General features: G+C 38.8%; 3 protein-coding genes across 10 annotated transcripts; 1 reads left to right on the forward strand and 2 right to left on the reverse strand.

Moving 5' to 3' along the window:
• Positions 1 to 3,385: 3,385 nt before the first annotated feature.
• On the reverse strand, positions 3,386 to 13,043 carry NOA1 (P-loop containing nucleoside triphosphate hydrolases superfamily protein). 2 transcript variants are annotated; one of them, XM_089992414.1, is made up of 14 exons: positions 12,540 to 13,043; positions 11,884 to 12,069; positions 11,139 to 11,225; positions 10,958 to 11,037; positions 10,557 to 10,638; positions 8,856 to 8,876; positions 8,572 to 8,617; positions 7,025 to 7,143; positions 6,437 to 6,550; positions 6,262 to 6,360; positions 6,074 to 6,163; positions 5,328 to 5,437; positions 3,817 to 4,072; positions 3,386 to 3,734 (listed from the first exon to the last, which is right to left on the reverse strand). In XM_089992414.1, exons 1-13 carry the CDS (start codon positions 13,008 to 13,010, stop codon positions 3,823 to 3,825), a joined length of 1,755 nt encoding a protein of 584 aa, XP_089848540.1. In that variant the 5' UTR covers positions 13,011 to 13,043; the 3' UTR covers positions 3,386 to 3,734; positions 3,817 to 3,822. The 2 variants fall into 2 exon arrangements, with proteins under 2 accessions (XP_089848540.1, XP_089848539.1); XM_089992413.1 differs by having other exon boundaries at positions 3,386 to 4,072.
• Positions 13,044 to 17,196: 4,153 nt separating this feature from the next.
• LOC149813866 (T-complex protein 1 subunit alpha-like) lies at positions 17,197 to 36,827 on the reverse strand. Its single transcript, XM_089992479.1, has 17 exons — positions 36,548 to 36,827; positions 36,387 to 36,451; positions 33,483 to 33,572; positions 33,236 to 33,322; positions 33,035 to 33,094; positions 32,905 to 32,955; positions 30,220 to 30,315; positions 29,333 to 29,398; positions 28,867 to 29,084; positions 27,312 to 27,408; positions 27,097 to 27,183; positions 25,461 to 25,595; positions 25,270 to 25,374; positions 18,784 to 18,912; positions 18,597 to 18,700; positions 17,578 to 17,668; positions 17,197 to 17,467 (listed from the first exon to the last, which is right to left on the reverse strand). Exons 1-17 carry the CDS (start codon positions 36,618 to 36,620, stop codon positions 17,381 to 17,383), a joined length of 1,641 nt encoding a protein of 546 aa, XP_089848605.1. The 5' UTR covers positions 36,621 to 36,827; the 3' UTR covers positions 17,197 to 17,380.
• Positions 36,828 to 41,759: 4,932 nt separating this feature from the next.
• Positions 41,760 to 71,930, forward strand: LOC149813867 (Plastid-lipid associated protein PAP / fibrillin family protein). Of its 7 annotated transcripts, none has more exons than XM_089991496.1 (4): positions 41,760 to 42,401; positions 45,437 to 45,502; positions 45,688 to 45,801; positions 71,541 to 71,930. In XM_089991496.1, exons 1-3 carry the CDS (start codon positions 41,860 to 41,862, stop codon positions 45,785 to 45,787), a joined length of 708 nt encoding a protein of 235 aa, XP_089847622.1. In that variant the 5' UTR covers positions 41,760 to 41,859; the 3' UTR covers positions 45,788 to 45,801; positions 71,541 to 71,930. The 7 variants fall into 7 exon arrangements, with proteins under 7 accessions (XP_089847622.1, XP_089847621.1, XP_089847617.1 ...); XM_089991495.1 differs by having other exon boundaries at positions 71,545 to 71,930; XM_089991491.1 differs by lacking the exon at positions 71,541 to 71,930 and adding an exon at positions 63,481 to 63,712.
• The last annotated feature ends 159 nt before the right edge of the window (positions 71,931 to 72,089 follow it).

Genomic DNA, 72,089 nt, shown 5'->3' on the forward strand with positions numbered 1-72,089 from the left:
GAGAAAGGAAAAGTTATAGAAGAAAACAAAACGAAGCAGAAAGAGTATGAGTTTGGCCAAGAAACTTTCTTGGCAAGTGACGTATGTGTTAATTTTGCACATTAATTTGTTTTTTTTTTTATATTTGCATATAATTTTGTTTGTTCTTTTGTTACTACATTAGATTTACTATGTAGCATCTAGTAAGATTCGTAGAAAGAATCCAAGTGGATCACAACGAGGACAGAAAATGAGACAACTTGTCGAAGATGCTTTACCTTATCTTGTATTTTTCTCTGAGTTATAAAAGTAAAGTTTATATTATTTTATTGTCAATTAATAAAAATGAACTAGTAAACCTTGTTTGTTCATAAAAAATGATCACAATTAAAAGACAACGAGGTGGGGCAACTGATTGCTTGGAAAGTAACATGTTGTATCATTTCCTTAATGATGGCATGATACATTTTTACACAACTTTGCACACTTACAAATAAATTTTCACATGCACAATTTGGTTATACTAGATTTATGTTATAGCTCTTAATTTATTTCAATTGGGGCAACAAGCATCAGTTTCTTTAAAAAATAGACATGAAGGAAAAGGATTTCAGACTGTACAATTCTACAGCAAACACATATTTAGCAAATTAAAACCTCAAACAAATAGTATGATAACATAACTTACTCAAAAAAAAATTTGTGTATGTTTGTTATCTCATTTTCATGCATATATGTTGCAGGGTTTTTTTTAGTGCAATTTAGGTTCGACTGTTACAAAGATTGGACGACGCAGATGATGGAGGGTATTCCTCAACAAGAAAATAAGTAATTATTTTGCATTTGTTTGTTAACTCATTTCGTAAATGTATATATTTTCACTTGATATTTTTTTATTTTACAGGTATGACTGTGATATATTTGTCATAATATATACAGTACTTGGGCAGAAACTGAAGATTGAATATCATGCATGTACGTGTTTATATGTCAGTTGTTCACTAGTTTGAGATATTTACTATAGTTAGTTGTTTGCTAATAAAGGATTATTTTCAGCAAGATGTCAAAGATATAAAGAATCATATGATCAAATTCTACAAGCACATTAATGAAATAGATTTCAAGGGCGCGAAAGACAATTAAAAGAAATTGACATCGGTTAGAGATGTGTCGAAAGAGTTTGTCTAGCTAATTAAGTTGTGGATAATTATGCACCTTTATAATATATCAAGTTAAATTGATATTTATAATTAGATAAATCAAGTTAAACTTTAATTATAACGTTGTAACGAAGCCATGTATTGAATGCAACTTTGTAATTGTTAAACTAATTTCATACAAATCAAATATATTTAGTTCTATGTTAATCATATTGACTGTTCGGTTTTTGTAGTTGTTAATGGAGAAATAGTTTTGCCAAACTGATCAATTTTTTACTATTAGTAGAATTTTTGCAAATATACTTAATGATATTTCAAAACATATATGTAAACAAGTATGATATATGCAAATGAGTTGAAAATAATTGCTGAAATTAGTAGCCGAAAGGAAAGTAGGTTGTGAACCACTGGTTTGAGAGAAGACAAAAAAAAAAAAACAGATTATACAAAAAAAAGCAAGTTGGGGGCCACAACGGGTTTCTATATGATTCAAAAAATTCACAAAAAATATAAACTGTCGCGTATTTATCATAGTTTCATGAATATTTATGTATGATATTTATGATATATAAAGATTCACAAATAACTTCATGCGAGAGCATGCAATATATGCAAAAATGTAAGCTACTTGCAAAATTAGTGATAAGTGTTTCATACATAAGTTTATGTAACTTCAAGATATACGCAAAAGTATGTCATTTGCGAGAGATGCTTTGCAAATATTTTTATGCAAAAATTTTAATTTATAGGAAAGAGTTCGATATTTGCGATTTTGGTGATTTCAGGTTTACCTACATTTCACAAATATATGCAAGTTCGTGGGGGTATAAATTCACGATTCTGGATTTAAGTGGGTCTTGAACATATTTGATGGGTGGTACAATTTTATCGCAAAGATGCATAAATTCACAATCGTGAAAGGTAAGTGTCTTAGCAATGTTAGATATTTGTGATTTTAAACATGAAGAGAATATAAAAAAATTTAAGTTTTTTTTAAATCACATCCAATTATTTATACAACATGATCATTTTCTAAAATAAGATACATTGCATCACGCCAACTCATTCAAGCTTATACCCCTAACCTGATTTGAGAGAGGAGATTAAAGAATTGAGACATCTAGGTCCTGAACAGTGAAGTAGTTGAAAAATTGTGACGTCCACCTTTGTCATTTTGAAAATCACACCACACCTTTATACGCAATTCCTTAATTACTTTTCTCAATAAATATCGGGTGGCCCATGGCCTGATGCGATCAAGTCATACTAGGGCCTAGTTTATCGCTATGATCCCACGAAAAAGGGTACACAGCTCGAAAAAACATAGGGGTTTTCCACTTTCCTCTCTGCATGGGGGAGGATTTTCACGGGAAGGACATCAACTTAGAAAACATGTGGGGAACCAAGTGGATTGACCATTTTGCCACGGGGTAAGTTTGTTTCACATCCCGTGGGAATACGGTCAGTTTCCCGTGCAAAAGAGGGTTTTCCCATGAAGCAAACAGGTCCTCAAAGTCAGATGATTTGGGTTTGAATAGCAGAGTCAACCAAGTGTAACTTGATTGTTTTAGAGACAGGACTTTGTTGAACACTGTGAGCTAATGCCGTTCATGTTGAGGGCCAACTCTTATAATCTTTGCTGGACTCGCCAGGTCCTTGGACAGACCAAGACTCTGACTTTACTTGAGAGTGATCCACAGTGTCCCAATCTGGCCCAGGTCTTCATACGCAACAAATAGGGCTGGCAAACGTGCTGAACAAGACGAACTTGAGGTGTTCAAGCTTGGCGCATTCTTGTAGCGAGCCTAGCAGAGTTCGAGCTTATAAACAACTCGAGTTAAACAAGCAGAGTTTGAACTGGCTTGTTTATAGAAAAAAAATATTGTTTAGATCTAGAAGAAATAGGATTACCAAAAAATACATAAAGAGCTTACTACCTAATGACCTTATAGGAGTTGAGCCAAGCCTAGTAGCTATTGTTTATATTCACTTTGCCGAGCCAATTTTATGAGCTCTTTATGAGTCGAGCCAGGAGCAGCTCGGCTTATTTCCCAGCCGTAATAACAAGATGCCCGGATATTTTTTTTATCATTTTTACATTGAAAAATTGTGGGTCTTGATCGAAACTCAGGTCCAAAACGGGACATCCAAACCATAATGGTGCTTTCTCTTAGTTGTCCAAAAAATAAAATAAAAAACTCCAAAAAAAAAGAAACTATGCATAAGTAAACCAAAGCCGGTTCGTCCCTACACGCTCAACATTAATGACTACTGCTCATAATGGCCATCTAACAAACCAATGATGACCAAAATAGTGTTCCTAATGTGCAGGAGGGAAATGAGACAAAAATACAGATTTTGTTTGGGTAATATATCAATTTCTACATGGTACAAGCTGAATTTTGAATTGATATCATCATCGGTTCAGTATCAAATAGACTGTTCTGCAGATTGCGATTTTGCTGAACAATCTAAAGTTGCCTGACACAAAAATTCTGGCATTCGGGTGCAAATATGGGAAGAAGTGTACATCATCTGGATGGATTGATCTTCCAGAATATAAAGGCATGTACATCATCTGGATGGTAGAAAAGCCTGAACGGGAAGAAGTTTTCTAGCCATAATAGATATACAAAATCTACAAGAGGGAGCAACGAACAGAAGTGCAGAACCATACCTTGAATCACACACACAACTTTGGTCTCATTTCTATCTGTTTCTCTGTCAAGTCCTGATATACATACCATGCGGTGCCTGCCTTGCCTACGGGCATAGGAGGGCGGACGAAGATCTCAACAGGCTTTGGTACGTGAATGGCAAAGTGTAGTTCTTGGGGAGTATCTTCATCAAACAAATTAGAAAATTCTGATGAAACTCCCATAGGCTCAACTGTTATCCACCCTAGACCCGAGATGGCAATGTCACAAGCAGGCCTATTCAGCAAAAGCAAAAATCAGTTCTAGATTAACCACTTCGGATTTCCAATAACCATGACCGGCACCAAACAAAGTTCAAAGAAATAGATCACTATGTTATAAAGTTAAGACAACTTAATCTGATTAGTCAAAAATTAAAAACCACCAAAAAAATAACATATTTTTCGATTATTTTATCATATATCTATCATATTCAATAACTTGAACAGGCTCCCGCTCAAGTTTTTGATATAATGCTAGCCAAGCTCTCGGACTTTCATTGCTAATGGAAGACCTGGCAAAGGGAAGAATGTGACTATCAAAGCTTCTAAAACTCCAGGTGGTAGGGCAAATCGTAACATCTATCCATGGTTTTATTAATCATGACATCCCTCTACCTCAAACAGATATAACCAAGTCCCAGTTAAACAGCACCATCTGACGCAATTCGAGATAAACAGCAACATGACGTTCAATCTAATCTCTAGAGGCTTTTGAGCTCATGCAGAAGCAACATGCAAGGGAACTGAAGCAACAAACAATATGGAAATGGAAAAGATCAAATGCTAAGCTGGAATACCAAGGAAATTCCAAAGAGGACGATGGTCAAGAGTTTGGTTATTTATGGTTCATGTCTAGATAAGAAAAATATGTAAACATGAGGTACATGTCAGTCCATCAATTTTCTACACCACAATGACATGAAGGCTCAGAAACTTATTTGTACTCGGTTTCAAACTATGAACAATTTGAAGTCTTGCAATAGATACATTACAATCTGGCTTCATGATTTTTTTTTCCTTTTTTCTTTTTTTTTGGAGGCAAAGAAAATCACAATATTATTAGAAAATAGCAAAACATGCAATGGCAACAAGAATCATTTGATAAAGTACAGATAAGAAGACACAAACCCAATTTCAATTAAGTTCAGGTGGTTGACCTCCCAAAACTGGAGGTCAATGGCTGAATCACGTCACCATGATCCTATCGTGCCCACATAATGAATTACTCAAAATAGAAAAATAAAACAGTTTATTGGGAACAGGTTGATTCACCATTTCCTGTGAAGTTCAAAGTAATATTGGATTTCACCAACCCTTCCTTTTTAAGAACATGTATCCTCATCCCCACATGGATAATCCCAACTGTTTTAGTTATTTTCACAATTACGTTTTGTCCTGGTGATCAGGTAAAATCTCCACAACCTTAGCTCAACAAATTCACAGGATATAAGGAAATTGCAGAAAATACAGTGGTGATAAAGACAATTTACCGCTTCAAGTCTTCAAACTTTATTTGTAACTGGCGAACAGACTGAAGACCAGGCCAGCTATCTGCCCTCCCTTTCCCATTTGGTGGTGTAAGCAATACTCCAAGTTCTCTCTGGAGACATTAAGTCCAATGGCAAACCAATATTCATGTAAGAACGTAAAAGAAACAATTCCATACTTCATCCTCCCTAGTAAAAGAAATTCATGAAGAAACTATCAAACAACAGGACATCAGGGCGTGTACACACACACACACACACACACACACACACACACACATGCACAAAAGAGCCAAGGTTACAAATTGAAGGAAGGTGATTAAGCATTCCAAAATTTTGAGAAAGGCAAAATTTTACCTCATGGTGTATCTAGAAAAGTTTAACGTTGATCTATCAAATTTATACTTTTGGTTTCCTTACAAAAAAACAGTTTTTAATCAAGCGAAGGTGAAAACAGAAGGACGGTGACTAGGCATTTCAAAATTTAGGAAAAGGTATTTATTTACCTCATGGTGTAGTCAGGAAAGTTAAACTCTGATCTATCAATTTAATTCTCTTGGTTTTCTTACAAAAAACTACAGTAGAAAAAATACAAAAACATAGGAAAGAAAACATATGAAAAAGAGAAGAAAAGAAGTTGACAAACAAGAAGTTTTCATCACTTTTTCAAATTCTTACAAATATGAGAAAATTTCTACCAGATTAATCCCACTACAAGCTTAACGAGTGTTACATGCACGTGCACATACCTTGTAAAAGTCATCCGCTTCAACAGTAGACACCATGTGCGCACGCAATGCCTTGGGTCCATAGATAGTCAACCGTGCATGTGGAAAAACCTGCATGCCATGCATGGTCATGTATTGGGTGCTCCATACTTAGCACGGAGAACAGCCAAAGTAAATACTATAAGAACTTGGAGATGTATAGTACAAACTTTTAATATATCAATCCTAACAAGTCCTCCCCAAAAAATGGAAAATCCGTTCAAGCTCGTGGCTCCTTTATTAGAAGGTGCTTCATTATCAAACAATACCTGAACAACCATATAATGGTCATCAGGAAAGCAAGATGACAAATTTATAAAATTTTCTAAAAGACTCAGGACGTACAGGAAATTGTTGGCCTTTTAAACGGCTCTGAGGTGCAAGGGAAGGCAGATCTTCAGAATGAACCACAGCAGCTTGCCTGTGGTGAAGGTGCACTCCAGGAGTGTCATATAGTTTCTATAAAGCAGCAATGAAACAAAAGTAAGGATTTCAGCCATTAAAAAGAATTCTACAACAACAAAGTGCCAACTAACAGATAGATCTCAAAGGAAAACATTGAAGGACACCATTGGGACATTCTTTGGGCATTAGTAATGCAAATGAAGCCTATGGATAGCATGAGAAAGTTTCTAAAGCAGTCATCCCATCTAGTGTTGCTGAATAACATAATCAAAGATCAGAGAAACTGATAGTGCCCAAAATCCAAAGCAAAGATAGAAAATGAAAGACCAAACAACTCGAGCAGCCCATGGTAACAGCAGCAAAAGGGAAATCAACAATGAAAAATATTGGAGATCTTAGGGATGCTTCAGTTTGAGCATACTGAGTTTTGGGATTCTCTTTGCATCTGGAAACAGATATCAATTTAGTTATCACCTCCAACAAAACATCATGATACTACAAGAGAACATGTTCCTAAAGGAAACATACCCCACCACCTTGAAAGGCATCAATCTCGATTGGACCAAGGGTTGTTCCAGGAACAGCGGATTGCATGGGCTTGTACTTCCGTGCAGCTGCAGCAACTGGATCTTTTCTGGCCATCATCTCTACATACAAGTAAAAGGGATTTAGTACCATCCATGTCATATCAGAGCCAACTGTGCTACAGTGCAGTTTCTTCAAGTGTCACTGACAAACAAGGTAACATTTGCTATGACCTATGAAGAAAACATTAAAAGGGAGGAAACAACAGTTTCACAAATATATAGCATCAAAACATAGGGAAGAGTTTGAGTCTAACAGTGATGCAAAATCACACAAACCAGACTTGGAGTAGCCAAATCTCAATCCTTGACTGAAGGTAACAGGGGCGTTTTGCCTGAAGACTTTGATGCCAAAGTGAAAAACCAAGTGAAGCTTCTTGGATAGGTGGGAAGCTCGCTTCCCGGAAACACGCTTCGGAAGCACCGATACTCCTCACTTCTGAAACTTGATGAGAACCTCGATTCCCCCACGCTTCTCCTATGCATTCCACACACTTCATCTATTCTTCTTATATGTTCTCTTACTCAACTTTTCATGTTTTTTATGTGTTTTCTCACTCTTCTCACTCACTTCCATGTGCTTTCTCTAAATTGGTAGTCATCATTTTTAGATTTTGTTAAAAATTTAATTCTTACACTAAAAAAATCATGAAATTTAATATTAGTCACTTATTTTAGTTTTTATTTGTGTTTCATTTTTATTCTCATTCAATTCTTATATTTCTTTTTTTTATTCCTCGCTTCCTATACATTTTAAAATGCATTGCTTCCCGTTTCCTATACATTTTAAAATGCATCGCTTCCACTTCCCGTAACGTTTCCCGCTTCTGCTTCCTAGTCTGGCAACCTTGGCACAAACCAAACAAAAATATGCACCCATTCGGATGCATTCATGAAGATGACAAACTATCTGACATGTAAAATAAAACTCAAATGACAGTCTAAATGGAGGTTGCGCATGAAAATGTTACAGGCCATCCAAAAGTATTTGTATAATGTTTATGCTCATGAAACTACTATGCTTTCAAATGCTCCCAACTTCAACTTTAAACTTGTATAATGTTTATGCTCTCTCTCTCTCTCATATATATATATATATATATATATATATATATATATATATATATATATATATATAAATAATCAACTTGCCGAGATTTTCCCTTTTTTCCGAGAAAAAACTCATTTTTTGAAAATCTTCCGAGATATTCTTTTTCTGAGAATATCCTGAGAACGAGATTTGTGACTATGTGATAGACCATATGAGGATGTTCAGCAGATCAAATAACAAATGATTAGCTGGAAGATATAAACTTAAAGAAGAGCAAAGGACTAATTTTCATTCACACGTGCAATGTATGTCGTAGTTTTAGGGTTGCTATAATATATTCCACAGAGAAGACCATCAACAATAAGGCATCAATCCAAAATAAAAGCAAGGAATAGTTGCTATTCAACAAACCAAAACATAGACCAAGTTCCAGTGCTTACGTAGCAGAGCATTGACAAAAGCAGACTTCCCAACATTTGCCGAACCCTGTAGAGCCATACAAGTCAAATTCATGCAACCAAAATCAGAAACCAATGCCAGGATGAAAAACAGCATCATGATGGAGAAAAGCAACAGTAAAGAACTAAGCAAAAGCATGGAAAGGATGATGAACACATAGCCCAGTTTTCTAAAAATTTAATTTTGAAAACTTCAAGCCAAAACATGCGAAAGAAATCCAACATGATATGAAAATACAAAGCATTAAATTCAAGAAAGTACTCACCAGAATGTATACATCTCGGCCCTACAAGAAAAAGGTAAAAGCAAAAAATTGTCATAAATCTTGGACATGGAAAAGGACAATAAAGAAACAAAACTTGGAATACAGCTACAAAACTTAGACCGATAATCTAACTTGTAATTTCTTGAGAATACTTCAATACTAAATGAAAATGACTTGAATATTGTAAATGACCAAAAAAAATTCAAGCAAACAGATGCATATGATGGAAAAACTGCAATAAAGGATGATCATTTGAGAATATGAATGACAAATATTTTCCACAAAAATGCAAAACTACAGGATTATAAGTAATTTTCTCAGTTATTATGCCTCCAAAAAAAGGAAAAAACAGTTCCAATTCATTTTTCCCATGTTGAACATTTTTTTTTCTTTAGAGAAAAAATTGGAAACCAGAGCCAAAAACAGGTCTTTGTTTCAGATCCAATGAGGTCAGATCCAGAACCAACTTTTGTAAGCCCTTAGCTATTTACAACTAATCAGATCCAACTCACAAGATCTGACCAATGGACAAGATCAGATCAATCCTGGCTGGCATGCAACCATTTGAAGACTTCTTAGAACTGCAGCAATGTCCTCATGTAGATAATGATTTTCTTCAAAAATACACCTTTCCTTAGAAACTACAAATGGCCTCTTGGTCTCACAGGAAATGTTTACATGAGATATTTCTAGCACCCAAAAAGGGGAATTTATCCCATTCAACTTTTCAGTGCTCCTTCCCAGGAACTTTCATATATAGTGGAAATAAGTGAAACCATCATCCTTTTGGGAGCATCCACTCCTTTTGCATAGTATGTCAGCCAACAAGGTAAAGAAACACAAGGTAGGAAACAATGCTTGCTTCTGACTTGGAGGCCAGCATGACTTGAAAGGACAGAAACACCCGCTACACTACAATACATATTTCAAATTCAACGTGACATATGATCCTGTGGGTCAAGAAAGGACCTCTGGTAAAAGTAATATGCACATAAGGTCAAGAGCACCCTTCATTTACCTCCATCAGATCAATTTCATAAATTTATGTCAACCATGGATCTGCTTATTCTTGATCCTTTGATTTTCTTCTCTTTATTGAAGATCCTAATGCTTCACTCCAGTACTACTGTCAGATAGTTTCCAAGTGCGGGTGCGACACTTGGACACAGCTTCCTTTGTGTTAGGTGAAGTCAACCACACTGAGGCCCATTTCTATCCAAAAGTAGATTCAGTTAACCCTAATCAAGTCCATTTTTATCTATATTATATATACATACATAAATGTACACAAATACACGTAGTGTTAACTTAAAACTGTTAAAATTTATATATATATCCTCCCTGCACCCCCGCACCCAAGTTTTTTTAAAGTGCCGCACCCGCACCCGCACCCGCACCTATGTGACATAGTTTCTTTACTGACTTGAAAAGAAGGGGGAAAACATTATCTTTCTAGTTTTCAGAAGAATATTCACAATTCAAACACATGGAGAATATAATCTTTCTTGTTCTTGAGCGTTTGTAGTTCTAATGGGCAATTTTGTTGTAGTTCTATTTTGTAAGTAATTTCGGCCATGCCCTACATAAAAAATGCATCATTTACTTTCCCCAATTAATAATGGCTTTATTTCCACATCGTCAATGCTTTCTTCAGACTAAGATGTATAAATCCAGCACTACCAGCAACCTAATATGACAAACCTTTTTCTCCTTTTGGATCTCAACTGTAACGCCTTCGATCCCTACCAAAGACTTTGAGCTGATCAAGTGGATGCTCAGAACACTGCAAAAGGCAACACAAAAGAATATGACATTGATGCAATAATGACGCCAAAATTATTTGCATACAGATCCACACAATAAGAAAAATATCAAAAAATAAAACAAAAATCTTTCTGATGACCTATGGAAAAATCTAAGATTGCCTCATCAATAATTCTGTCAAAAGGGAAATGGATTCCCACTAGCAATCTCAACATCAAGACAGATTTGATCATATAGAGTGAACAATCAAATTATGATCCGATGCAGATGACTTTGGCATTATTCTCTATGACAACATAAAATTCCATAGAACATTCATTGAGAAAGGTAAAACTCACTTAAGCTTCTTCTTCATTGTGGCCTCCACAATCCAGTCACCGACACAGTTGAGATCAGTCCCTTTAGGGAGCAGATCAACCTTGACAATTAAAAAAAGTCCTGACTGAGCAGGCTCAAAACTACAATGGCAAAGAAACAGTAGTTACAGCACAAACTAGAACCAATGCCACAGGAACTTACCTTAGTTATAACCAGAATGATAGGATTTGCACCAGCAATATCACGAATCCGGGCCAAAAAACTTCCATTGAAATCAACAATATCAACCTATAAAAAAAATTGGACAAAACAAAACATCATGAATTTCCATATATCCCAAAGACATACGACAATTGATCTGATCGAGGTTCATGGGTATCACTGAAATTGTTGTTGATCTCAAAGTGCTCCAAGAAAAGACCTCACAATCAGGTATTAGATGAAGATTATGATGAGACCAGTATATACTCTGTAGATATTCAAGACAACACAGGTAAATATCCAAATCACAATGTAACACAATTGAGCAATAGCTATGTGCTTTCCTGAACCACCTGACACAAGCTCACTCAGGACAACCGTTAGATTCTGATTTGAAAGAAGAAGAAGCCTTTGAAACATTAACGGACACCTGTCAGCATTAACCACAGAGATGTTCCCAATTCAAAAGCACAACTTTTAGCCATAGTGCAGCAGCAACTTTCATCTTCGATACTGAGGCACCTGGCCTCTGTATAGAAGCTAGTTTCAGCTTCAAGAGAAGCCATAACTAACAATAACAATTTACAATAGAATGCTTTAATGAAACAACGGGGACATAAAATTACAAAATAAACGAAAACATAGCATGCTTCGAATAAATATCAGCAGTTTAAGCATGAGGGCATAATGAATATACACACGAAATTATATGTTTATGCATGTGTAATCTAGAAAAATCCATTACCAATTTAACAATCAGCACTTTCTCAGCTCTTAGGTGACACAACTTCTCACGAAGCTCTTCAGCAGTTATGAACTGTTTACCACCAGCATATCCACCATTTCCGCCAACAGCAGTAATCATGTGTCCATGCGACAGAAGTTTACACCTCCCGCAAATAATGGTTCTAAGCTGATGATGTTTCTTCTTCTGTACTAAAGACCAAGAAATTAAGCTCAACTTTAAATGAAGTACCCAAAGGAAGAACAAAAGAAAAAAAAGAAAAATCACTGTTGGAGCATGCATTAATCACTTTGGAAAAGATATCACCCAATTAAGCTAACAGGTTAAAACGATGATACTAGCACGAAATAAATTAAGTGTTTCAAGCATGACTACATTCTTAGTTCAAAATGGTCTGAAAGATAAAGAAATACGGTTATCCATCAAAAACTCGACACCGCCAACTAATACCACCATCGTCGAAACGGAACACACAATTCTGATGATCACAACCAACCAAGAAAATCGTTAAGAGCCCAAAAAGCCAAACCCAACAAATCAAGTATCTCCAAAAAAGCAACAAAACGAAGGGAACCATCAAAACCAAAGAAACAAAGCAACCAGATTGAAGAGTCGCCCAAGAAGATAGGGAAAAAAGAAAAGAAAAGAAAACCCACCACTACGTAGGTCTGGCGATCGACGTACCCGGGGGCGTCGACTTCGTCGATCTGCAGAGGCGCCCCGCAACCGTAGCACGAAGCGACGACGGAGGCCACCCGCTTCAGCCCGACGTCCTTGTTCTTCTTCTCTTTCTTCTTCCTCGACGGCCCGGAATCCGGCTCCGCCGACAGGAGGCGGTGAAGGTGGAGCTCTCCTCTCGTAGGGGCAGCGGCGCCCGTGCCCCCCGATGACTCACCATTGGAGACCGATGCCTTGCTTCGTTGGGTCTGTGAATTTATTACTGATGCTTTTACCAAAGAAGAAGATGGTAGTAGCGGTGGTGGTGATAATGAAGAAGAAGAAGAAGAAGAAGAAGAAAAAGAAGGCCTGAGCTTTTGGAATGAAATCAGAAGGGGAGAGGTCGCGTTGTGGAGAAAAGGAGGAGTGAAGGAAGAGGTGAAGTCCAGGAAAGGGGTCTTGAGCGACATTGGCGCGTTTGGTCCTGAGAATGCGATAACGATACGAGAAGATATCGATACGCTGACGAACTATCCTTTTTGTATAGGTTTGTGACCATCATTCAAACGTAGAGATTAAGCTAGCGAATGAGCTCGCCCCATCTGTGCTTTTAGAAAAATTGTGACTTGATAGGACCGTCTTTTGAACGATCCAAGGAGAAAAAAACCCATCACTGACCGCCGGTTGGTAAAAAAAACCCTTGAGGCCGCCCTTGACCCACCGGGGAGTACACCCAGCTTCGACCTTATGGCAAGGAACATCACCCATGGGTTTCGAACCTGTGACAGTTTGGAACTTATGGCAAGGAACATCACCCATATGAGCAGATATAGATTAGTCATTAGAATATGTTTAGCATATGAACCTAGGTTTTTGTGGTTCTTTTATTCTTTTCTTAAATCTCACCATAGGGAACCAAGGTTGTTAAATGCGATGAGGCGAAGCGAGGCGTTGAACATGTTATGAAGCGAGGCATTGAAGCGTAAGCTTCATGATCAAGAGAGTAGGTCTCAATTTCGGTCGTGGAGAGAAGAAGTCCCCCCGCCCCTCGCCGGAAACCTCGTCAGAGGGTATCAGCTCTGCTTCCTGACGGGTCTGTGACTCTGTGCAGGTTACGACAACGGTCAGAAGAACTCAGTCCGTTAAACTCGCTAGAAGCTTTTGCTTTTTTTCCCGGCGAGTAAATCCAATTTCAGGCCACGAAGAGAAGAAATTCCACCGTAAATCTCGCCGGAATATCCTCCTCTGTTCATTGTGTAATTGTTTTCGGTTTTAGCCACAGATCGGAGGAGGCACCGACGCTTTAGGTACTGAGTGTATGCCTCAGTACCTTGAGGGTGCGCCTCGCCTGTGAGGCATAGGCTTCAAGTACTGAGGCGTACGCCTCTCACAACACTGTAAGGAATTGATGGACATGATTGGTTTTATGGAGACCATGCACAATTCTAAAATAGATGATTTAAGGTATAAGCAAAGATCTTTTAAGGTTTAAAAATTGATGATTTAAAAAAGTTGTAAATATTAGAGCATCTAAAATCATATTTTTTTGACGAACATGCACAATTCTACAAATCATTCCTAGCAAATGGGCCATGATGCACACATTTGTAGGGTTGGATTCACCAAAAAAATGCATAAAAAATACATAGTTTACATTCTGATAAATAGATTCCCACTAAATTAGTGACTCAAAGGGTTTGACCTAGTGAGATGGGGCCTAGGCCGCTTGACCGGCAGTCTAGATTCAAATCCCATGGGTGTTACCCTTGCGTATAAGAAGGGGCAAGGGCATTGTCCCTTACTCTTGACGAAGCAACGTGACTCCCTTGGGACAAGGGGTGCACCATGGGTTCACATCGTCGAAAACGTGATCACAAAAAAAAAATGTGACCAGGTCTCTGGTCCCTGGTCCGGATGATGGTTTTCCCGTTCCTCATAAAAAAAAATCTCATGAGAAAAAGGTTCGTATAGAAAATAAAGAGATAATTTACATGTTGGCCATAATTTATGGCGCATTTATTGCTAGGGACTGAGGTTTTAAATAATCAAGATAGTGGCCTAACATAATTAAGAAATTATCTCTCAAACTAATTACTTAGGCTCTGCTCATATGTTAGTGACTACTTGTGAATGCCACCAAGTTGAAGAGACGTCACAAGTTCAAAACCCATGGATAGAGATGCACACGTTCAAGTTGGGCTCGCTCATGTAACCTCGTGTACAAGCTCAGCCCGAGCCAGAATCAATGGTGTTCAGGTTTGGCTCAGGCTCGGTCTGGGCTCAGCAAGCAGAGAGAAAGGGAAAGAGAGATTACTAGGGAGTAAGAGGATCCATGTTCTCTTATGATTTCACAGACCAGAAGAGCACCTTATCATCCTTCCACACTCACAGATCGAGAAACATAAGTATTGCAGAACAGACAACAACTCGACATCAAGTGGCTAATGATGTTTCCATCTTCAACCTTGAGGTTGCTGCTCTTCCTGCTCCAAAGATGAATGCCAAAACCAGGCCTACCTGAGATCATCGAAACGACCCTTAACACCAAGTAAGGCTCATTGTGCCCCCACTTGTTCGCATCGAAGATTGGCATATTTCGATACCTACCGGAGGCGAGGCTTTCGGCGTGAGGGTGGAGGTGGGGGCAGGGTCGTCAAAGCTGGGGCAGGGCAGCCTAGCAATGTTTTTTAATTAGTATATGTATATTATATATTTTATATTATATAAAATATAATATGAGCCTAGTTTTATCGAGCCTACCAATCCTGATCGGGCCTTATCAAGCTTGATGATAGGGTCTATTGCCCTTTCCAACAAGGACTCAATGGGACTATTTTCAAGATTAAAAAGAAAAACCTTCGGTGATCGCTCTAACTCACAAAGAACACCCACTTAGTAAGCCACTAATATGCTCCAAGGAGAATCAATCCTTAGTAACATGAACCACCCTAACCACTTGCGCCTCCCAGAGTGAACAAAATCACACTAACCCTTAAATAAACAGTAAATGAAAATATTTAGGTTGAATTAGATAACTGGATGGTTAGGTCACCCTAAAGGCTCTTGGATTCCAAGCCCATAAGGGTTTTTTTGTTTTTGAAAGGCAAACTGGGGTTAGGCAGACCCCCCCCCCCCCCCCCCCCCCCCACCAGTTATTATTCAACGTACCACTCGGGTTTGAACCTCCAACGTCCCACCAGAAGGAGACACTGACAGCTCTTACCAACCACGCGGAGCCCCCGTTGGTAAATCCTATAAGGATAAGGGCTTATCAAACATATTGTCTGACAAAAGTAATAATGGAAGACAAGGTCATATGCTCTTATTTTTCCATACTTTGAAAATATCACACTTAAAGATATTTAAATATTAAAAAAATGCCACCATTCTTTTCAAAAGACGATGAAAACTAGAAACAAGTAAAGAAGTATCAAAAAGACCAATAATTTTTTTCTTAGAAAAAAAAACGTTCCATATTTTTGCCTGATCCATATCTAATGCCCTGATCCTGGTCGATATGCTGAACAGATCAAAGTTGCATCGGGTCCTTTTCTTTTGCTCTTTTTTGCTTTATGATGCAATTCAAAAGTCTGGGTTTTGAAATGCTTATTAGACCCGAATTGCTCCTTTTGGTTCTCATTTGGGCCCTCACAAAAGACAACCTTAGAAAGTCAGAGTTTTGAAATCCTGATTAGACTCAAGTGGCCTCTTTTGGTTTTCATTTGGGCCGTCACATTCAACAGGCTCCAAACCGCTAAGTGACATGAGAGTAAAAAAGGTTAATAAAGGCTATCTCCCTCGAAACCATACATATGACTTCGGTTGAATACGGATTTACACATAATTCTCTTGACATCTATGAGATCGAGTATAGAATTTTGTTTACTCGCATTTTCCCTCCTTTTTCCTGCTAGTATAAAACTCAGGTGAGATCAATATTCCATACTATCGCTCCTTGGGTTATCAAAATAATATAAAAAAAAAGTGTTTTCAATCATTGCCATTCGACTCTCCAGCCCCTAAGTGCAAGAGGCTGGACGCCTGGAGAGAAAGCAAGATATGGCCCAAATTAATAATAAATAATCTTAATCTGAATATTAAGAAAACAGACGCAAGTTGAAATCTATGTCCAAGCTAGAACCGATTTAGCAGAATTGAATCCAGATCCAAATAAGATGAGCATACTTGAGACCTTAAAAAAAGGAATTAAAAGCAAGGTTTTTACACGTAAAAAGCACAAACTAAATTAACCGAATCCAGATGTAAATCCTATGAAAAAAGCTCATCCAAATCCGAACCCAAAAAGTCCAATTATGCAAATCCAAATCGGATGTGAATTAAAATCTGAATTTTATTTCAAGATACAAATCCTACAATAATGTGTCAAATTCCAAAATCCGATCAATTTGCACTTGTACAGGAGGCCATTACTGGGGAATGAAACCAGAGCCATGAAGAAATAATTTGGCCACCACATTCTAAAATTCAAACCATTAAACCATATGAAAAAATCCCAAATTAGCTCGGAGCAATTCGGTTGATTCCCAAAATTAGTACATTAGAGAAAAAAAATGTTGCATAATAGAACCCACACATTTGATGACTATTTTGTTTCCCACAACCATTTCTGCATAATCTAAATCTTAACCATGATCATAATGACAAAAAAGGGGCAATTTCCTAAATAAATGAACGAAATCATCTCAAAAATTATAATTTACTGGCTTCCTCAAAGACCACCTACAACAAAGCTGCTTGACACATCATGGGCTCATTCCATAGCATTAAGCTAAACTACAAAACTGAATGTTTATCCTCAGAATGGCTTTGGCTGCTTTCCCTAGTCGTCTTCATTTTCACGCTCATCCTTGACAAGCTTGATCATGTCATCAATCCGAAGGATTGTTATCGCTGCTTCAGTTGCAAACTGAAGTTTCAGGAACATCAAAAGATGAGAAACTTGTTTATCCAAGACAATACGGGAATGCTACATTTCTACCTAGCTAGTGAAATACGTAAATGGTGAATTTAGCCAACCTGAATAATCTTGACTTTGCTCATTGCTGGTTCAAGAACTCCAGCTTCAATATTGTTTCGAATGATTCCCTTTGATAGCTCCAAACCCATGCTACAAAGTCAAGAAAGCAAAAAAAAAGAAAAGTTCAACTGGATGATAGTGTTGCAAATTACAAATGATGGAAAATTACTTTAAAAGTGAAAAAAAAACTGTGATATAGCAAATAAAAGTTACATTAATCGCTTAAAGAGTCAAGGCATCAAGAAGTAAGAAGATCAATCAAAATTAATCAAGAATCAACCAATTGAGACAAGATAAACAACTTATGCAGCAAGCTGATTCAAAACTCTCAAATCATAAACAGCTCAAAATTGCCTAACTGAATTTGGTGCCCATGTTTAAATTCTAGCTAGATGAAAGGAGTATCGTATAGTTCCCTTAGCAATGATATAGATGGACATCTGATGCTATAACAAATCAGCACTCCATTCCAGGAATGAATCAAGTAATAACCCAATTATTCAACTAGAATTGTGATTTAAGACATTGGCAAAAGACAACCAAGGCCCAGTATGAGGCACCAGCAACCAACAGGCAGGCAGGCGAAGCTGGTTTTTGGCTATAAAGTGTTCATAACCCATCCCTAGCAGGTTCCTAAGTATGCCACTAAATCTTCAAAATCGTAAAGTGAGAAGTAGAAAAGGGGTCCCATAAATAAGAAAACTATGTTTAGCTTGTCACTTCACTGGTTTGAAGCAATATTTTTAGCATGTTTAGTTCATCAGAAACCAATATCTCAATTCAAGTCTTGGTTGGGATCAGAGAAGCCAGACGAGAACCTTCAATGTGCTAGACAGAACGGGCCAGAGCCCATTCACATCATTAACCTAACTGAACCACCGACTCTACAAATTCAGAACAAATCTAAGCCTAACAGCAATTCTATTTCATACTTGAACAAGTTGGACTGAAAAGCCAGTAGCCATCTATACTTCTAAGAACAGTGTACAATTAATTTCACAAATATCAAAGATTGTACCTAGAGAGATGTTGCTTGTCTGCTTTCATCTGTGCAGTGTAGTGGTAAGCACGCAATTTGGCAACCAACTCAGTTGCATCCTTTGCAGCATTCACAGAAAGAACCTGAGGTTCATAGCAATTTCAGTCAATAAGGCAGAAGCAACAGCGGGAACTGCATGAGAACTAGACTAGCATTCAAAGTGCACCTTAGGTATGATAAGAAGAGACTCTGCAAACTCTGCAATCGCTAGTTGTTCTCTGGATCCTAATGACGTCGCAAAATGCTCCAAATAGACAGATAAAGCTGCCTCAACTGCACCACCACCTGCAACAACCTGCACAAACAGCTCCGACAAATATTACAAATCACTTGCTTTCATATTTTGCTGCATAAGAAAGCTTATGAAATTATTCTTAAAAAAGTACAAAACAAATATAAAGATCAGGAGAATTATAATAAGCTGTAAAGGCTCCCTAACCTGAATTTACAACATAGTAGGTAGACAGCCTTCAAATTACCAGTAATCAGAATAAATGAATAAATATATTCCGTAGTACAAATTTTTGAAAGAATATGTTAGCAAAGTTTGTTTGGTTAAAATGATTGCACGTGAAAATGGTGCTCTAAAACTTTTTTAACTTCAGATACCAGAGAGCATTGTATGAGCACAAGTTTTGCAGATAATATAAGCTGAAATATCTCCATCCTCCACTGCAAAGAGAACAACCAAAATCTGCTTTAACTGCAGGCAAAGCATGAAAGGGAAGCCTATCAAGCCAAGATGGTTTGCCAGAGTGAAAATCCCATACTTTAACCTTCCATTGTGCATGTCAGAAAAAACAGTCCTCTTGACCACCATGATGCCCAAAGCTGATTCTTATTCATCCTTCAGAGGCATGTTATTCACGTTTTACACTCTTTTCTATCGCATTGTGCATATATCACATATTTACCCCTAATGGTGTTGTAGAAGACATCACTGTGATGGTACATGTTATCAAAGCAAGGTTTTCCTCTAACTATTTTCGTGGCATAATCTCCACGTTCTCCACTTTGGGTATTGCACATATCTCAGGCATTTGCATTTGCATTTGCACCTAATGGTAAGTGTAAAGAATTCAGCTTGAGCTTCCTCTATTACATGGTTCAAAGCCTGGTTTCCTTTTAGACTGCCTTCAACCCATGATCGTCAAGTTGTCAGCTTTGACTCACAACCCACAACTTGTGACCTAGCACTCCAGATCATGGATCTTTTGGAGACTGATTCAACAACTACAATAGAGAATCAGATCTGCAATCAAGAGACACTTGACATATATCATAAGCACTTAAGCAGCTTCATTTGATTGTCAGCAAAAGTTTCCAAAAGAATATTACTGCAAGATTATTGCCCTAACAAAGCATACATGTATAGTTTCCTCCCAATATTTCAAGGTATACAAAAAGAAAGGAACCCATTACATGATAGTTTAAAAATGATAATTACATCATTCGGAATTATTGTGGATGGCCAGCAGTGATTGTTGTATTATAAGGGCTGCTTGTTATTTTGATGGGGTATCCTGATTGTCTAATTTTATTTACCCTTCACTATGTCACAGGGACTCCGCCAACTGGGTGCCACACCCGCGTCGACACTACGCGACACGGGTGCGGCACCCGGTGCGGTCAACCTGACCCTGAGTGTGGTCATTTATGTCCAACTTTTGGACTTTATATATATATATATATATATATATATATATATATATATAGGGTTAACGTTTGCTACCCTCGTTGGTAAGGAACACCCTGATAAAAAACAGTAATATTTTAATTTTTTTGCACATCAGACCCTCCATATGTGATTTACATGTTTGGACTAGTAGAAAGCAGTGCTTGGATAATGTTATTCCAATGTGTATGCAAGATTTTGCAGGGGACGAAAAATCAATAGCCTACAATGTACCAAATTTTCAATAGTCATAAAATCATATATTTAAGTCAAAAAAATATGGTCCAAGAGTTGATTCCTACTATTCTGACCATGCTGAACACGTCCATGAGGTTAGACTTGGTCAAAACAACCACCCACTATGAGTTACAACTAAGGGGTTCTTCACCCACAAGGGTACCAAATACTCAAAACAACCTCCCACCATGAGTTCCAACTAGGGATTTCTTACCCACAAAGGGTGTTAAACCATAGAGATGAAGATGATAGCAAGGAAGCCCTTGTTTGTTCAAACTTGGGTCTCAAATCATAGAGAAAAGCGAAGAGTCTATCTTCTTCAACTTGAACTCTTCACATTTTTATACACTCACATTCCCATTTGAGTTCAAATTGAGCAAGTTGGGCCCATATGGAAGATAACGCCATAAAGTAATCTCTTACATTTTTATCTCCTTGTTTGATATTTCTAATTTTTTCTTGAAGATAATACTTGTGAGCCATATCTTTTTCGGTAAACATACCTCTAAGATATTCTCATGCTTCATTTGCCTTTTTTGAAGCATAATAAGTTTGAGGCCATTTTTGTCTCAACTCCACTTAACATCCATGAAAGATTTTTTGCGTTTTTCATTTTTCATTCATCCAATTTCTTGTAGTATTCTCCCATGGCTTTCTTTCTTTCGTCAAGATTAGTCTCAATCCCATTTTCACCTAATGTAATTTTGGTAATAGGTTCAAGTATAGTACCTCTTACAAATCCCCACAAACCTTGACCCTTGATGAATGTCTCCAAGTGTCTGGACCAAATGTTATAGTTGCTTCCTTCAAGTTTAAACTGCGAAATAAAGTTGGAGTTCTTGTGTTGTGTGAAAAAAATTCACTCATAGTGAATTAGAAGAGAAAAAAAAATAATCACCACCATGAAGGAGAATAAGCACGCTTTTTGAGGCAGACCACCAATGCACGATTGATCATACACCAAGCTCTGATACCATGTGAAAAAGCCTTCCAAACAATCAAGTTTTCAAATAAATTTATATCTTATGACTCATTCTCCCCTTAAACATAGAGCATGTCTTATAGTTATTCATTCATATTTTAAACACTCAATGTTACAATGAAGCAAAAAATTTACTTGAATGGATAAAAGCTATGCATATAGAATTAGGCGCTCTTAAAGAAGCTAACACTTAAAAAAATCTAAATTTACCCAATGGAAAGAAGACCATAGGATGTAGATGAGTTTTTAAAGTAAAAACCAAAAGTGATGGATCATTGGAAAGGCATAAAGTCAGGCTAGTTGCCAAAGGATATTCTCAAGAATACAAAGTGGATTATAAAGAAATTTTTGCTCCTGTTGCCAGAATGACCATTGTTCGAATGCTTGTAGTCATTTCAGCTATTAAAAATTAGAATATATTTCAAATGAATGTTAAAAATATCTTTTTGAATGAGAATCTTAATGAAGAAGTATACATGGATGTTCCGCCTAGATTGATAATTCTTTTAGAAAAAGTATTTAAATTAAAAAAGGCATTGTATGATCTCAAACAAGCACCTAAAGCTTGGTTTGATACTTTTAGCAATGTTATTATAAGTTATGGTTTTAAACTATGCTATGCTGATACAACTTTATTTATCAAGAATTCTTCTGTAAGTATTATAATTTTACTTTTATATGTTGATGATATGTTGATTACAAGGAGTGACAAAGAAGGAATCAAGAAAGTAAAATAGTTTTTGAAAAATTCTTTTGAAATGACAGACCTTGGGTTTCTAACATACTTTCTTGGTATAGAAGTATCATATTCTAACAAAGGGTACATATTGTCACAAACAATGTTTAATTCAGATATTATTGATAGGTCAGGACTATCAGATGATAAAGTTGTGGACACCCGAGAGACTGCTGGAATGAAGATACGAGCTAAAGATGGAGTTCCTTTAGACAAACAGCTCGTGAGATCTCTTATGTATTTAAGTATTACAAGACCAGACATAGCTCATGCTATACATATAACCAGTCAGTTTCAACACACTCCAACATCAGCTTATATGAGTGCAGTGATAAGGATTACCAAATACATTAGAAGCACAATAAATAAGGGAGTTTTTTTATCATCTTCCTCCTCCTTAGATCTTATTGCATACTTCGATGCTGATTGAGGAGGGGATCCAAATAATAGGCGCTCAACAACTAGTTTTTGTGTGTTTCTAGGTGAATCGTTGATTTCATGGAAGTGCAAGAAACAACAGAAGATGTCATCATCATCTACAAAAGCTGAATATAGAGCAATGGCGACTACTACCATGGAAATCGTGTGGCACATACAACTAATGTCAGATATGGGAATTCATCTTCAGAATCCTACAAGATTATGTTGTGACAATAAGAGCTCCATATACATTGCTCGAAATCATACGTTTCATGAAAGAACTAAGCATATAGAGATGGATTGTCATTTTGTTCGTGAAGAATATTTAAGGAAGACTATTGATCTTCCCTATATGACATCATAATATCAACTTACGTATTTCTTCAAAAAAGCACTGTGTTCACCAAGATTCAACTTTTTACTTGACAAACTTTCAGTGATTTCACCATAAGTTTGAGGGAGACCGTTAGAAAATAATGCATATATGTATATACTTGAATATATATATATATAGACACACACACACGTATACTTCATAATACAAGAGTATGTATATGTATAAGTATATGTATATAAATAAATATTTAAAGTATATACGTATATTCTTGTTTTTTTATTTTCTTATTTTTGTAATTTTTCATATTTTTCATTTTATTTATTTTTCACTTTTTGTGTTTTTTTTTTGTACACAGTCACTAGCTAACTGCGTACAGTGTACAACAGTCAGCCACTGACTATCGTACACAGTAATTAAAATAAGTGTCATTGGGCTGATTTCCAACGATTCTAATTAGAGCCGTTGGGAATAACCCAACGACTCTTTAAGGGTTGTAATGCTTTATAAATAAGAGCTGTGAGCCCATTGTAATTGTTGTAACAGTAAGAGGGGTTTTGTCCCCTTATGTTTATCAATACAGTGCATTTGACGCACTTCTCTTCTTTTGTGATGTAAAGCATTTGAATGCTATTTTATGCTATCGTATGCTTCGAGTACTTGAAGTATCAAGTTATTTGAAAACTTGATTGTTTGTAAGGCTTTTTCACAAAGGGTACCAAATACTTTTCCATATATATCAACCTATATATATAAGTGTCTATCTTTATATATATGTGTCTATCTTTATATATATGTAAATATATATATATATATATATATATATATATATATATATGTTTCTCTCTCTTCTTGTAAAACCTGCACGGGTATTATAGTCATTTCTCCTCTTTTATGCATGTTAATAATTATGAATATGCTGTAATGTTTTTGTACTTTTAAATTTTTTTTTCCTTTTTTTTTCTTTTTTCTTTTTCTTGTTTGTTGACTAAAGTCAACTTGGAGGGGGCTCAACACTAGCTGTTGGGCCTCTCCAACGGTTAGAATTCTAACCGTTGGAGGGGCTCCAACAGCTAGTGGAGCCCCTCCAAGGCCCCTTGCTAGCTTATAAATAGGGGAGTTTCCCCTTTGTAAAAACTACTTTTTGGAGCTTTTGTTCTCCATTCTTCTCAATAAAAATTCTTTATATTTTATATGCCTTTGTGCATTTGTGTTTCTTTATTGTACCTTTGTGTGCATTTGTTCTAAGTGTTCTTGTGCCTTTGTGCACATACCTATTGGTGGTGGTGTGCTTATAGTACACTTTATCTCCTTTTGAGATATTTTCACAGTGTGTGCATGGAGGCCGGCACCACCGTGATATGGTGATACTGAACCAACAGTCGTTGGATCTTTTATGATCCAATGGCTTTTGATGTTTTAAATAAGTTCTTGTCCAGTGTGGACAGCAACTTTATTGAAAGTTTGAGAGAGAGGGGTGTTTTTTTTATTTCTTTCCTTGTCGGCTTAGAGTAAGCCACTGAAACATGGTCGGCTAGCCCTTAATCAAGTCCGCTCTAGTGAGCCAGCTTATTGAAGTTCTCAATAAAATCAATATCCACAGTGGATAATGAGTAATACAAATAACAAATGCTTTTCATTAACTAACTAAAATATTAAATAGATCCAGAAGAAATTATGGTATATGAGGCAACCAAATTTTAGTTACATGTTCACAGTTTTCCCTTTAACAAGTATATGATGCCATGTCCTTAGATTTATCAGTGCACATAGACCTCATCACTGTGCTGTTGAAAATAGTTAAATACTTGGATCTTGACATTATGAACTTCCATTTTTAAATGGAATCAACGCATTTGACTGCTTCTCAATTTTTTAGATTTGTAAACTATATTAAAAGAACATGTTCCAGTCATAATTCATGTTTCTAAATAATTTATTACAGCTTGGTATTTAAAAGCCAAAATAGTAACTGACAGATGACATAAGCCTACTATAAACAAGTAAAAGCAAGCATTGAACAAACAGGTACCTTACTTCTACATCAAACATTTTATCTATTTAAACTTTCGCTTTCAGTTCCAAACAACATCTGATCTACGCAAGTTTAGGCGTGTGAGGGTCTATGCATCTCATGGGCTTTTTGCTATGGATGTACTATTCTTTTCCAGTTACAGATTTGATGGTACCAAAAAAAAATTGAACACTATCATTCACAAAGCAAAAACAATCAAGAATAACGACCACATCTTATGATATGTAGCATACCGCATTCGACTCTAGAGTTCTTTTTACAATGCACAAGGCGTCATGTAATGATCTCTCCATCTCATCAAGCATGTAATCATTTGCACCTCTGAGTATCAAAGAAACCTGAACAAACAGTAAGTGCACAGACTGTAACACTGGAAAACAACAAAGGACATAGCTTTGCAGTACTGCATTGTGAATGAACTTACAGCGCTTGTATTTTTTGTTCCTTTAACCATGATCACATCAGCAGCAGCAATACGCTCTTCGACCACTTCATCTGCATATCCAAGAAATGAAGGGTCAAAGGTCTCCTCCCCTTCCATGTCAGCGAATGTGAGAACCTACAAGAGAAAAGAACATACATTACTAAAATGCTTACAAGTTCAACAAGGATAAAAAAAGAATTGACAGAGTGGAAAATCAATATATAGCCACACATTAATGAGTTAACTTGTGTTGCACTTATAATTTCATACAGCAAAGAATAATTGATCAATTTGTAACAAAAACAGCTAAGAGGAATTATATAGGACTTCAACTGCAAATTGCAATAAGAGAACTGTGTACAATGTTGAAATTCTGACAGAAATAGTAAGCATCAATTTAGACGGCACTTATGAGTTAGTTTCAAGTTGGCAAGGTGGTAAATTAAGAGTGTCGGATGACAAAATGATTTTGCTTGCCAGCCAACATGAAAAAGATAGGTGGTTAAATTCAACGGGTTACATCCTCACTGGCAGAGATTTGTTAGAGTAAGGACAGACAAGCTAGTTACTTTTATACACATTTTACGTTATAGTATCATTCATTCATCCAACTAGAAATTATGGTTTATTCATGACATTGTGGACAACTGTTGTTTGACTTTGGAGCACAACCAACGGTATCATCAAAAGGAGGTTATAGATAAGCAACATTTGAGAATACCATTCCAGGTTAAAACAAGAATCGCATCATACACTAGAATTATCACCTGTGGATATTGGTACGTGGGGCTGGGAAACAAACCGATCAGCTCATGGCTCTGCTCAGTTTGACTCGCTCCCAAATTTTGTGTTCAGCATGTGGAGCTGATGAGCTGATAACGAGCTGGCTCAGCACTGATAGCCGTGCCAAGTATGAATTAGAGGTTATTCTCGGTTTCACTCAGCTGAACTCGTGTAGAAGTAATATGGAGGATTTCAGTGCAATATATGCCACAAAAAAACAATATGGTAAAGATGGGCTTCACAAGGGAGGTTCATGGTTCAATACCCAATGTTTTCACTCTTCAAAATGCGTAGAGACCCTTTGGAGCAAGCTAGATCGTGACCTGCTCACGCAGCTTGGCTTGGTTAGACGCAAGCCCGAGCCCGACCTGGAGTTGCGTCCAATGGTAAACCAGACACAGTGTTTTCAGTTCATTTAGTTTGTTTACCAGCCCTACCGATACGGCTGGCTCACAGAAGTGACCATTTAATAAGATGCTTGCTAAGGCTTATACAGAATCCACTAGAACCTCCTAGCTGAAGAGATTCAGAACCAGGGAGCTTCACCTAGTGAAACTAGAAGCAAACAGATACGACAAGGTGTGAACTTGATAGAAATGGTTAGTGTTATAGTGCTCATTGTCATACTGCAAATTGTTAGCACATGACAATAGCTAATCCTGCTTTAAAACGCCAAGATTTACTACAAACGGGAAGAATATTATGTTCTGAAAAGAGGGGTGCAACTAAATTAGAGGCAGAGGAGTTAAATTAGAAACTAGAGACAGTGGAAGAAATTCGTTAACATTTGATACAAAGATATAGCTTCCATCTAATATGGATTCTAAGAAAATTAAGACAGTGATGTTGATACCTGAGTTGCACCAGATGCCTTGGCCACATGACGCAAATCCTCTTTTCTAACACGCCTGACAGCAATAGCACCAGCTTCTACAAAGTACTGAGTGCAAACGTTTAAAAGAATATGAGTAAATGAAAATAGCAGGTGCTCATAGGCTCCACATCAGTTGTTAACAATACTACGTGTTTAAGGAGAATAGAAAAGGATAAAATTGCAAATGAGCATGCCTTGAGGGCCATGTCATCAATGCCCTTGGTCGTGAGAATCACATTAGCTCCAGCTTTTAGAAGTTTGCCAATGCGTTCTTTAGTTATGTTTGCTTCTCTGCAAAAATGAAAGTAATTTATGAGATAACAGAACAGAATGTTGCAAGTTTATATGCACAAAGAGCGTAAAGAGAAAATGTCCTCTAGAAGCTACTTGCAACCCTTTCATGCTTGGAAGATGGTTGTGCAGGGATCTGAAACAAGCTATTACAAAAAGAAGGTATTCACAAGCACTAAGGCATCGATAGCATCATTGACATTCAATAGCATGAACTATACCGCATTTGGGGATGTTTCATTGCAACCAACTTGTTCACACATTACAACCACCAAAATAATTTAGGTAGAAATGCTTTTAAATAGGCGTGGTATATTTTTTCTCTCCATAGCAGGAGTGTTTCCAATAGAATCTTCTCAAAACTTTAAGGCATGTTTCAGCCTAGGTTGTACAATTCCTATGATTATTTGACAATATCAGTACTAGCAGTTGATCAAAACTAGTTAAATTCAGCAAACAAGCAGGAATAAGTTTTAGGGAAAAAAATACCTTCACTCCACACGTTCTTGGTTTCAAGTTCAACACTAGATGTCACATATGGAACGAAAACCTGTTCCAACAGCATACAAAACCAACTGCCCATGTTCCCATTTAACAAAGAATACAAGGACTTGGCATTCATTTCTTTGTTGTAGAGCATTAGATAGATGATCTCTATATGAAGCACTGACAAATATATAGCTGATCCAAAGTGAAACATTAATAGTGTTTAATTTGATGGTGTTTGTTGACTGATTGCACCTAAGTAGAGTTCAAGTGAATATATTATGGTGTTAAGAGACCACCCTGGCCTAACCCTAAGACACACTAAGATCCTGATTCAAACTTGCAACTTTCTCAAGTCAAGAGATAGATGCATTATATTGACAACTTGCAGCATTATGAATTCTATGTTTCATTGTTTTTATTCCCTTCCATGTCTTGTTACAGGACACATTGGCTTCTTGGTCATAGAAAAATCAACATTTATTAGTCTCTCCTAAAGGAACATGCTTGTACTAGTTCAAAATGCTTAGATTAGCTAAACTTGATTTTCCATAAGATTATAATGCATAAAACATTTCAAACATAGTCATAAGACTCATAACAAGGAAAAAACAAAAAGGTCAAAAAAGGACCAAGTCTAAAACCTAAATATAACATTATAGATCAGCAGAAAAGAAACACACATTATGAAACTGTGTTACTGTAAAGAACTAGAAAAGCATTTACCAAGCAAAATACATTATATTGACTTTAATAAAATAAATAAATAAGACTACAAACTAGAGTAGATGTTTATATAGTCAAAAGATTTGCATTCTGGTGCAGAAAACAGCTCTCTTATTCGAGGATTATTTCCAAAAACTTGCCCATTTTAGTCAATTTTCCCGAACAAGAAGTTAAGGATTATGTTCATAGAAGCAGAATACAAGTATTTTCTAGTAAACATCTCAATACACAATTATTGGACGTCACCTCTGACGAATTTTTTCAAGTTCCCTAGGATCAGTAACCAACACTTGGATGCCCAGTTGCATCTTGGTTTTCTGAAGATTGAAATCAAGACAAGCAATTCTAGCAGGTGCTACTCTTGTTGGCATTCCTTGTGCAGCACGGCCTGTGTTCAGAGCATAACCTTTTAACAGGTAGCTGTCTTTTGCACTCTTTCCATGAGCTTTCAGAATGTTAATGACCTGAGATAGAAAGTAATATATACAATGGCCATTAAAGGTCAACATGAGTAAAATCAGAAAATATGAAAAGAGAGAAACTAACAATAAATAATAAATACATGCATACCTAAATTCAGTCATATTTTCATTTATTGGTGAAACCCACCACATACTAGGATTCCAGTATATTATCAAAAACTCACGAGTAGGAGAATATCATGTAACTATCTTGGATGCTACAAACCTCAAAACTTCATACAACAACTAACCTTGATCGGGTATTTGACCTCACCCCTGTCATTGGTGACCTTCACTGCTTGAACAGCATCAACAACCTGGAGAATTTAGAATAGTAAATAGTTAAAATAGTGAAAGTCTGACACCACAAGAATCAAGATACCATAAATTGATAAAGGACAATAACCCATGCAAAAGAACACAAAAAATGTAACATGATAAAATTAGGACCCATGTAAATAGCATTCAAATAATTCCACTTGTTCCACAGACAGATTATAGACATCGGTTGTGAGCACAAAACTGTCAATACAACTTGAAAATTGCCCACAGAACTCACCTCACGAAAGCGAAAATGCATCGCCATCCAATATATTTACAATAACCTTTTCCCCCCATATATAAAAAGTCAAAAACATGATTCTACAAATATTTAACATTGAGAATTAGAGGTATCAATAGGAAACATTCTTATGCAGTAAATCAAGACTTCCCATTAAAATGGAGTCAAAGCCAATATAAACAGAATGGCTTGTGCCTTCCAGCCTGGACAATGCCATCCGTGCAAATTGTCGGCATCAGTTGTACTAGAATAGTGCTGCAATCCACCAGAGAAAGACCTAAACTATTGTGAGCAGAATCATGTGGATCTTCCTTAGTTGACATTTTGTTCCCACCAAAACCGTCTGATCCTTCTCTAAGAGTCACGAACTGAGAACCCCTCACCCGAGAAGAGGGGCCCAAAGGCCATTTACAAGTCATACCATGGATAATCCTAAATTTAGAAAATTTTTAATCTAGTTTCAATCAATGTAGCAGGATGTATGGCCTCAAGGTGCCACAAGCAAGGCCAGCCACTATCCTACCAACCCAAAGAAGGCATCATGTTATAATATTGATAAAGAAACAAAAGGCTTACCAAGTTTGCAAAAAAGTCGCTGTCACTAGCAATTAGTTTAGAGGACATGCTTGTTTTTGCACAATTTATAAGTGAATCTTTTCCCAACTTCTCAACCTGCCATAGAAGATAAGAAATATCTCAGTAAATAAAAGTTAATAACATGTAATAAAATCAGATAGGAAAGGAAGAATAGAACCAAAGTATATACATGCACGATAAATTCCTGCTAATGAAACTTCCAAAACATACTTGCAAATAATTAACAATAAAGAATAAAATGCAGCAGCATTCCAGAAGAAGTGCCTGCACCGATACAACCAACATAAAACCGCCATAACATATTGATGTAAAATGAAATCAACACAACAACTAACATATGTTACAATGTTTAAAAGCACAATTTTATCGGAGTTCCTAGAGCAGAACCAATGAGCCTTCCTCCTCTCTAATGAGATGGAATGAGATGTTTGTTCCCCAGACTCGGATTAGCAGCTGGCTTGGCTTTTTGGAATGAGATTGAAGACGCGCATACCCCTCCCCCATGAGGTTTATCATCCTTATTGCCTAATTGTTGCCTGTTTCCTGTTTCTTCATTAATAGAATTGGCCATGTCTGTGGCATCAATTGTAATAGTTTGTGAAGAGGGCTGGCTGAAGGGAATGAGGAAGAGCAGCTTCAGACAAGAAGAGGAGGTCATTATCGCCCTGCAAATCTAACAAAAACACTATCAATGACCCAAGGGAAACTTTGCACAATGTTTAATTGCCCTAGAAAAAAAGATATGGGTGGCTACAAGATTCTCTTATTAGGATGGGGGAAGGGGCATGGTACATCCAAGTAGTCCAATCTTACAGCTCTTCATTATCTGCCTATGAGTTTTTTCCCTTAGGTGCTTATTTCATCTGTAATAGCTTGCTTCTTGGGTGGCTCCCACCCCAAGTGGTGTGGCTGAGCCAGAGTACACTCAGTAGTCCAGAGAGCCCTTGCTCCCTCCCCTCCCAACCCCTTCTCCATCAAAAGATGAAGGCTATCTTTCAATGAAAACAAAATAGCCCTTCTTAACAAAAGGCAAACAGGCTGCCTCTTTCTCCAAACCACATTTTAGCAATTTAATGGAGATCATCGGATCGTATCAGCCCAATGCAACCCAAAAACAAATTGGTACAAAACAATTAGAACTAAATAGTAAATCTGGTCAAGCTCACAATTAGCATGTGTCAACCAAATTAGTCCATTCGTGATGGTCTAGGCCAAATCCCATTTTTTGATCCACATATCATGGTGTACTTACATTTTCTGTTTCCCAAGATTTTAGTTGAAGAAAGAATTTACAAGGCATGAACCTTAAGACCAAGTTTTGCCCCACTCGATAAGCAATCTACAAACTAGATTCTCAATCAACAAAAACAAGATGGCTTAAGTTTTCGGGCTTATATTTATCAAGTTTACAACAAATCAAAAGCATGAAGCCAACATTCACCACACGATGAAGCAAGTTAAAAGAAAACCACCCTAGGGTCTTTCTTTCTTAGAATGTCTTACATCACCAAGGGACACCAAAAAATTGCAATATAGATTCTAAAGAAGAACAAAACCACCGATCCAATGAGAATTCTAGTGCAATCACAGAATAAAGTACAGAATGGATAAATAATCACTAAAGCCTCAAAAATCAGGTTTAGTGATGTCAGTAGCATATAGGTCAGAAGGTTTGTGATAATCACAGATACGCTTAGCCTCAAATGAGCTGTCATATGAATCAATGAAAATAACAAAGTGTTATACAGTATGACCTCAGGATGAATAAGAGTTCACAGACATATAAAAGACTAAAGATAGAAGGCTGAATTGAGAGCTTCATAATGCCCTTTGGGATGCAACTTACCCAAACAGCATTTGTAACAAAATGTTCACAGTGGAAATGATCAGAAGAAGAATTCTTAATGACATGGAGTCTAAAGTTAATCCAAGCAGTGAAGGTAAGGAAACCAGTACATTTATGTCAGATGGATACAGCAACAAGATATGACAATATCTCAATAAAACTACAATATTTTTAATACAGACAACATTTTAAATTGCCATGATTTATAATTTTTCTGAATATGCTGTAAAAAATCACGATATTTTCAAAATATAACCAATATTTGTTACCACACTCGGGAAAAAACACCAAGAAAAATATTTTCCACAAAGGTGTTTGCCATATTCCACTTGTCTTTCTGCAAAAGTAAACTAATAGCATATTTAGATCAAAAGAATACTCAAGGACCAACTGCCCAGGCAATGCTATTGTTATGATGCTTATATATATGTCATAACATGATCAAATGATAGCCCCATCATTATTAAAAGACATAAGAGCAGGAAAGTATAATAGCAAACAACATGAGTTACATAAACAATGATGTAATGAAGATGCTTCTATGCAAGTCAATTTTTCTTTATATCAAAAATAGTAAAACTGAGTTTTATTGTTGGTACACCAGAATTAAAGATCTTACAAATTGTCAATTAATTCAAACTTTACTTTGAAAATGACAAAAGAAAATAAAAAGCTAATTTAATACAAATTGGTCACATTGTATCAAAAAGATCAGTCTCTATCAAGCATAACACAAAGAGTTGACACAATTCAATCCGAAATAATAATGTAGAACCTTGCATATTGACAAAGAAAATAACCAACACATCAAAACGTACTTTGACTGCTAGCTTGTCATCCACATATTTGCATGCTTCTCTCATGGCAAGCTGCACATAAGATAAATTGTAGAATGAGAACAGTTAAAATAGCATAACCTACAAAAAATTTCAGGAATAAAGTACTTACTCTGTATCCAATGATTATGGATGTGGGATGGATCTTGCTTCTCACTAGATCATTGGCTCTCTAGAAGAGTGAACGGCAAAAAGAACAAAAAACATAAATTCAGAAAGTATATACAGCAAAATTAGCAGATTATTCTGAAAGGGCATTGTTATGAAACAGAAACAAGGCAATCAACAAATCGAGCCATATATGTCAAGATACCTTCAACAGCTCAGCAGCTATGATAACAACAGATGTGGTCCCATCTCCAACTTCACGGTCTTGAAGCTCAGCCAACTCTACCAGCACCTGAAGCCCTCAAAATAAAAGGATGATATAAATGAAGTTAGACAAAAGCAAGGAGGTGCATATGCTGCGGTAAAAGGCATAGAATGCTGAAGAAAACTAAAGCTTAAATCATCTTCCAAGTTCGAATTTAATTGAAAAAATGTAGACATAATTTGTTCACCTTGGCAGCAGGATGCTCCACTTCCAACATCTTTAGTACTGTAGCCCCATCATTAGTAATTGTAACATCCCCAATATCATCAACTAACATCTGAAATTTGAATTCAAGATTAATACATGCAGTGCCAAAAAACATTATACATACGGACACAACCCGCATACAGGAAGACAGATCATATTCAGAGCACATAAAGGTTTTATATGGTGAATCAGTTTTCTTTCTCCTTACCTCAAGATAAGAGGAATACAGATGCAGAGCAGGTAGAAGAAATCTTTTTCAGATTTCAGAACCATCATACAATCAATTTCTAGTATAATATAAAAGAGAAAAAACAATCAAGTTGAACCAGGGAAGACCCATATGAATGATGTCAGATCCAGTAACAATAAGATGCATGAAACAAAGTCTGGTTAGTGAAACAGCTAAATGCACCTTGCATCAAATATACTGCTGGAAAAAAAACAGCTATTGGCTACTTCATCCAGCAAATTATTCAGATGAACACTTGATTAGCGATGACAAATTTGTGTGCAAGGGTTAGAATAGACCAAACAAATCGTTAACTTCCACAATAAATTTTTCTACACTCACAGTAAGGTATATGTCACGTATCACCATCGAGTCGAGCATATGAAGCAGTTAAACTGACACTTTTTTGAGATACACTATTTTATTCTCTTCTACATCCATTAAAAAATTTTCCAGTTGAGAAACAAACCAACAGACAAGCTCATCCCAACAAAGTGAACGTCCAGGGAAAATATACGACTAGTGTGTCCCAAGATACAGTATATCAATAAACTCTCTACTTATAATCTTATTTTGTCAATAGTAGAGGGTCCCAGTTTCCTAAAATCATCACTGCTCCCAGGTTTCCACAAACAGACAATAAGTTAAAACCCCAAGAAAGCACCACTGTGACTAAGCATCATCATTTTCTTTATAATACATTGATTAAAAGCAATAAGTGTTGTTATAACATTGTTCCTAAGTTTCACCTGAAAGCTTACTGTGACAAAGACTTTGAGCCCATTAGTATTTAGTAATTATTACAATGAACCTGAATGTTAGTGTTGATAAAAAGCATATTATAGCAAATGATTTAATCATAAAATATGCAAACACTAAACAAATTCAACTTCGCAATCACTATCATGGATGAAGTAATTGATGATTGTAGTCTTCCAGAAAAATTATGGAATTGCTCTAGATGCTTCAAAAGGCCTGGGACAGGCAACCAAAACCCTCTTTCCCAAGTTACAGATAAGAAATGAAGATCCGTAGTTGGCATACTTCTCTCTGGATCACAAGTGATGAAGTATGCTTAGGAAATCACCAATCTGTTTTGAGATAGTAAAATGGGTAAAACCTCAAGGTTGCAGCTTCTAGAGGTACGAAAGAGGAGGATCTTGAATACACCGTGAAAGCTTCATTTCCACAGGAAAAGTACGCTCACGTGATGGTTGCTCAAAGCCTGATGTGTAAATTCTCCTCTAAATGACTTACAAATGGCAAAGAAAAAGTGAAAGGTAGACAAAGATCTACGTGTTGAGCTTGATGGAGTGACAGGTAAGCAAAGAACTGTGAGGCCAAGGCAACAGCTAGGAAGCTTCTATGCTGAAAAAGGATAGATAGACATACAAGTTTTCATTCACGCAACACCTATGAAGTATGTACAAATTATTTATGTCCTTTTCTTTGTGTGGTGCCTCCTATTTATAGCATTTTGGACCTCGTAAACACATCCAAAACAATGGAAAGCTTGAGAACATGCATGAAGAGACATACTAAAAGCATTGAAAAAGCTCTCATTTTGGACAAACATCCCTGGGAAAACAGATTGGCAACTTTGAAAACCTTATGTGGTTTCGTACATCTGGAGTACCTTTGTTAGGCATTTGTTTGCCCTTCATCATGACTAACTATTTCAGCTTTTCGGGTTTTGTAACATTCCAAGGGGCAAACGCTGAAAACCAAGTGTAAACATAGAAAACTTTATGCACAATCTTGCCAATCATAGGGACTATGGCGGTGTGGTTAGGGATGCTCATAATCTTGTCTAAGGTTTTCAACACTTTGGGGTCTACACGTTAGAAACCTACTTAGTTGACCCGGATGATCAAGGTTTATGTTGAAGGTTCTCAACATTTTTGGAGTATGAATGTCCAAAACGCCTAAGGGTTGCCTAAGTTCATAAGTTACTACATTTTATCTTTTTTTATGGCGGGATCGGGGTAAAGGTGTACCGGTGGGGCTTTAAAGAACTCGGTATTCTGATTGTCCATCGGGTATGAAACTTAAAATTATATTCTCAAAAAAGATTATTGCAAAACTCGAGGTGTCCACAATTGCATCTTCATTAATTTCCTGTTTTTTCTTACTGATAATGTTTAGGTTTATGAATCACTCTGTATTTCTGTATATGGTGAGATTATTTCTTTTGATCTTTATTTGTGCTTATTTTCAATCTTGTACCTTTCAACAACAACAACAACGATAACGATGACAACAATAACATATGAATAATGAAATTTTACAAGATATTATAAATACTAAAGTCTATCTGTATCGGAAAGTGTAACTTCTGAACTCTTCTATCAGAAACAACGCACAATCTCCATAAATTTACATATAAGAGTATGACCTATAAAGCCCAAGTGAATCAAACAACCAAAACTTAACAAACCGGCAGTAACGAAAATCCGTCGTAATCATCGAGACAAGAAAGCACCAAAAAACAACAATAAGTGCGTCAGGGAGTGCTTATGTTCATGATCCAATGCATCGTAATAAGAAACAAACCAAGCGTGGCATCAGCGCAGATGAAAAAGAGCACGATTCTTGCCCTGAAGTACAAAACCAAACAACATTATGAAGAAGAGAACTGTCGAGGATTAGCGTTACTTTATCGAGACCGACGGGCCCGAGCGACGATTTGACGATGTTCGCGACGGCTTGGCAGGCGACGACTGCAAAGTTCGGGGATATCCGCATCAGGGATCGGGAACTCTCTCGAACGATAATGCATTTTGAAGGAAAAAGAAAACAATGGAGGCAAGCGATACCGTTTTGAGTGCGAACGTCTTGCCCGGACTGCCGCTCCCCCATGATGTCGGGCGTCTGAACCGAGAACACCATTCCTCCGGCCGCCGGAAAGACAGGGACGAGGCGATATTCAGGTGACTGGTTTCGCCGAACGCGATCGTCCTGCTGGGAAGGGAAAATCCTAGATTTTGCCCGCTGGGGTTGAAGGAGGAAGGGGAAGGCCAAGGTGCGCTCCGAAAAAGAAAGAAGAGAAAGCAAGAGAGATGGAGCGCGGCAAGGGTTTTGAGCAACGCTGGCTCCCTCCCGAACGTACCCACGGACGATCTCTCTTTAGCTACGGGGTGCAAACGGATCGTACTCGAGCATGATCTTTTCAGATCCGAATCCGAAATGTAAATACTAGATCCAAATCTGGATCTAAATCAGATCCGAGATCCGAGGAGGTAAGTTTGAACCCAAATCTGAAATGCATGCTCTTTATATTGGGTCTGAGAAAATTTTGAAAAAAAAAAACAAACTATTTAATTTTAAAAAAATGTTATCTGGTTGGATTTTAAATCGGATCATTTCTGTACCAAACTTAAAATGCTGATCTGAATTCGACCCGAATCCAAAAGCAATCCAATTTAATAGATCTGACTCCAATCCAAATGTACATTGAATCTTACCCGAATCCAAAAGCAATCCAATTTAACAAATCTGAATACAATCCAAATGTACAATGAATCTTACTTAAACCATTCATAGCTAGAAAAACATGTCGGACTCCGATCGAATGTCTGATCATATTCGATCCATTTGCAGTCTTGTTCTTGAGTAGGTGTGTCACTTTCAATGGGTTGGGTTTGACTCGACCTGTATTAAACACTATAGGATCAGGGTTTTGTTAATAAAGGCCTGATTAGAATCTGGATCAAACCCTTTCCAAAGGGTTTGATTAGTATATGGATACGGGTATGGCTCGTGGATTTTTTTATCAGATCCCTACCTAACTACAAATACCTAACTAACTTTTAAAATTTTACCAATGGGTGCCTAATTAAGAAAATAATTCTCAGACAGGCGCCTCATCCCACTCAAGATATATGTCAGCGCAGCGCGCCGTACCTGGGTTTTTTAATCAAGCTTTTTGGCCAAAGTAACCCTTTATTTGCCCAAGTTATTTGGAAAATGAGTTTTGGATGAAAAATTCATTTCATGAAATTTATTTATTCATGCATTAAACATTTTTTTTATAAATTTGGGTTTAAAATGTATAAAGCTGACTTAGAAGCCTCAAGAGGCTTGTCAACTGAACTTTAAACTTTAGCCTTTATTCAGTATGGGTTTGACTTTGACCAATTGTTTTATCACTTCTTTTTTGTACTGTTTTAAACATCATAAAACCTTTTTAAAAGATATTTAATGCATTTAAAAAAAAATTAACACAAAAAACAATTTTAAAAAGTTGATCAGTCAGTCAAAGGTCATCTAGGACCATCACTATATGTGTCACATAGCCCAAAGAGCTAGACCAACATTTTGAAAGTTAGTGGATGCATGCATACTTTAAGAGCCATAAAGGGGGAATGCTAAATACTCTGGTCTATGAACCTCTAAAGACATGTTAACCAACTATCTAACACAAGTTTATATTATATCATATAAGGTCCCTTAGCCCATATATGGTTTAACTGGTATATATTCCCCTCTTCTTATTTTTCGCTCATGTATCTGTTTTTTTTTATATACTAGACTATTCAAAGTAATTGCGTTGTGGTAGGTAATCGGTTAACTTTTTGTGAAAGGTTTTCGAGAAAAGCATGAGAGATGCAAGCTTAATTATATTTCATAAGCAAAGTTATAATTCACTCTTTTGCACCTAATTTTTACACAAGGGGGTAATTGTCACTTTTAAGAGAGCATCATAGTGCACCTTTGAGCTAATTCTATTTTTAAAATTAGCATGGTCGTCATCCGTATCACAAAGAAATTCCAACAATGGAAAGAATTAGGAGAATATGAGAAGTGCTAAACAGTAAATTTACCAAATATAACTATTGTTCTACTATAGTTAAACCACAAGTGAGACGAGTCAAAGAAAAATTATGGATTTTAGCCTCAAATATGGATCTCAAACTAGAATACCAAAAAAATTTAAAATTTGGGTAATTTGAGAAAAAATAAGAATTCATATATTTTATATTAAAATGCAAAAACCATAAAAAAATCATAAAATCTTAAAATACAAAAAAATAAATCATAAATAAACCCAAAAACTTTAAACTACAATAAAATTAATACATAAATCAAATAAACCATAATAAAAAATATAAAAAACCTTAATTCAAATCCTAATACAAGAAAATAAAAGAAAAACAACCATAATCAAATACAATAAAAGCTTAACTCACTATAAAAAACCCTAACTAAAGAAAATTAAAGAAAAAAACTTAATTGAATAAAATAAAAGTCATAATTAAATTAATTATAAAAAGCTTTAATTTAAAATTTTTGATTCAAAGCCATAATCAAAGAAAAAAACTCTAATCAAATAAAAGAAAAGCCTTAATCAAATTAAATATCAAAAGCATAATTAAAGATACTTGATTAAAACCCCTAAACAAAAAGAAATAAAAAAAAACTTAATCAAATAAAATATAAAAAACCCTGGTTACAAAATTTTGAATCAAACTCTAATCAACTAAATCTTTTATTCAAATTCCTAATCAATGCCCTAATTAGAGAGAATAATAACTAGCGAGAAGGGAGGAGAAAGAAGAGAGAAAGACCTAGGTATTATTGCAAGTGGCCTCTTAGCTCGACCACCACACAAGATAGAGAGAGAGAGCATTGCACACCCCCGGTGGCCTCACCATTGCTCAGACATGATAGAAAGAAGAAGAGAAAGGGAGATATATGTACATAGAGAGAGAGAAGAGAATGAGAGAGGGTTGAGGGTAGAACTCCTCCCCAACATTTTTTTAATGTCATTTTTCATGTTTTATTCTTTATATAACAAGGGGCTAAAATTATAAATCTTTGTTTCAGAGACTAGGTGGATGGTGGCAGGCGCACATTCTGTCTCGTCCACCGTTTGTTAACTGCAGCATTCACTACCGTCGCGTAGTATGTAACTAAGTGTAGGACAGTATCAAACACTGCCTATATGACCCAGGTTTGGTTTTTCCTATTACAGGCTCAATTAAGAATGGACTGGGGAAAAATGGAGCCCCACCCTGTCTCACCTTGTCTGGACCGGGGATAGAGGACATGAAACAGGGATAGAGGTTAAAATCAAAACTTGTGTGGGGATGAAGGCGGAGATGGACTTATGCTTTGTCCTGCCTCGCCACATCCTCGATCCCTATTAGTAAAATAACTAAAAATATCTTTAGCGATGACAATGGACTAAAGAGAAATGGGGCTCTGCCCCGCCTTGCCCCGTTTGGACCAGGGATGGAGGTTAAAATCAAAAACCCGTGCACGAATGAAGGCGGTGATGGATGGCAGAATTTTAAGATAGGGCTGGGGTGGAGACCTTGTCCCCCTCCTCCGCCCCGGTACACTGCCATCCCTAAGCCAGATTGGACCCAGGTTTAAATATGGTGCCAACACAACAAAGTTAGAAATGGGTTTGAACTTAGGTCTGAACCAATTCTGATCCGTTGACACCCTACTCTAGAGCCTAGACTCGGTATATTACAAGCGTGCACATCGGATATATAACAAGACGTAATTCCCTACTAAGACCCAAACCTATATGCATTCAGATTGAAACCAAAACTTGAAAAAAGTAGAGCACTATGTCAAGCGCAAACATCTAAATCTAAACAAAAATTCAAATGAAACCCACTATGTCCATATGATTAGATCCATTAGATTACATACAAACCGATTTAATCATTAAATTAAGGTTTATTGTTTGATTTTGTTACTCATGGAATTTGTGCTCATTGTGAACCGTTGAATTTTGAAGTCTTAAAAAAAATCTGATTATGCAATGTGATCAGACCATTTTTGACTAAATATATAGATCATATTCATAGTTTTTTTTTCATATTTTGCTTCGGGAAACTACTTTTCGGGATAGGAGACATCGTTGCCATCTAAGTAGGGGTGTCAGTGGGTTGGGTTTGGTTAGGTTTCAGGTGGAACCAGACTTGAATCAGATTTTTGGGTATAGTATTGAGTCCGGTCCCAAGTCTAATCGGGTCTACTATAAGAGAAACCATGCCCCCAACCCAATAAGAACTACATGAACCAGACCCGGAGCATACCCAAAAAAAGAGTATTTTTATTATGTTTACATTGAAAAATTGCAGGTTTTAATTGGAACTCAGGTCAGGCCTGTGCGGTATAAAATTTTATAAACTATACCCAGGTTCATGTATTAATCAGACCTTGGAATCCAGACCTGTGTCTTAATCAGGTTTTCTTATTTGTTACCATATTCAGACCCTATAAGGTTTGGTCCGGGTAAACCAGGCCCGTTGACACCACTACATCAAAGTGGCATAAAACACCAGGGTTAGGACCCTCACCCCAAGGCCTATGCAGGGTGTCAGGGGCAAAGATGATGGTGCCCGCCAGTGGCGTAGTTAGGATTCATGTGAAGGGGGGGTGGGGGGGCAAACTGGGGTGTAGCAAAAAAAAAAAAAAGAAATTGGTGTCATAGTCGGGGGTTGGGGGGCAGCGCACCCATTTTTTTTTGAGATAAAATAAAAAATGACTACAATTATTAATAAAAATCTATTTCATATGGACAAATCAAACTATTTGCTGCAGTCAGGGCTGGGCTAGGACTGAACTGGGCTAAAAAAATGGATAAAAATCTATTTCATATGGAATCAGGGCTGGGCTAAGACTGGGCTTTTAAATTTTTTTTTTTAACTGTTTGGTGCACGACATCCTTGTATACTCGACTAAACGTCACACGACACTTAGTCGGGATCTCAAACATGCACTGTAGCTACAGTGCGTGTTCCGGGCAGAACACCCTCTCACCAAAATGACAGTTGTAACATGACTTGGGGGTGTCTTTGTGTTTTTTTGTTTATATATCCAAATTTTACTTCAAACGTTTTTTTTAAGGTAAGCTGGGGTTATTATACAACTACATCACTGGGTTTTGAACCTGCAACGTCCCAACACAAGGCGACGTGCACTAGCTGCTCCTACCAGACAAGAGGAGCCCCCGCCACATATTTTCTCATATTTTTTATATTCCATGCCACGTATTATCATAAAACCCATCTTCGCGCCACACACAAGCGGTGATTTATTTATTTATTTGCATTTATCCAAAATTTAATTTTCCAAATTTCTCTTTTTCTTTGGGTCTCTATTTTCCATGGAAGCTCTGCTTCTGCACTCATCTTCCCTATCTCCTCCGTCGCCTTCTCTCCTCTCTCACCTCCGCAGAAACCCTAACCCTATCAATCCATTCCGTTCAGGAAGCCCCCAAGGGAGACGACGATGCCCTAACCCTAGAAGGCTCCGGATCTCGGCGAGCATCCGCGAGTCGTCCCGGCTCGCCCGGGACGATCTGATGGGCCTGATCGTCGACCAGGAGAGGGGGATACGGACGATCGGCGACTCGTCGATGAGGGCGCAGATCGTCCGTGCGATCGACGCCCTCGGCGAGGAGGGGAAGGGAACGGTGACGACCGGACCGGCGCTCTCCGGCACGTGGAGGATGCTGTGGACGACGGAGAAGGAGCAGCTTTTCATCATCCGCAACGCTTGGCTCTTCGGAACCCTCGCCGGCGACGCCCTCCAGGTGATCGACGTCGAGAAGCGCACCCTCAACAACGTCATCACCTTCCCTCCGTCGGGAGCCTTCTTCGTCCGCTCCGTCATCGAGATCGCCTCCCCGCAGAGAGTGAATTTCAGGTGTGACTCTCTCAATTCTAGTACTCCACCAAGCCTGCGAGTTGTTCTCTGTGCGAGACGATTCGGGATCGGGGAAAAATTCGTCCGTATTCTCCGATTCCGTCGCTTCGATCGCCTTCTCGTCTCCGTCCGAGTCTACGTTACGTTTTCGGGGGATTTGTTTGGGAAGGCGCGCGGAATCGGGCATATTGTATTTGTATGTGTCTCGTTCGAATCTTTCACCGATTTGCGTGGCTCCGCACAGGTTCGACTATGCCATAGACACATAGACACGAGGACTGTGATGCGGGTTCGACTCGCATTTTTTTTTGGAAAACAGGACACAACAATATGGAAAATTTTATTTATTTATAGTTAGTAAACACTATTTTTTGATAATTTAACATAAAAACGCATTTTATTAACACAATAAGTGAAAAACATTTAAAAATGACCAGTCTTGTTTCCTATCGTGTCTTCTCGTGTCTCTGGGGACACCACTAAAATGGCGGATCCCTATGACGTGCCCATGGTCTATGAATGAACTTCGGGTCATGTATCTGACGGATATTCAGGTGGTCGATCCGGGATGAGCCGGACTTGAGCCGGGGCGCTTGAAACCCGAAAGGAATATGCCAGACCCAGGGCAAACAAGAAGGCCCTGTTTGGAATCTTGGCGTCGGAGTGGATTCGTGGAATCCACAGGTTTTCCTCCGTTTGGCACAGAGGGAGAAGATGTAAATCGTGAAATTGGCTTGGCATTTGCCGATGCCAGTTCCACGTTTCCTGCCCGCCCGAGTGGGACATGGGAGAAAAAGAAAATCTTCAAAAGGACTTGAAAGTAGGCGCTTGCTTTCTGGCAAGTCAGTGCATCGTTAGCATTACATTCTGCACCTGCCAAAGTAAAAGAACGTTCCTTGTTTTTTATACCAAAAGCTAGCCGGACAGAACCTCCTAGATGGGCTGAATGAAAAAAGAAAACACATAGTAGAAGAAGTTGTGTGCTTGTGATTGAGAAAAAAACTAAACGATGTTCATTGATTTAATAAGATAAAAAGATAGTAAAAAAAAGTTTACTATAGTCAAAAGATGAGAAAAGAAGCCCAAAGAATAGCAATCCTGTCATGTTTAAAAAGTGGAAAAAAATGAGCAACACTTAGAGTTAGTGTTGAGAAAATTTTGACAAAATATATACCCGAGGAGGGCCATCATTATGATAGGATCATGGTTTTCTATTATGAAAACAACATACATGTGCAGTTTAAAGTGGGGTGGACATGGGGCTAGTGGAGAATTTGTAACAGTTGAGAGAGAGAACTTAGAGAAAGTGCTGAGAAATTGTTGACAAATATATACCGAGGAGGTCTAGCATTATGATAGGATCATAGTTTTCTATCATGAAAACAGCATACATATGCAGTTTAAAGAGGGGTGGACATGTGGTTAGTGGAGAATTTGCAACAAAAGAGAGAGAGAGCCGAAAGTAATTCAACATTACCACTCATGAAGATCAACAAAATGTTGAACCCATGAACTGAACAAGAAAAGAGAGAGAGAGAGATGGAGGAAAATTAAGAGTAGGGTTAGTGAGGGAGATTACCTAATAATGGGAAGCCTGGGAACAAAGAAACGTGCCACCACATGAAGTGGCATATCATAAAACATGTAACTCTCTATTTATTAAAAAAATTAAGTTTTTGTTTTTTTCATTCTTTGCCATTATCTTATCCAAAAATTTTAAAAATTATAAAAAGTGCCATTTAACACTTCTTTTTTAATGAAAGCTCTAAATGCCCATACAAATTTTTAATTACATCCTTAACTCATATGACAAAAATGTCAATTAAAAAAATGTTATAAAGCATCCAATTTGTTGCGCTTGATACCCTTGCCTCTGCATTTATAATATTTAAGATAGGGTTAACCATAAATTTGGAATTAAGATATGGTGCAATGTGATTGTACACTTTAAGCATGCTGTTGCACTTGATCACCGATTCACCCACCGCTTGCTACTGCGCCTCATAGCTGACAGGCCGTATCCCAAAGATGGTGGGTGATTAGGTGCAGCAGCACCCAAAAAAGTGTGCAATCGCATTGCACCTGATCCTCCCTTATAGATTTGCCATACGTTGGTGTTTGCATACGCTTATTACAAAATGACACACCTTGTAGTAAGAGTATCAGTCGCCAACATGAACTCCCTGAACCATAGCAGAATAAGCAACTAACCATTTTCAATTAAAGGTGGCGTATGGTTAAAGTATCTAATCTCCATTACCACTATTTTTCTCTAGTACTAACCACAAATGGTTTCATGGAGTGTAAGTGGCGTGCAAAATAACGAGAGCAGCATCTCAGGGGTTGCGCCAATTATTTTCTTGGTTGAATTGTTTTTTTTTTTATGATAAGGAACCATAGCTGAAGTGAGGAAAACCCTGGGTGGGGCCTTAGGACCAACCTGCCTTAGGTGGCCCACCTTTGAAAGCTACAGACACCACTGCGCCAGTAGGGTTTGATTCAATGCCTTCGTCTCAGCACCCTCACAACCACCTTACAGGCCATTCGGGCAACCCCGCGGTGGTTGACTTGTTAATATTATTATGCGATCATTTTCTTAACATAGCAATATTCTCCAATGTTGTCAACATCTTTGAGAATCGACTGATTCGTATAGTATCGGTAGAAAATCGATATGAAACTGACTTGAACCGGCTAATTTTCAGATAAATCTGAAAATAGTTTTATTATTGTCTAATAGGTTTAATTTTTTTGACACTTTCTGTGGTTAAAAGTTGGCTGATTCAAAATGATTCAGCCCTAAATCAGAATCGCCCAATGCCCTGAATCTATTTGAAAATCGATTTAAGGGTCAGAGAAGACTCTTACAACATTGGTAGGCCTGATGACGTTAATGTTTGGGTGTTGCATAGCTTATGTTAGAATCGGAGTAGGTTCAAAATATGCAGGAACAGAAAAAAAAAGGAAAAAAGAAAAACAGTTGTATTTTTCCAATGGTTTGTAAAGGAGGTTTCATTATTTGATGTGATTTACAGATTTACAAGTGCTGTTCTGCGTGGTTCAAATTGGGAGATACCTTTGCCTCCTTTTGGACAAGGATGGTGACTCTCTCTCTCTCTCTCTCTCATTTGCTCCTGATTTTCTTCTCTTTTCACTGCCCCAATTTTGCTGATGCAAAGGGTTGATTCATGCTGCTTTTAGTTTCATCATTTTATCGATTTACTGAAAATTTGCATTTCGAATAAAAAGTTAGAATAGACTAACGAAATCATATTGATATGCCTAGGTTTGAATCTGTTTATCTGGACGACAAGATCCGTGTTGTAAAGGATATTCGAGGCGATTATTTGGTTGTTGACCGTGCTCCTTATTGCTGGAAAGAATGAAACTCATGAACAAGGTACTCCTCATTCTTCATGTATTTCTCTATTTGATGTAACTGGCCATGACTTGCAAAATTTTTAGATTATCTTCTCCAACATTTTTAAAAGAAAACACTCATACACATGCACACCTGGTACGTTTATTGCTTTAGTTTTTGGCCAGAAGGGCTCCGCTCACCTGGTAGGGGCGAGCCTTGCATCACAAGTTTAAAACCCAGGAAGGGCATCCTTTGGTGCAAGGTCTAAGCTGGGTATACTTTCCTTTTTTTTTGATAGGCAAGCTGGGGTTAGGCAGACCCACTAGTTACACAAGGTACCATTTGGGTTTTGAACTTGCAAAGTCTCATATACTTTCCTTTGGGCAGAGGAGGCCTCAAGAGTTTTGCCATTGTGCGGTCAGGTGTTGGAGGTAGTTTCCCTTGGCCTTGCAAAAAAGAAATAACCCCAGGTTCGAATCCCTCTGCCGCATGGGGCTTAAGAGATATCTGGTAGGGGTCTGCCTAACCCCAGCTTGCCTTTAAAAATAAAAAATAAAAAAAGCCAGTTGTGCCTTAACAAAGTGAGGGGGTCTCAGGTACGAATCTCACGGATGCTATCCTCTAGCTTGCTAATCAACGAAAAAAAGAAAAAGAAAAAGAAAATAATGACAAAAAAAGGGACACCTGCTTATCCCATAGCTAGCACTATGTTGCCTCTTCTTGGCCCATATGACAAAAATATTACTAGTTATAATATTCCTTAGAGCTCACCATTTGTTATATAAATATTATAAAAATACTTATATCTATTGTTGTGCTGTTTAGAATATCCATAAAAACATGCTCAATCCATGTCACAATATTCATTGTCAGCTAGAGATGTAAACGGCTAGGATGCAGGTAGGATATGTGACCGAATGTGAATTTGTTTAGCTGGATTGAGTGGTCAAAATAGGATCCCGATTAATAATCGGATCCAGGTTCAGTATAAAGTGTTGCCTCCGAATCTAAGAAAAATCTGAATTTGAATGCATGTAAATGTCAGATTTTAAGCAAGATGGCTCTGGATATGGTTTTAGATGATCTCCATCTGACTCTGAATCTGAATTCAGATCCGATTATGCTAGATCCTATTAAGTGGGACTTGGTAATGCCTCGATACAGACAGAGTCCGACACTTTTCTTCTTAGATTTATAACCCGAAGAAACTGCACCCAGCACGAAGACCTGGTAATTCTGGCTCAGCCTGCCATACCTGCGGTCGTTGTGCTTGCGTAAAACTCCGCACATCCTTATTGCTAACACATGGTGTGCTCTTAAGCTTAAGACATATTGGGTCGATACAGTTCTTGACGCACTATTTACTGTTTTAGGTACATAATTGCCCATTCCTCTATTGATGTTCATATCGTTGGTAACTATCAAATGAGCCCATCTTTTGACAGTTTCTCTTGTACATTGTCTCTAAAGAGTGAAACCATGTTCTGGGACATGTAGCCCACATGGGATCCCTTGGTTTTGCCTGGATTTTGAAGGATAAGTCCCCAGATTGGTTCCCTTCTGAAATTTAGTTGTAACATCTACACCTTTAACTTGCCAGGATCTGCAATCTCAGCTTGCCTACCCCAAAAAGCTGTCACATGAGCCCAAGGTTCATGTTCTTCATCTTGTTGCGGCTGTTTTAATCTTCATCTCTCTGTTTTGCTCCTTCATTCTCTTTCAAAGTACTTCTTTATCAAAACAGTTTTTCCGCCTATATCTAATCTTTAAATCTTTTGAGGATCCTTTGATCCTCATCCCGAATTTAAATAACTTTTTTTTTCAACAGAAAAAGCTGAGGTTAGGCAGACCCCTACCAGTTATACAACTATACCATAGGGATTCGAACATGCCACGTCCCAACACAAGGTGACGTGCTGCTTCTGCCACACAGGCGGAGCCCCCTTTGGTAAATTTTTAAATAATGAGTATTAGGGAGCTTTTCCTTTTTTTTGGGCGCCCCTTGTGAAAATAGGGGTGTCAGCAACTCAGGTATGACCTGATCCCAAACCGTTCTGGTTCCAATAGTATGTGGGTTTGGTAAGATCCACTTGGCAAATGGAGCCAGGTATGGTGTTATGCTGCCAGACCCAGGCCCCAACTAAATTCCACAAATTTTTAATGTAAAAGGTGATAAAAAGTTTGTATTTTTTCAGGTTTTGACCAGGCCTGGTTTATGTTATAGGATTTGGTTATGGTTTGGCCTTTCGTAGTTCTGGGCGGTGTCTGGACTTGGTACAAAGTCTGATCCGGGTCTGGAACCACCTAGGAACGGTGAAGGCCCGACCCGTTGACACCCCAAGTTGGAAGCAACTCTCATGTTTCAACAGCTTGGGTGGCGCCCAGTGACACAACACCCACTTCTTTGAAACAGGGAACTCAAGGCTGGTTAGAAACTTGAAATTCTTTTAGCGAAGGATTTCACAATGAGCAATGAGGGTTGTTACTGGTGATTAGTTTTGAATAGTCTCTGATACCAGTATGCAACACAATTGTTTTTTTCAAGGAAACTATTCATTTATTCTCGTTGTTTGCAGTCTTTTTTTTGTCATTGTTATTAGGGGTGGCAATCGGGTTGGCGGGTCGGGTCGGCAGGTCAGCATACCTCAACACGAACCTGACCCGTTTATTAAATGGGTCGGCTGTGGCAAACACGAACCCGACCCATTTATTAAACGGGTAACTCGACACAACCCGCCTAACCCGTTTAATAAACGGGTCGGGTCAGGTAAACGGGTTGGGGAGAGCACTCCAAGTACCTTGGGCGCGACGACGGTTCATGCCCTCACGGAGAGTCTCCCAGAGGCCGTCTTCTCCAGCGCTAGACCGTTGTGGCTGAGGGACGAAACACTAACCCGTGAGGGCCTCAGGCCTTCGAATGACACCAGAGCGATGGAAGAGGAGGCGAACGGGATGGTGGCCATGGCCTGCGGAGAGAGGCGGTTGCTGCCCTCACAGAGAGTCTCCCGGAGGTTGGCTTCTCCCGTGCTAGACCGTCGTGGCTGAGGGACGAAACCCTAACCCGCGAGGGCCTCAGGCCTTCGAACGACGCCAGAGCGGCGGAAGAGGAGGCGAACGGGACGGTGGCCATGGCCTACGAAGAGAGGTGGTTGCTGCCCTCACGGAGAGTCTCCCGGAGGTCGGCTTCTCCAGCGCTAGACCGTCGTGGCTGAGGGACGAAACCCTAACCCGCGAGGGCCTCAGGTCTTCGAATGGCGCCAGAGCGACGAAAGAGGAGGCGAACGGGACGGTGGCCACTGGCCATGGCCTACGAAGAGAGGCAGGTCCTGCACACAGAGAAGAAGGAGAGAGGGGTAGAGGATTAGGGCATGAATTAGGGCAAGAAGAAGAGCGAAGTGAAGGACTTGAATTTGGGTAAAGAGGCGAACCTGACCCCGACCCGAACCGTTTATTAAATGGGTCAGCCGGGTTGACGGGTTGGCATACCCCCTAACACGAACCCGACCCGTTTAATAAACGGGTTAGGCAGGTTGACCCATTTATTAAACAGGTTAGTTTAAGCCAAACTCGAACCCGCCTAAGAGGCGGGTTGGCGGGTCGTGTCAGGTTGCCACCCCTAATTGTTATATTAGTTAATTTTATGAAAGAATTCTTCTTTAGTCATTAAAAACCCTGACAAAGACACATGGTTCAACCATGACACCTGTTAGTCATGTGCTGGTGCGGCTATGTTTGGAAGACTTGAATCAGCAGTTGTGTTTTTTTTTTCGCCATGTTCTCCCACCCTCTTGATGTTTGGGAGCCGTTGCTGGAACAATGTGTTAGGACTGTTGTTGGAAGGCAAACATCTATTTCAACACTTTTCACCTGAGGATGTTTTTGGCAATTTCATCTCTCAACATCACACACTGGCAAAATCATATTTTTGCGACACTAAAACTGCTTATTCATTTCATTGCAAGGCTCTCAAACAAGGGTGAAGCCAGGAATTTAAGCTAGGGTGGACACAATTGCACAGTAAAAAAAACCGGGCAGCTTAAAATATGGAAATAGTTCTGCTACTTTGACAAGAAAGGCTGAGTAGACCCATCCTCTCACAGGAAACCTCCCTGCTTGCCCCAACTCTCCAAAATCTCACTATAAATCCCACACAAGATGTTTGGACCAGTGTTGTGAGAGGCGTACGCCTCAGTGCATGAAGCGTACGCTTTAGAGGCGAAGCGCACACTGAAGGTACTGACAAGGTTGTTATACTGAGGCGTACACCTCAGGTACTGAGGCGTACGCCTCTCACAACCAAGTCTTGCAGTTCTTGCTGTTTTGGTTAATATAAATGGATGTCTAAACACGTGGGTCCTTTGTTTAAATACCACTTTTCTGAAATCTATTGACTTAACATGTTTCAACTGTTTGGGGTGTGGCCTTTCATATAATAAAAGTTACCTGAATAATCAGATATTTACCTTAGGCGCATCACTACAACGCCTCAGTACCTTCAGCGTGCACTTCGCAATGAAGCGTACGCCTCTCACAACACTGGGTACTGAGGCGTTGCAGTGATGCACCTAAGGTAAATATCTGATTATTCAGGTAACTTTTATTATATGAAAGGCCACACCCCAAACAGTTGAAACATGTTAAGTCAATAGATTTCAGAAAAGTGGTATTTAAATAAAGGACCCACGTGTTTAGACATCCATTTATATTAACCAAAACAGCAAGAACTGCAAGACTTGGTTGTGAGAGGCGTACGCCTCAGAGGCGAAGCGCAGGCTCAATGCCTCGCTTCGTCTCATCGCATTTAACAACCTTGGTTTGGACCCCCACCCTCCTACAACAAATCTCTAGAATCTTAACACCAAAAAAAAAAAAACGAAACTCACGAAAGATACCAAGATACAACCCCAAACAAAAAGTCTAGAAACTTTTACACTAACAAAGGGGAAAAGATAAAGAAACACCCTCTTTGATTTCAAAAACTACAACTTGTTAGGTGTAAGAAGGAAGGTAGAGAGAATTCAAAGGAGAAACTGGGCTGTTTTGAAAGAGGTGGTCTTGATGAGGTGGAATAGTCCCATATTGCTTTTGCTTGAGTTTTCTAAGAGCTTTATAAGCAATTAGTGAACTCATACACTTGTTCCTGAGAACAAGGGAGTGGGATGACCACCACACACACACACACGCGCGCGCGCGCGTGCGCTCGCCGTGCCGTGTCGTGTCATGCCGAGCCGAGCCGGGTTCGGGTAATTGCCCCTTTAGGGCCATATCCAATCAAGACAAGTATCTTTTTACCCAAAGTTTCTTTGGCTTCGGTAATGGGTTATGGGAATGGATAACGGGTCACGACTCCTCGGATTCCGTGCCCGTTATGGAACTTCGGATTCCGTAACGGATCTCGATCTTTCGAAGTCCATTAACGGATCACGTCTCCTCGGATTCCGTAACGGGCTCCTTCCACGTTTCATAACCGTTCATGGGTTATAAAAGCGTGGTCAGGGGTGGGGTTACGGATATGCTGAGACAGGCGATTTTCTGAAGGAGAGTTCTGCGATTTCCCATCTCCCCTGTTACTCTCTCTCTCTCTCTTTCCTGTGAGTTTTTTCGAAAGGGTGGTTCTGCAACTTTGGTTCGAAGAGGCTGTTTTCGAAGGATGATTCACCGGAGTGCACCGTTCGGTTCGTCGTGGCTATTGTATCCTGGGGGAAGGATGCCGGACCCTGATTTGCACAGTATGTGGGGGCGAATCTTCTCTAAGGGGAGTACTTTCGCACGCCTTAGCCTATTACATAAACTAAACATGTTCCTGTTGTTTTCTTTATGTTCTATGCATCTGTTTAATCTTATGCTGTTGTCTGGATTTTGGTCTGATGCGGAAAATGCCATGCTTGCTCCCTGTTATTGTTTCGGTCGTCTGTTAATCATGTTATTTACACTGTTGTATTTCTTGATTTATTTCGTGTTTTATATCATGATGACAATTGTGAAACTGTGTGATCTGAAAAATGATCCAACAGTCTTAGAAAAGAATCTAAGCATGTCGTCTTCTTCTGCGTTTGTACCAAAAGTGGACATGTCCGGTATGCAAGAAAAGTTTGTCGGACAGAACTTCAAGCGTTGGCAGCAACGCATGAAGATCTGGTTCACTACGATAGGGCTGTTGAATGTTTTGGAAGTCGACTGCCCTTCGGTGTCTGATACTAACCCTGACCCTGCTGCAGTTACTGCAGCTGTAGAGTGGAAAGAAAAGGACAGTATATGCCGTGGTTGCATACTGTTGGCTCTGTCCAACACATTGTTCGATGTGTACTGTTCTTCCTCTACCACTGCTAAGGGTTTATGGGACCAACTTGACAAGAAGTACAATACAGAAGACCAAGGTCTTGAAAAGTACTCTGTTGCCAAGTTTCTGAAATATCAGATGGTAGAAGGCAAGTCGGTCACTGAACAGGCACACGAGTTTCTGCTACTGCTCCATAGTTTGGCTGAGGCTGAAATGAAACTTCCTGAGAAGTTTCAGGTTATGACCATAGTAGAGAAATTTCCTAAGTCTTGGGTAGACTTCGGTATGTCTCTCAAGCACCGTAGAGGGAAAATTTCTCTAGATGATCTTATGGTAGCCATTGCCATTGAAGAGGAGCATAGGAGCCAGAAACAGATCGTAATGCCAACTGAACCACCTAAGGTGAACATGATGACCGGAGCTTTTAAGGGCAAAGGACAAAAATCGAAATCTGCAATGAAAAACCAGTTTAAACCTAAGGCCAAAATCCAGAAAAAAGGCAAAGAACAAACCGTGCTGGAACTGTGGGCAGGTTGGGTACTGGGCTAAGGAATGTCCTTCCAAGAAGGCCAAAGCTCATGGGACCACAGACGAAACGCCTCAAGTCAACATGGTGACTGAGGTCGTTGGGACCAGTACTGGGTATGTTTCTGTTAACCCGCAAATCTATCACGTCTATGAGCCAACAGAGTGGTTGGTTGACACTGGGGCTAATGTGCACGTTTGTTCTGATAAGTCTGTCTTTGTCTCATATCAGGCTGCTGCAGGCAGATCCGTGATTATGGGCAATTCAACGGCTGCAAAGGTGTTAGGAATTGGACGCGTGGATCTGAAGTTTCCTTCAGGACGAGTTCTATCTTTACACAGAGTGCACCATGTGCCTGTAGTTAGAAGGAACATTCTTAGTGGTTCATGTCTTGTTAGAGAGGGTTATGAATTTAACTTTAAATGTAATAAAGTTGTTATTTTACATTCTGGAACTTTTATTGGTAAGGGGTATTTAGATGATGGTTTATTTAAACTTCGTGTTGAACATGGTTGCAGTGATAAATTAGAAAATGATGTTTCTTTTGACTCATTGTCTAATGTTGCTTATAACATAGAATCATCTGACTTATGGCATAATAGATTAGGTCATGTGAATTTCAACTCTGTGAAACGCATGATGAACTTGAAAATGATTCCTGAGCATTCCATTGATAAAACTAAAAAATGTGAAATTTGTGTGCAAGCAAAATAATGTAGGAAACCATTCCATACGATTGTTAGAGATTCTGAAATATTGGATCTGGTGCATACAGATATCTGTGAGTTTAATGGAGTGTTAACTAGAAATCATAAAAAGTATTTTATCACTTTTATAGATGATGGCACTAAATACTGTTATGTGTATCTGCTAAAATCAAAAGATGAAGCTTTTGATAAGTTTCTTAATTTTAAGAATGAAGCAGAAACACAAACTGGTAGAAAACTTAAGAGATTGAGGTCTGATAGAGGAGGAGAATATACCTCTAATAAACTCGATGAATATTGCAAATCTGTTGGAATAGTTCATGAGTTTACTGCTCCATATTCTCCTCAATCCAATGGGATTGTAGAAAGAAAGAATAGAACCCTAACTGACATGATAAATACTCTACTTGGGAGTTCTGGATTACCTACCTATATGTGGGGGGATGCTCTGAATACGGCTTGCCATATTCTGAATAGAGTACCTCAGAAGCATAAGGATAGTAGCCCTTTTGAACTCTGGAGAAATAGGAAAGCTAGCTTAAAATACCTTAAAGTGTGGAGGTGCCTTGATAAGGTACTTGTCCCAGAACACAATAGGAAGAAGCTGGGTCCTAAAACAGTAGATGTTGTCTTTTTGGGTTATGTAGAGAACAACTATACCTATAAGTTCTTAGTAATTAAGTCTGAGATATCTGGCATAGATGTTAACTCTATTGTAGAGCTTCGAGAAGCTACATTCTTTGAGGATGTATTTCACATGAAAGTTGGTGTACCTCAGAATCTGTCTTCTTTAGATATACCTTCAACTTCTGGTTCCATTCCCGAACATGTAGAAAGGATGACAGATGTGGGGGTAGAACCATCTTGTTCTCATCCTAGACCCGATGAGTCTGTGGAAGTGATTGAACCTAGAAGGAGCAAGAGCCAAGGATTACCAAGGATTTGGGAAGTGACTTTATCACTTACCTTATCGAAGATGATCCTCCCACTTTCCGAGATGCAATGGCTTCACCTGAAGCAAAGCATTGGAAAGACACCATCAAGAGTGAAATAGACTCCATTATCTCTAATGGTACTTGGGAACTGGTTGACCTCCCTCGTGGTAGTTCCACAATTGGGTGCAAGTGGATCTTTAAGAAGAAGTTGAAACCAGATGGATCCATTGACAAGTATAAGGCGAGACTGGTTGCCAAGGGGTTCAAACAAAAGGAAGGAATAGACTATTTTGATACCTATTCTCCGGTTACCCGGATGACCACTATCAGAGTGCTTATTGCACTGGCTTCCATTTATGATCTCTCAGTCCACCAAATAGACGTGAAGACCGCTTTCTTTCATGGCGATCTTGAAGAAGAGATCTATATGGATCAACCCGAGGGTTATGTGGCTCCTGGTAATGAAGATAAAGTTTGTATACTTGTTAAGTCATTATATGGACTGAAACAAGCCCCTAAACAATGGCATGAGAAGTTTGATAATATTATATTATCATTTGGCTTTGTTGTCAATGAATCTGATAAGTGTTTTTATTGTAAAGTTAAAAGTGATGGTTGTATTATTTTATGCCTGTATGTAAATGATATTCTACTGTTTGGTTCCAATATGAGAATTGTTAATGAGACAAAGTCGTTTCTTAGTAGTAAGTTTGATATGAAGGATATGGGTGTTGCAAGCGTGATCTTAGGCTTAAAGCTGACTCGTTCAGCTGAAGGGTTAACCATTTCTCAATCTCACTTTGTCGAGAAAGTACTTGTAAAATTTGGTTATAACCAAGGGAGATCTGTAGCAACTCCATATGACCCTTCTATCCCTCTTCATAAGAATACGACTGGTGTTCCTGTGTCTCAATTGAGGTATTCCCAGATTATTGGAAGTTTGATGTATCTAGCAAATTGCACTAGACCGGATATTTCGTTCTCTGTGACAAAGTTAAGTAGATACACAAGTTGTCCAAATCACACTCATTGGAAGGCATTGGACAGGGTACTTAGATACCTGAAAGGAACCATTTCCTTGAGTTTGCATTACAAGAGATTCCCTGCGGTTCTTGAGGGATATAGTGATGCAAGCTGGATAGCCATGAACTCTGGCAGTTATGGCGTGACAGGGTATGTATTTACCTTGGGTGGCGGCGCAGTCGCCTGGAGATCAGTAAAGCAGACCATCTTGTCTCGGTCTACTTTTGAAGCTAAACTCTGTGCTTTAGATGTTACAAGATTGGAAGCTGAATGGTTAAAGGGACTTCTTGAGGAACTTCCTTTAATGTGCAAGTCAATTCCTGCGATATCTGTACATTGTGACAATATGGCCACAATTGCAAAGATTAAAAGCACAAAATATAACCAAAAGCAGAGGAGACACATCCAAGTCAGAATAAAATCTGTAAGGGAACTGGTGTCTCAGTTAGTGGTTGCTGTGGACTATGTTGGATCCAAAGAGAACACAACTGATCCATTAACGAAAGGACTAGATAAGTCTTTAGTCCTAAAATCCAGAGAGGGGATGGGACTAAAACCCATCAGTAGTTCATCTACAGTAGCAACCCAACCTATCTGAGTGGAGATCCCACAAAGTAGGTTCAATGTGGTAATAACAAGCTGTAGGGTGAACTGGATAGCACCTTATTAAAGATGATACTTTGTATCTGTGTCTGTTCCCCTGTTTACTCTGGAAAGGTGCTGTAGCTGCAAGTTAAGGAAGAGTTAAAACTCTGAATGGGTTCAAAGCCTTCTAGGCGAGATGTTAGCAGTGCATCTTTGGAGAAGCCCATCTATGTGAGTGTGACTGTGTGGCCGCAGTTCAAGGAATTGGGTTATTCCTGAAGTCACTCATGAAACAGGATTCGGGCGCATGGCCTTTAACGCGCCGCCCCTAAAGATTACAACCAGAACCTTTATCATGTTGTTGCTGATGGACACTCCTACACCAAAGGTTCAAGTTCAAGACTTCAGTTCACTTCGTTCCTGTGGGGGTAAAGTTAGTCAACTAAGGTAGTGGTTCAAACCGGAAGGTACCATTGCTGAAAGCATGATATGTCCTGTTGCAGATTGTCTCATCTTGCATCTTGGTTTCCTCCCGTTTCGTTCTTTGAATTTGTGGGGGAATGTTAGGTGTAAGAAGGAAGGTAGAGAGAATTCAAAGGAGAAACTGGGCTGTTTTGAAAGAGGTGGTCTTGATGAGGTGGAATAGTCCCATATTGCTTTTGCTTGAGTTTTCTGAGAGCTTTATAAGCAATTAGTGAACTCATACACTTGTTCCTGAGAACAAGGGAGTGGGATGACCACCACACACACGCGCGCGCGCGCGCGCCCGCCCGCCGTGCCGTGTCGGGCCGGGCCGGGCCGGGCCGGGCCGGGTTCGGGTAATTGGCCCTTTAGGGCCATATCCAATCAAGACAAATATCTTTTTACCCAAAGTTTCTTTGGCTTCGGTAATGGGTTATGGGAATGGATAACGGGTCACGACTCCTCGGATTCCGTGCCCGTTATGGAACTTCGGATTCCGTAACGGATCTCGATCTTTCGAAGTCCGTTAACGGATCACGTCCCCTCGGATTCCGTAACGGGCTCCTTCCACGTTTCATAACCGTTCGTGGGTTATAAAAGCGTGGTCAGGGGTGGGGTTACGGATATGCTGAGACAGGCGATTTTCTGAAGGAGAGTTCTGCGATTTCCCATCTCCCCTGTTACTCTCTCTCTCTCTTTCCTGTGAGTTTTTCCGAAAGGGTGGTTCTGCAACTTTGGTTCGAAGAGGCTGTTTTCGAAAGACGATCCGCCGGAGTGCACCGTTCGGTTCGTCGTGGCTATTGTATCCTGGGGGAAGGACGCCGGACCCTGATTTGCACAGTATGTGGAGGCGAATCTTCTCTAAGGGGAGTACTTTCGTACGCCTTAGCCTATTACATAAACTAAACATGTTCCTGTTGTGTTCTTTATGTTCTATGCATCTGTTTAATCTTATGCTGTTGTCTGGATTTTGGTCTGATGCGGAAAATGCCATGCTTGCTCCCTGTTACTATTTCGGTCGTCTGTTAATCATGTTATTTACACTGTTGTATTTCTTGATTTATTTCGTGTTTTATATCATGATGACGATTGTGAAACTGTGTGATCTGAAAAATGATCCAACACAACCCACTAGAGAAGACCAAAGAAAAGGAAATTAAAAGGGAAAAGACCCCTATGTTAACCCACAAACTGTCTGTTGAGGGAAAGACTTAAAGAAAAAAGGGATAGAAAACACGAACTATGCCTGCAAAAAGAAAAACTAATACCACTATTTGGAAGTGAAGCTGTTATAAAAACAAACAAATAAACAAATTGGTAGCAGAGAGAAAAAAAACCTTGACTGTCTTCAACTGGCTCTATTTTTGATAAGAAAAATGAAAAATCCTTGATTGAGAGAGAGGAAGTGGGGTGACACAACCTCTCAGGGAGGGGGAGGGCAGAGGGGTAGAGATTGTGAAAGAGAGAGAGAGAGGGAGAGATTAGGGCATAATGAGGGCACCAGTGCCCACCCTCCCCTTAAAGTGGCTCCACGCCTGCTCCCAAACATGGCCTTCAAGGCACCAGTCATTTCCCTTTTCCCATCAAATTTAAGGCCCCGTTTGGATGACATTTCTAAAGACTTTATTTTTTTTTTAAAATTACCTTTTAAAACAAACTTTAACCAGAACTTGACTTATAGTGCCTACTGAATATTAGTGATGTTTGGATGACAAAAAAACATTTTGTCATATCTTTCACTCTCTCTACACCATGGTGTAGCCCTAGCCAGTAGCCCTAGCCACCACATGGTTTCGTCCCGTCTCTTGAGGTGGGTATGTAGAAAGGAGTGAATCCTTTCAACCCTGGGTGAGATTAACAATCTCACCAGCATTTACAACCACAAATCCCATTCCTCTGTGGGTCCCAGTATTGAGCTATAGTAAAGCCGGGCGGGGTTTGTTGTTGGAAATGCTGGATGAGGTTGCTAATTTCACGTAACGTTTGATAGGATCTGCTCTCATAAAAAAGGGGGTCAGCCATCTTTCTTTAAGAGCACCACCACCGCAGTCAACAATTACACCACAACAGCTACACTAAAGTGGCAGCAACTATTATCATGCCCGGCCACATCCTCATTGATTCCTCCCTAAACTCCAACCTTGTGTCAATTGCCATCGGCGGAAGCGGTAGTAGCCCTTCACCCACATTTGCAAAAGGAACAACAGCTCTTGAAATGCCCCAAAGGGCTTTGGCATAGTGGGATGGGGCTAGGGGTGGCAATTTCTGACACGACCCATCAACCCGCTTCTTAGGCGGGTTCGTGTCGCTTAACCCGTTTAATAAACAGGTCGGTTTCATGTTAGGGGTATGCCAACCCACCAACCCGTTTAATAAACTCCAAGACCATATCCGCCATTAACCAAAAATGTAGGGAGAAAAAGGAAAACACACCAAAACAAGTGGCTCTGACTCACGAGAAGAACAGGTTTTTCTTCATGGCATTAATTTATTCTGCCCGCAGTAAATATCAATCCACCGCCTCAAGGACCAAAACGGTGATCGTTAATATTATTTTAGCAACCAGGGTTAAATCCAAACCCCACCTTGGGTTACCATATCCTCCTTCCTCGAGCCAATATATTGAGACGACCCTCCTAGTAGGTTTTTTGCATTTTAGAGTTGCAGAGCGACACTTCCGCCACCGCAACTTGAAACCCCTTAAAATCCGCCACCCCTTCAACCGATAACCGCACCAACCTTTTTTTGAACCTCTTTCCAGTGCGTGTGAGCATAAACAACCATGTTGGGAGATACCATTGTGGTGAACCACGCACCACCATGATCGCTCTTTGGCTCATTCCTGAGCCCATACTCGTCGGGATCCCCCCGTGTGCTCACCCTCCCAGTAAGCGGCGTGACCATCCCCCACAGCCAAAACCACCTGGTCCACGACATCTTTGCAGGTGGCTCCCCTGAGACCGGCTGCTACAAGGACTCGCCTGGGGACATCACTGTCGTCCACGGCGCCCCCAGGCTCACCCTCGACCCGCTCCACAATTGCGCGGGGATCGCAGCGATCGCTACCCTCCAGGCCCTCGGTGTCCGGTCTGTCGGCATCTCGGTCTCGCTGAAGAAGGGGCTCCCTCTCAACATCGGCCTCGGCTTGAGCACGACCAGTGCCGCCGTCGCCGCTTTTGCCGTGAACGCCCTCTTCGGCGGCTGACTCTCCGGCCTCGACCTCGTCCTCGCCAACCCGTTTACCCGCCTGCTAACCCGCCAACCTGTTTACCCGACCCGACCCGTTTATTAAATGGGTTAACCGTGTTGGGTCGAGTTACCCATTTAATAAATGGGTCGGGCTCGTGTTTGCCACAGCCGACCCGTTTAATAAACGGGTCGAGTTCATGTTGAGGCATGCTGACCCGCCAACCCGACCCGCCAACCCGACCCGATCGGCACCCCTAGATGGGGCCTAGGCTACTAGGAAGGCGGTCTAGGTTCAAATCCCATGGGCATCATCTTTTGGCAAGTGAAAGCATGATGACTCCATGGGGAAGCCCACGGAGTTTTAAGTTGTGAGGACAGTGATGACAGGCAGAGCCAGCCCGGCTAGGTCTATGATACCGAGGGCAGTTTCTGTCTAAATATATAAAAAAAGAAACTTTTGAAACACAACCACCATCCTGTGAACCCTATTGCTCGAGTAAGCAACTACGCTGAGTCCTCAACAACAGGAGTGTGCATCACCATTCGAATCCAAAGGTGCAGTTGCAACGGCCTCACCGGCCACGGCGACCACCACAGACACGTTGGACACCCAGCTATCGAGCCTTCCCTAATCTAATGGCTGGAAATTACCGGTCGATTAACCTCTTGTGCCCAGGAGAATGAGAACGAGTGACTCTGAATAAACATCGCTTTTTTAAAACATTTGTCAACAAAAAGTTTGACAGCCAACCACCTCAAAAAACTATTTCCGAAAATGCTGTTTCAGGCGTCAACCAAACGGCCGCGTTTGTCTGCTGTGAACGAGGCTTTGCAGCAACACTTGCTGCGGAAACAAAGTCGGACCCCAGTGGGAAAACCTTTCAGCGGAAAGGAGGGGTCCTTGCGTTGAATCAAGGGCCTCTTTGCTCTGTTTGTCTGACCATAGTACCGTTTCTGCGGAAAGCCCCGACTATATGTGACAAACGAACTTGGCCTAAAGCTCTTTCTTTTTTTTCCTACCTAAACTGTCGAAACAAAATCGGTTGTCAGTGACACGTAAAAAAGTGCTAAAATATGAGTGTTTCTGTAAGAACATTTTTTTGGGGGGAGTGATAATGACAAGAAAATGTTATGCTTCAGACGTTCCGTTACAGGTTTAAGGTACTTTTTTTATGACAAGAGCAAAATCTGGTTTTTGGTAAAACTTGACAAACCAATTTAAGCAAGCTGTATGGATCACCAAAAACCTAGTTTCTGGTCACTCGTTGAGATATTGTGGCCAATGAAAAATGACACCATCTTGGCCATTTTCTGGTTGGTAGGTGACCGAACTCACAAAATACACAAAAAAAGAAAAAAGAGAGGAGGATGGTCAATTTCTGTTGGAGCAAGGGCAGCAGGAAGCAGCGGCAAATCAAACTTTTGATTGATAAAAAAAAAGGGAAGAGGAGGAATCGAGTGGCGTCTTTGAGGTTTGTTTTGGAGGCTTCAAGTTATAGAGGCAGATCTCTGTGTATGTATTTAGGGGCCAAGACCTTTAGATTTATAGCCTTCAGTTTTCTTCTCTCGGCTCAACAGTTAGTTGAGAGAATCACGGTGAGTCGAGGTTTTTGATAAAGATAAAATACGAATTTTGAAATGCTTTTATAAAACTGACTCTGTTTATCCACGAGCAGGCCTACTCATGGATAAGCATAACATGCAACACATGGCTACACGCACCATCATCTCTTATTTGGATATGAGACTGCTCAATTTGCTCCCACTAGTGTAAGCTTCCTTGAACTGATTATGGATTTTTCATTAAGAATTTCTTTTGTAATCATATGTATCTCAATCTCATACAGGCAATGTGCTTGGTAAACAAGTCTTCTGAAATATCTTTTGTTAAGGGATCAACCACCATATCCAATGTAGGAAGGTAGTCAACAAATATTTCATTATTTTCAATCATATCATGTATGTAGTGATATTTTTCATTAGAGCAATAGTAGCTTGATTATCATAGTATATCTGTACATGTTCACATACTAGATCTATCTTTAAGTCTTTCATGAATCTGTTGATCCATACTACAAATGACGTGGTTGCATTACACGTGATATACTCAGCCTCTTGAGTATGCTGAGCCACACAACCCTGTTTCTTATAGGACCAAGCAACAACTCCTCCTCCAAAGAGGAAGATTAGCCAGAAGTAGATTTGTTGTTATCTTTGCACCTTGCAAAGTCAGCGTTAGAGTATCCGATCAAGTCAAGGTTGTCAGCTTGAAAACTCAGTTATAAGCCTTTAGAACCTTTTAAGTATCAAAATGTCCTCTTAACAGCTTGCCAGTGAGGCCATATTGGATTACTTTGATATCTGCTAACAATACCTATTGCGAAACTTATGTCAGGTCTTGTACATAGCATCACATACATTAGACTTCCAACAACATGAGCATAAAGAATTTCAAGTCTTTGTTGGCCCTCACCAGGACAATCACTCAGCGGCGGAGCCAGGGGTGGGTGGTCGCCCACCCCAGAATTAGAAACTGAGTCGACTTGGGACTCGGTCGAGTCAACTTGACTCGATGCCCAACCCCGAGTCTATTGCGACTCAATTGAGTCAGGAGTCAGGACAATTCAAAAAATTAGGGATTGAGGGATTGAGGTTTTCCATTTCATTTTTAGTGTTTCATTTGTGCTGCTGCTTCACCCATTCCCACCCCTGGTGCCGACATAAAGAAGCATCAATGCCGTCATGTCGAAACGTCGGACTGCCGAACCGCCGGTTGAAGGCTTGAAACAGGTCGGTATCTCTCTCTCTCTTCCCCTTCTTCTTCTTTCTTCTGTTCTCTTTCATGTTTTTGGATTTGTTATATGTAAAGAGCTAAACAAGAAATACACAAACACCATCTGGGTCAGATGGTGTTTGTATATTTCTTGTTTATATTCTTCTAAATTTTGAGTAACTATTAATTTCTTTTTCATACAAATCTCTTGGTCTTTTCTTTCTGATTATGTTTTGATTGTGATTCTTTAAATCCCTTAAAGCCAATAATACAGACTTTGCCAAAAAAAATTCCTTGTTATTGCTGTTGTCGTTCCTTTTTCTTTCCCCCTTCTTTGGTTACTGATTTTTGTAGTCACAGGCTTAATGTTTCTCTTCTAAACCCTTCAGATGATGTGATTTTCTTGAAACGTGCGGAACTTGGATAAATTTTTTTTATCTTTTTAATGATTTGGCATTACTTGCTAGAACTTGCGAATTGAAAATTGGTTTTCCTTTTATGTTAGTTTCCACCTTGGTTTCTTTTCTTTGTCTATAATGTTCTGACTGAAGTAACTTTATGTTCTCCTAATGCCAATACAAATCCTCTTCCTACAAATTTGTGAATCAACCAACATGTGGCATTTAAGGAAAGTCCGTGTAATGTGTATTTCACAACATATCCATGGAGGCTTTTCGATGAACACACTCGTGGAAGTTCTCTCAAATAAGTTTTTCTGAATGCCAAACATATATTGCAACTTTTGATGTATTGTTGGTCTTTTCCAATTATAGCTCGTCCCCTGTCAACTAGCTATGGAATGAGGTGTCTATAACTTTTGAAGAGCTAAGGCCTGTTGCTTATGTATTTTTACTTATAACTTGCCCCCCTCCCCCTAGTGGCTCTTTCATCTTCAGAACTTCACTTTAACAAAACTTTAAAGTAGATTGTAAATTATTTATATATACATGAAGAGTTGTTTGGATCAAAGTGTCAACTTTGAGTTATTTGAACTCTTCGTTCTTATTATAGATTTAGGATATGCGGGTAGCTTTTATTCTAATTGGGGCGAATGAACTGTAACTATGGTAGGACTGTGGTCATTAAAAGTAAAATGTTGATAGGGTAGGTGATTGATATCCATAGAGTTGCATCTCTTTTACCTGCAAATGCTGACTAGTTCCTTCGAGATAACAGATGAATTGTTGTATTTGGTATGAAGGTAGAGGAGGTTTCTTACTTGAAATTTCTTTATGCAGGCTTTGACATTGGGACAAGACTCTGGTCATTCTTCTTGATAGAGGTAAACTGATTATTTCATGTAAGAGGAAGATCTAGAGATCACATCAGGTTTGGACTTTGGAGAATTTTATGGTACCTGCTGCCACCTTCTCTAGAATTTTACTTTCACTTGATGATTGAGAGCTTTAGATTCAGTTCATATCATGTTGTTGAAACTCATTGCTTAGTTACAAAACATTGTTTGATACCTAGCCTCATAGAAGATTGTCATTTTCATTTTGCTCGATCCTTTTTTGCAATGAGATTTAGCTCATAGAATATTGTCTGATTTTTTTTTGTTGCATAGGAATGAATAAGTTTATAATGAAAAGGTCAATCTTTGATAAATCTTCTGTAACTCGAGAAGAAGAACCAAGTCAGAAAATAAGCAAAACAGAAATTGATGAATCAGAGTTACCTGCAGACCCTGCACTTCATCCTTCTATTTCTAGTTATCATCCTAATATCCAAGATAATGTTCGTAGAACATATATGATTCGAGATCCTTGTCAACCTCGCGATTGTACGTTTCAACTAAACCACCAAAAATGAAGGTTCATTCCAGCTTGATATGATGATTATAAGGATTGGTTGGAGTATAGTACAAGTAAGCATAAAGCATATTTTTTGCAGTGTTATCTTTTCAGGCCAAAAAGCACAAAGAAGATTAGTGCAAAGGCATTCGTATCTAAAGGATTTGATAACTGGAAAGACAAGAAGAGGTTTGATAAACATGTTGGAAGCTCTAACAGTTTTCACAATTCAGCATGAATGAAGTGTCAAAATTTGATGCAACAAAAACAATATATTGATGTTATACTTTATAAACAAAGTGTTCGATAGAAAGATGAATATAGACTTCGCCTTTGAGCAACTGTTAATGCAATCAGATACTTGTTAAGTCAAGGATTGACATTTTGAGGGCATGATGAAACTGACGAATCTCTTAATAGAGGAAATTTTATTGAGTTGTTGAACATATTTGCAAAGATCAATAATGACATAAATAAAGTTGTATTGAAAAGTGCTCCAGAAAATAATAAATTGATATCTTTTGATATACAAAATGATATTGTTAAGGGTGCTTCTATACAAACCACAAATGCTATTATCATGGAACTTGGAGATACTTTTTTTTCTATTTTACTTGATGATTCTCGTGATGTATCAACTAAAGAACAAATGACTATTGTTTTATGGTTTGTTAATGAAAAAGGTTGAGTGGTTGAGCGATTTCTTACTCTTGTGCATGTTCTTGAAACAAATTCTATGTCACTCAAACAAGCAGTTGAAGAAGTCTTTTGTAAAAATAAATTAAGCATATCAAGTTTCAATGGCATGCTTGAGTCCAAAGAATTCTTTTTCTTCTTTTGATAAAGATAAGTTGATTTGTCTTGCTGAGCTTTACCCTAAGGACTTTTCTAGAGTAAACATAATTAGACTTGAAAATCAATTGGATATATATATATATATATATATATATATATATATATATATATATATATATATATATATATATATTGCAGAAATGTGAAACAATGATCAATTTTCAAGTTTAAAATCTTTAGCAGAGCTAGCAGAGATGATGGTAGCAACTCAAAAGCACATTGTATTTTCTCATGTGTAATTGATTAAGTTGGCATTAACTTTGCCAGTTGCAACAACAAGTGTTGAAAGAGCATTTTCAGCTATGAACAATATCAAATGTCGTCTACGTAATAGAATAGGAGATGAATGGATCAATGATGCTTTGGTTACTTACATAGAGAAGGAGACATTTGATACCATCAGTGATGATGCAATTATGAATTATTTTCAAAATATGAAAAATAGAAGATGCCAATTATAAAATTTTCATGAATTTAGTTGTTTGTATTTCTTAAGTGAACAATCTTTTTTTTAGTTTAAAAGTACAATTTAAGGTTTTATCTTATTATGTTTATAAATTTAGTTGTTTGTGTTTGTAACAATTGTTATTTTAATTCAAAGGCTTATTTAAGTTTTATCTCTCTGCGAACGATTGTTCCTCCAACAAAAAATTTCTGGCTCCGCCACTGGTCCAAATAAATGGATCGTCCTTCAAGACCATAGCATTGTCCTCGAGACCCGAAGTCTGCCCACCCAACGAAAAACTTCTGGCTCCGCCACTGCAATCACTCTTACTCAAGTTTACTCCTTTAGCAACAGGAGTCCCAAGGAGTTTGGAGTCATGCATTCTATATCTCTTCAGAATATAGTCAATATATATTTCTTGACTTAGACAAAGAGACCTTGAACCTCTGTAGCGGGTGATTTTAATTTCCAAGATATAAGAGGCTTCACCCATATCCTTCATTTCAAAGTTGGTATATAATCATTTCTTTGTGTTGACTCTCATTTCACTATCATTACCAGTCAACAGGATATCAGCAACATATAATGATAGGATACATAATAGACTCTCACTTTTCCACACATATACACAGTGGACTAACTGATTCAGTACTTATCCAATCTTTGTTATGGCTTTGTGAAAAGCCAAATACCACTGTCTTGGTGATTGCTTTAGACCGTACAAGGATTTTTTTAATTTGTACCCTTTATCATTATTTGTCACATAACCTTCTGGTTGAGTCATATAAATAACTTCTTTTAAGTCACCATTAAGAAAGACAGTCTTTACATCCATCTGCCATATATATGCCCATATCATAATGAGCAGCTATGGATAATAGTATCCTGATGGATGTAAATTTAGCAATTGGTGAATAGATTTTTGTATAATCAATTCCTTTTTTTTTTAGAAAAACCTTTTGCAACAAATCTTGCTTTAAACTTGTCTATAGATCCATCAACTTTATACTTTTTCTTAAGAACCCATTTACAACCAACCAATTTTCTTCCTTCAGAAAGTTCAGTTAATTCCCAGACTTGGTTCTTTTCGATGAATTCAATTTCTTCATCCATAGCTCTTTTCCATTCTGATGCATCTTTCAAATTAATTGCATCAGTATATGAGAGATTATCGGTCATTTCATCAAGGTCTACAGAGTAGCAAAGTTTCTCACATAAATAACATAGTAGTCATCCGAATAGGATAGAGGAGCTCTAGACCTTTTATGACCACTTAGTCCTTGAGAAGTAGAGGGTTCAGAATCAGTTGGTTCATTGCCTAACTGTTCCACAGTTGGTTCATTACGTAACTATTCATCTTGATCATCAAGATCATCCATCAAATCAAATGGATCCTCAATTGGATCATTGAATTCATTGTTGAGATTTTCTAGAAACTCAACATCTCTACTTTCAATTAGTCCAATCTTTGGTGGTACAACATGTAGCCTTTTGATCCTTTTGGATAACCAATAAAGATACACCTTGCAGATCTGTTATCCAATTTATCCATAGTTGGATCTAAGATCTTTACATGAGCTATAGATCCTCATCTCCTAAGATGTTTTAAATCTGGTTTCATACCAGTTCATCTTTCATATGTAGTTGTTGGGACAGTCTTGCAGGACACTCTATTTAAAGTATATATAGCTGTATTTACAACTTCGCCCCAAAAAACTTTGGGTAGTTGTGCACATGCTAAAATGGATCTAACCATGTTCAAGAGGGTTCTATTACCCCTCTCAACATCACAATTTTATTGCAGTGTTTTTGGCACGATTCTTTCCCCATAGTGCCAAGATCCTTGCAATAATCACAAAATTCATTTGAGGTGTATTCGCCACCTCTATCAGATCTTATAATTTTAATGTATCTCTCAAGTTGTCTTTCAACTTCATTCTCGTATTCCTTAAAATTTTCAAGTGCTTCAGATTTGAGTATGATAAGATACAAGTATCCATATCTTGAAAAATCATCGATAAATGTTATAAAATATAACATGCCACTATGTGTTTGGACTCTAAATGGTCCACAAATATATGTATGAATTATCTCTAATAATTTGGTGGCTCGTATAGCATTAGGTGAAAAGAGTTTTCTTACCATCTTTCCATATATACAGGACTCACATTTTTCGAAGTGAGATTCATTAATTGTGCCAGTGTTTTCATTTTCTTTAGGCTTATATGCCCAAGTCTTTTATGCCATGTATTCAGATCAATAATTAAGGCACAATCAATATAAGAGGAAAATTTGTCTTTATTATCACATAACTTAAACATGTCAGGTTCTTTGTCAAACTTTTCTTCAAACAGTATCCTACCATGTTTTTTCATTGTGACATTTTCTGAGACAAAACGGACATCAAAGCCTTTTCCAGTCAAAGCTGGTACAAACACAAGGTTTCTTCTCATTGATCGGATATAGAGAACATTTTTAAGTAAGACACTAGTCCCTCCAACATTGAGTATGTAAGACTCGATTTCTAATGCATCACTATAGGAGTTATTGCCCATGTAGACCTTGTGCTCTCCTAAACCCAACTCTTTGAGATCCATGACTCCATCAATAGACTTGGCAATGTGGCCCATCTTGCCACACTTGAAACACTTGACTTGCGAGCCTTTGTTGCCTTGAGGTTTGAAACCTGCATTTTGCTCTTTGTAGAACTTGTCATTACCATTCTTCTTAAAGGTGTTATGTTTAAATGGTACTCGGCTATTGGATGGTGTGTCTTGAGCCACCACCAACTCGGTATTCTTTTTTTTAGCCATATGTTCTTGCTCTATGGCTAATTGTAAGGGCAACTCGGTCAGGTTTAGGTTCTTTGAGTTCAACATCAATGTAACTGTCACCATTTTCCACGAATGTGGGAGACTATTTAGTATAGTGGACACCTACATTCTGTCTGGAATGACATATCCAACAATGGCTAGGTCTTTAGCCATGACCAACATCCTATTCACCTGGTCTACTATACTTTCACTTTCTTTCATCCTATGCGAATTATATTGTTCAAGTAGTAGTTGAATATAGACTTCAGATATTGTATCATACTTTATGGCGATTGCCTCCATCAACTCTTTGACGATCTTATAGTCTTCAAAGACCGTAATTAGGTCATCGTCTATATAAATGAGCATAATTGTTCTGGCCATTAGGTCATCCTTTTAAAAAAATTTGAACTTATTAATATCATCTTGGGTTGCTTCGACAAATGGTTTGTTCATAGATGTGTTCAGGACATATTCTAGACCTTCGAGGGTTAAGGCCAAGGGTATCCGTCTTTTTCAAACCGAAAAATTAGTCTCATTCAGTTTGTCGATTTTGGTTAGCTCAGAAGCACAGACTCGACTTGTCATTTTATACTAAAGTATATTGTTTTATTATTTTATGGCAGGTCAGCATAAAAGAACAAATAAAAAATAATAATAAAAGATTTCTGTCAGGCTAAAAAATGAAAATAGAATTTAAAACAGGTCTCTGTTCGCGAGACAAAATAATTTCAGGCCTTAAAATGGAATTTAACAGAAACCAGGAGCTAATTAGTAATAAAAAAAACTTATTTCTGCAAAACTGAAACTGCTGCGGGTACTGATTTGGAATTAAGTCTAATTTTGAATATTTTTTGGAAAGTTCAACCAATGCAAGCATGTTTTTGAAATTTTTCAAAAAAGTAAAAATGGGGCGGGTTACAAATTTAAGAATTATAACAGCCTTTTTGAAAAAACACATAAAATTCTGAGGCAAAAAGGTCTTTTTGCCCACCGGGATATAAAAACCTCAAACCCTTTCAAAAACTTTATTTCGATAGGGGGTTTCTCTCTCCTCTTCGTCGGAGCTCCAGAGCGACCGAAAAGACCGAAGAGTTTTCGACCGTTCTCTGGCGGCGACAACCCAACTCTGTGGTTGGGTTTGCTCATCTCGATGTAGGCTCCCTCTGCGCACAAACTCGGGGCCAAACAATGGTTGAAAACTGGTTTTTCGGTAACTTAGGGTTTATTCTCAAGTTTCCTTTTTGCCTCCTGTGTTCGGTCTCTTGAGTTTCTACTGTTTCTCTTGTTCTATTTTTGTGTTTGTTCTATGATTTGATATTTGTAGGTTGTTGTTCGGCCACTGAGGGTTTTACCCTCTACAGAACCGAGAGCACAATGAATGATGCCAGAAGGGAGAGGGCTTCTGTTTACAGAGCCTAGATCCACTCAGCGTTGTCGAAAAAATGGCAGTCGACCGACCTTAATCCAGCACTAAAAAACTTTATTTTTTTTTTGTTTACTGAGACAAACGGGGAAAAGACCGCCTCTTTCGTGAAGAAGCCGAGCCTCTGGTTGCCCTTTAGGGTTTTCAAAGACAGACAGGGAAAAGAAAATAAATGTCTCTTTCGTGAAGAAGCCGAGCCTCTGTTTGCCCTTTAGGGTTTTCAGAGAAAGAAAAAAAATGTAGAGGAACAAACTCACCAGTTAGCGCTTTTTCTTTCCCACAGGTTGGAGGCAGCACAACTTGGGGAGCGTTCTCGAACCACGGCGTTGATACCACTGTTGGAGCAAGGGCAGTGGAAGCAACTCCAGAAGAAGCAGAGGCATATCGAACTTTCAAGTGATAAAAAAAAGAGAAGAGGATGAAATAAGTGGTGTCTTTAAGGTTTGTTTCGAAGGCTTCTAGTTATAGAGGTAGATGTCTCTGTGTGTGCTTTTAGGGTCTGAGTCTCTTAGATTTATAGCCTTCGATTTCTCTGTATCGGCTCAACAGTCAGTTGAGAGAATCACGATGAGTCGAGGTTTTTGATAAAAATAAAATGTCAATTTTGAAATGCTGTTATAAAACCGACTCTGCTTATCTATGAACAAACCTACTCATGGATAAGCATAACTTGCACCACATGTGGTGAGCAACATGATCCCTGCCAATTTTTGGCTGGCCAGTGGCTGAAATATTGAATGGCAGTGGAAGGGGTGCCAAAATGGTGAGAAAGTAAGGGTGGTGGGTGTGTTGTAACCATTCAAAGGCGGCTCAAGAGAAGTTGAGGCACTAGGCGAAGCCTCCAAAATCTGACACCAATGGCTTGCTGCCCTTGCCCTTGCCCTTGCCCTTAACGCTCGAACCCATCACGAACCCGCGGAAGGCACAGAAGGCCAAGAGGTTGTTACCAAGGTCTCCGTTGCTGCACAGGCTTGGGAGCTCATGTTGATGGTGAACCTCCTGCCCCTCGACATGCTCAGCTTTGACTCCGTCAGGAGGATGCCGCTCTCCATCCCGCCACCCACTGCATTGGTGATGGGCTCGAACCAGTAGCTCAAAAAGTCGCTGCTCCAACGCTCCCGCCAGGCCTCCAGCTGCCCCCAAGGTTTCCACATTCCCTTTGCGGGCTGGAGGATCAGCCAGGCGCCGGGGTTCGACCGGCTCACACGGTCCAAGCCGGGGGAGGCCATGAACGGCGTCACCATCGACGCTGCCACTACTGGCGAATCGGAGAGGTTGTGGATCATGATAGAGCACCCCTTCCTCTCCTTAGAGGGGCATTCCCTGTCGTGACCCCAACCAGCTTCTAGATGAACTGCAAGGATCTGAAAAAAAATCCCACATTGCAAAAAAAAATGTGGTTTAGTTTCTACCTCATAACAAGAGAAGAGAGAGCACATAAAATGGAGAACAAAACCCAAGCTTTAGAGTTTAGAGAAGGCTGAAAACCTAAAAAAATCACGAACTTCAAAAACCAAAAGAACACAAGCAATTGATTGAACAAGAAAAAGGAATTTACGAACACTGGATCTGAAATTATTTCAAAATGGACAAGGGACGGTTCACACTTCCACAAATTTAAAACTTAGGCTTTGTTCATTTCAGAGGGAAAAGAGAAGAACCATTCACAAGATCTTCGTTTGATTCTCTAATATTAAACAGAATGTCGAAAAATTTATCTTACTAGCAAAATTTGGAAGTCCCTCCAAAATAGGGGTGGTGGCCTCAAATCTCAAAGAGACCAGCTGGCCCTGGAACGATCCCCCTGATAATTGGGTTGAAAAACGTGTGTGTGTTGCAAAACTAACCACCAAACCAGGTTTTTATGGTAAAACTTGGTTTGGCATAAAAAACAATGTTTTCACCTTGTTTTTTGGTGTCATCCGAACAGCCCCTGCCACATTGACTCTCATTGTTTTGGTGTTAGCCAGTATAATACTCCATGAATACTCCTTGCTTGTTAAGGATTTGGTTTCAACCATGCAGCAAAGGACGCACACATCCTGGTGTTGAAGTCATGATGTCTTTCATCTTGAATACCTTAATTCGACCTAGCTAGCCAGGTGTTGAGGAGACTTTGGGCACTATGTAAGAACTTCAGTTTCTGTATTAAAGCCAAACAACATAATCTTCTCTACTAAATTTTTGAGGTAAGGGTTCCTTGGGCTACTAAATTTTCCTTTTATTCTTCTTTGGTGAAAGTGAAGCCTCGGCTCATCATCTTTTGCAAACAGTAACACTTTGAAAGTGATGTACTTGGACATAAATATGATAGAAAATTTGAGGCATGGGATACATTGAGGTTCCCAAAATTCAATAGGCAGTGTGCTTGAATTCTGGCCCCACTTAGTGGTCTGTCAATTTAGTGATGTTACACAACTTACATTATTTTCTTCCTTATGGAGGGCATGCCTTTTGAGGTAAAGAACATGTTCCGTTTGGTGGGCACGAAGTAGCATGACGACATGTTCAATTT

Source organism: Nuphar pumila, chromosome 16 (assembly GCF_984573655.1).
Source record: "Nuphar pumila chromosome 16, dmNupPumi1.hap1.1, whole genome shotgun sequence".
In the NCBI taxonomy this organism is placed as follows: domain Eukaryota; kingdom Viridiplantae; phylum Streptophyta; class Magnoliopsida; order Nymphaeales; family Nymphaeaceae; genus Nuphar; species Nuphar pumila.

Bases quoted from the DNA above. Each gene is read 5' to 3' on its own strand.
- NOA1 (XM_089992414.1), bottom strand. From the start codon at position 13,010: ATGTCGCTCAAGACCCCTTTCCTGGACTTCACCTCTTCCTTCACTCCT. The intron at 12,070-12,539 runs GTGGGTTTTCTT...TCTTTAGTACAG, and splicing joins ATCGCCAGACCTACGTAGTG to AAGAAGAAACATCATCAGCT. The intron at 8,618-8,855 runs GTGAGTACTTTC...ATGGCTCTACAG, and splicing joins GCCGAGATGTATACATTCTG to GGTTCGGCAAATGTTGGGAA.
- LOC149813866 (XM_089992479.1), bottom strand. From the start codon at position 36,620: ATGGTGTTCTCGGTTCAGACGCCCGACATCATGGGGGAGCGGCAGTCC. The intron at 27,409-28,866 runs GTGACGTCCAAT...TCATTTTTGCAG, and splicing joins CTTGAAAAAATTCGTCAGAG to AGAAGCAAACATAACTAAAG. The intron at 25,375-25,460 runs GTAAGTTCATTC...CTGTTTGTTCAG, and splicing joins GAACAAAAAATACAAGCGCT to GTTTCTTTGATACTCAGAGG.
- LOC149813867 (XM_089991496.1), top strand. From the start codon at position 41,860: ATGGAAGCTCTGCTTCTGCACTCATCTTCCCTATCTCCTCCGTCGCCT. The intron at 42,402-45,436 runs GTGTGACTCTCT...TGTGATTTACAG, and splicing joins CCGCAGAGAGTGAATTTCAG to ATTTACAAGTGCTGTTCTGC. The intron at 45,503-45,687 runs GTGACTCTCTCT...TGATATGCCTAG, and splicing joins CCTCCTTTTGGACAAGGATG to GTTTGAATCTGTTTATCTGG.